The sequence below is a fragment of the Cibotium barometz genome, chromosome 19, assembly GCF_041138505.1.
Source record: "Cibotium barometz isolate CiBa-2024 chromosome 19, ASM4113850v1, whole genome shotgun sequence".
Taxonomy (NCBI): domain Eukaryota; kingdom Viridiplantae; phylum Streptophyta; class Polypodiopsida; order Cyatheales; family Cibotiaceae; genus Cibotium; species Cibotium barometz.
In genome coordinates, this window is record NC_141064.1 from 49,781,214 (window position 1) to 49,853,302 (window position 72,089).

Consider the following 72,089-nt stretch of genomic DNA (forward strand, 5'->3'; position numbering starts at 1 on the left):
TCCAGGGGGGATTTGTTACCATATTATAGTAGTGATGTGTGTGAACACACTTAGGACCGCCGGGGCACTTTTTCCCTCACTAGGAGGTTTTTTCCCCCGTGCATTGTATATACGCCCATTATCTTCTAGGGCTTGTAATCTTTCATTTTTGGCACTCATAATACACTACTGTGTTGTGCTCAAGCTTCCTCATCTTCTTGAAGTTGTGTGTGCATTCCTGCAACCCTAATTCCAACACATAGACTAGTCAATATATCCAAGGTGTAGGAATTCACGAAAGGGTTGGTACTTATAGGATTTGCGGGAATGTTAGGCAAGGGACCAAAGCCCGATGGGATCGAAGTCATAGGGGGTGTAAAACCCGATGCCACGCTTGTTATAGGCATGTCCAATGGCATGGTGAGGTGAATTTGTGGCATAGATCTCAATGGCTCGAAGATGTCAGCCATTGGGTTCAGTCCTATTGTAATCCCTAGAAATCCCTCTATCGTGGCCATGTCAGAGTGCCTAAATGCTCCTTAATGAGAAATCACAGTTTTTTTTAGGATTTTTTCCTCCTTTTTATACCTTCCCACGGCTCGTTACAGCCTCAAGAGGCTTGGTGCACTCTTTGTTGGATTAAACGGGTGTACATTTGCCCTAATTAGCTTAGGCGCTATACGCACGTGAACGACCTAAGATATTTTTCCATAAAAAGCGTATGCTAGGAGCTTCCGACATGGAAGAGGAGGTCCTAAAACCTATTTTCCATCATTGTCTCAAGACGGAAACAAAAAAAATCAAAAAAAAATCCTATTTCTCACAACATGTTTTTGAGGGTGCTCCAAAAGGAATTTTGAAAAACTCTGTATGAGGAAGTTATAGTATTTTTGGAGTACTATAACTTTGTTTCCCTGAGTCGTTCGTGATTTTATCGTTTAGACCCTCAAAAAGTAGCCCAAATATGGCTCGTCGTTGTTTTCGTGCTAATTTTTACGATTTTTCGTGGTTTTGGGATTGTTTTTGCCTCGATTTTCAGGTTGAATTTTAAGGCTGCTGGTCAGAGACCAAAATGGTCGATTTTGACTTCGGACAACCAAGTCCAAAGTCGAAGAGCTCCATGTCATCTTTCCGATGAGCCCTAGAGCGACTTCATCGGATATACAGTTTAGTATACGGGCCTCCAAACAGGGGTGGTTTCTAGAGTCTCTTTTTTTTGGCGCGTGAAACCTTACTGTTTCACGCCGTGAACCGGAATCCATGGAATATTAAATTCGATTTTATCTTTTTTTAATGCCTGAACTTTCACGGCCTGTTCTTTCATAGCAAACCCTTTCACGGCTTGGCTTTTCACGACTTGGTCTTTCACGGCGGACCTTTTCACGGCTTGGCTTTTCACGGCTTGGCTTTTCACGGCCTGGTCTTTCACGGTGGACCTTTTCTCATGACCTGCACTTTCACGATTGGACCTTTTCACACGGCCTAGCTTTGCACGGCGTGGTCTTTCACGACCTGGCTTTTCACAGTGGACCTTTTCACGGCTTGGTCTTTCATGGGCGGACCTTTTTACGACCGAACCTTTTCACGCGGACCCTTTCACGGCTTGGTCTTTCACGGCCTGACTTTTCATGGCCTAGTCTTTCACGGCCTGGTCTTTCACGGCCTGGCTTTTCACGGCCTGGTCTTTCACAGCCTGACTTTTCACGGGGGACCTTTTCATGACCTGGACTTTCACGAGACGGACCTTTTCACAGCCTACACTTTAACGGTCGGACCTTTTCACGGCCTAGCTTTTCACGGCCTGGTCTTTCACGACCTGGCTTTTCACAGCGGACCTTTTTAGAGCCTAGTCTTTCATGGGACCTTTTCACGCGGACCCTTTCACGGCCTGATTTTTCATGGCCTGGTCTTTCATAGCCTGACTTTTCATGGCCTGGTCTTTCACAGCCTGGCTTTTCACGGCTTGGTCTTTCACAGCCTGACTTTTCACGGGGGACCTTTTCACGACGGACCTTTTCACAGCCTACACTTTAACGGTTGGACCTTTTCACGGCCTAGCTTTTCACGACCTGGTCTTTCACGACCTGGCTTTTCACAGCAGACCTTTTCAGAGCCTAGTCTTTCACGGCCTAACCTTTTCACGGCAGACCCTTTCACAACCTAGCTTTTCACGGCATGGTCTTTCACGGCCTGGCTTTTCACGGCCTGGTCTTTCACGGTGGACCTTTTCACGGCCTACACTTTCTCACGGCCGGACCTTTTCAAAGCCTGGCTTTTCACGGCCTACACTTTCATGGTCGGATCTTTTCACGGCTTGCACTGTCACACGACCGCCGACCTTTTCACGTTTTTTTTTAGTCTAGTGGGAAATACGAATTTCCCTTTTGGGGGAGAATATTTTTTGAACTTAAAATAAAAGGGGCATGGGCATTTTCCCATAAAAGTAAGTGGGAATCAAAAAAGTCAACCTTTTAATGACACCCCTTACACCCTTCATAAAAATGACCCCCAAAATGGACAATTTTGACAACTCATGAGCATCTACTCATTGAATGCTCATTAGCCTTAATGAGTTATGTAAAAAAGTGATTAAGGATTAATCTAAGATTAATTCTTTCACTAATCTTTTCCTCTTTTACACTAATTAAGAACTCTAATTAACCACTAATCCCTAATTAATTCACACAATTGAGCATATCATTGGATAGAGTAAGGGAATGCTAATCTTTGTGCATCAACAATTGTGTAAATTGATCTAAAATAGGGGATTAATTAGACTCTTAATCATGGTCTCCTCTTTTAAGGTAAAATTAAGCAGAGAGTCAAATTTCTCCAATTGATCAAAAAATTGATGTGATTAGGTGTTTTGATGCATCTAGATGCTCTCAAAACACTCAAAAATCCCAATTTCAACTACTCATATGATCAATTTAGACCCCAATTAACACATTTTCTAAATTTTTAGCCTCTTGAACAAGATTAATCATCCTCAATGACAAAAAACCAGTCCATTAAGAGAAATTAGTCAAATTCAAGGATTTTTTTATGGTTTTAAGAAATTTTTTGAAAGATTAAGCTACTCCTAATGCTTGCTAACACTCTAATCCAAACAATTTCAACAAAAAACACATAATTAAACTCAAATTAATGATCTTAGATCTATGCTTAATCTAAAGAGAGCAAAATATACATCCTTCTTTTTCAAAATATTAATAGGACATACCATTTTAGAAAACAACAAAGCATCCCTCACATTGGTCGATGGTGGGAGGGCCAAAATAGCTTGCATCTTCTTTAGGTCCATCTCAATTCCATCTTTTAAGATAACATGTCCCAAGAGAACTACCTTCTTTTCCAATATCATTTTAACCCCCCTCACATCAATGGGCCAAAATAGCTTGCACCTTTTCTGGGTCCATCTTAATTCCTTCTTCTAAGATAATATGTCCTATGATGAGAACCATCTTCTTTCACACACCATGCAAAATTTACGAGGATCGAGACATTCCTTTGTATCATTAATACTTGCCGACCTCTTGTAGGACCCTACCCTCTAAAAATACTATAAAATTCAACAAAAGTTATACTTATTTGTGTGGAGTAACTCACTTGGTGCCTCTCTTATATGATATCCTAGGCAAATGATTATCCCAGTAGCTTTACATGCTTGACTAGGAAACACCCTTGTCTAAGAAAAGAGGGAAATTCCTCCAGTTTATCACCTAGGGTTTCCCCCCTTAAACCTCTATGAAGGGATAGTTCCTTGAGGTTTAGCAAGGGAGCAACATAAAAAATTAGGAGGAAATCTCAAGGACTCTTTATTAAACTATGGTTAATCTAAGACATTCTTGACTTACCTAATCTATCCAAACCTTTAATTCCCTTATCAAAACATTTATCAGATCCAATGGCCATGTCTAACCCCATCTAGCCCATGGGTTTAATTTAAAGGTGGGTACAAAGGGGTTTCTCACCCTAGCCCCCTAGCTCGCACTTCACAGACATAGAAATCAGCCACACCATCAACAAAGAGATCTTTTGACTTACACACATGCAATCACAATATCCAAGATTAAGAATTAAGAAACAAACCATGAAGACATATCTATATTACATAAAATGTCAATATCAATCGTTCTTCTTTCAAATCCCTCGTCGGTAACCATGGTTGGCCCGCAATGGTCTCATCTTGACAACCCTCGATAAAACACCATCAACCTGTAGATTTGATCCTCGGTTACCACCAATGGCCCACCATGATCATATCTTCCGCATCGTATGCCCTAGGTTTCCCAATAGAGCCCATTGTCTCTAAGGCCCGGCGGGAGTGAAGGGTTGGCTGTGATCATCATACCACTCCCTCGCCTATAGCTAGATTCACTTGCTACCAAAATCCTATATTGATTTAGCTCCTTATCATTGATAGCACATATAACAAGAGAGATGATGATGATGATGATGGGGAAGAGGTGCAAAAAGATAGATGTGATCCTTTACCCTTTGCCTCCATGTGGCCTAGATAGGGATGCTATGTTTTGTTTTAACAACACTATGGTTTTGTTGTTTCTTTGTTTGCCCTACATACAGACACCACTCACATACACACTTCATTTCCTTGTGAATACAATTCTTCTTCATTATTCTCTTGACCCGATTCTTGATCCAAGTTATTCTACATCAATATTGTCATAATATGACTAGTTGTATCCATTCACCGATTTTGGCATGCTATGGAGGGTAGATTCTTGGTGACACTCCCTACCTTTTCTACAAAGATTGCCTACCCCATCCTTCCGCTAGACATACCAAAAGCTCACCCATGTTTAACCATGAGGGGTCAAGGTCTCAAGATCAATTTTAATGTCGCATGAGCCACCCCGCGGGTGCAACTCACATGGAATAACAACATGTGTGGTACCTCCATAGGTTCCACATTCTCTAGCATCATGGGACTCACCCCGTACCATTGATCAATCTAAATAATACATTCATTTTAGAAAACAAATATAAGAAAATAATAACACATGTGAAAATAACAATGCAGCACACAATATCTCTAGCATGGTAATCTCTCCTGCTTTAGAACTTCCACTAAATTCAATTCTCAGATTCATCTCTTGAGAATTGACCCTTAACCTCAACCTAAGTCAGGTGGTCCAATTAATTTCAACATCAATTAGAACTTCCACTAAATTTAATTCTTAGATTTATCTCCTAAGAATTTGACCCTTAAATGTGACAGTCAATCCAATTAATCTCAAAATTCACATCATAATACTTTATCGAATTCTAGGGTTCTCGTTTGCTCAATATGGTTTTGACCAATGTAATCTAGCAATTATATATCCTTGGATTATCTTTCATGAGTAAATTTATAACCTTATCCTTCTATAACCCTACTTGGCCTCAAAGTTATATATTGGTCATGTACGTACTTAATGATCTTAAGAACTTGTTAGAAACCAACTCAACCAATCCATTTTAAATCAATTTATTCTAAAGAGCATAAGATCTCAATTCTTCTGAGTCATTATGGTACCTAAACATAAAATTTCATCAAATTTTCTTATTCTCTCTCTTGATTTAATATCAAATTTATTTCCAAATATCTATTTTTTATCTTCTCTATGCTTAGCATTATCTTAAATTAATCCTTCTCATAATCAATTCTTATGTAAGTTTTGATGCACAATTCTACACATAGACCATTCTCTCTCTAGATTTATACTTTCTCTTTCTAGAATGTGGGTCTCAATTTGATTCCTTTTAGTTGGAATACCCTAATGTTTTTTAAACTTCTTACTTAAATCCAATATTAATATACTCTATGTACATATAGGTCATTTTATGACACGTTCTCTCCAATTTCCCACAATTTACTCATTCTCTCTCTAAAAATAGCCTCATCTACTATCAAAATTTCAACACATTTGGACCCCCAATATTTAAGCTTATTAAAAACTTATTTTAAGCCTTTATTTTCTATTTATATCATTAACTTAGTTAATTTATTGTATTCTCTCTAGGATCCATGTTAAATATCTAATTCTCTTTGTAAAAACTTACCCAAACTTATTCAAAATTTAGACATAACCATAATAATCATAAATTTAGAATTTTTGGACTCTTCTATGGTCATCTAAATTCATATTTCATGCATAATTATATTTTCTCTCTAGAAACTAATAAATTAATATTCTATGTTAATTATTAAAATTTTAAAAAAGCTATGCTAATGCATAGGTTATTTCTTAATCCTCATCATAAATTAATCCTACATCTAATTGGATACTAAAATCAATTTAAAGGGCCATACTAAGATTTAGGCCTAAATAAATTAACTAAGGATGCACTAAGGTCTAAAGTCACTCTCTGTTCTTGATAACTGTGTGCAGGGAATATAAATTTAAATAAAAATTAGCTATGGTTTGAATAAACAGGGTCAAATTCAAATTTAAATCAAGCAAGCAATTATAATTGTCAATTTTTAAACTTAGGGCATACATACCTTTGATAATTTGGCTTTGGGGGATGTGCAAGTACTTGATGTAGACTACTGCAGGGCTCCTCTCCCCTTCCAATGAAAAAAAACACCTAGAAGAAGCTCTTCCCAAGATGAAAAAGTATTGTTAGTACTATGTAAATGATAACAAAGTGCATGTACTAAGCCTAGGTATGGGTTCAAGGTTTCATGCACAAGTACGGCACTGAGATTTAGGTAGAAAATGACCTCTCCTTGTACCAGAAACATGCATGGAGAAAGAATCTCTCCTCCTCTTCCAATTTATGAAAAATTGTGATGGTTTAAGCCCCTAGATTAAGCTTAGACCACTTTGAATAGCCCCTCTCTTTTTCCCATGTTTTGAGGCTCAATTTTCTCAAATTACATGCCATCCACCCTTTTACCCTTAATTTATGCTATTTACATATAGCCATCCCTTTTCCCTTCTTTTTTGGACAAGGATGTGCATGACACCAACTTTTCCTATTTATTTACCTAAAATCTCTCTCTTTATGATTTGTGGACCATATAAGTCTACTTATCCTTTATTTTTGACCATACAACCATCCAACCTTACAAATTAATTAAATACCCTCTAAAACCATAGTTTACCATTTATTTAGCATGGGCACTACCTATTTATGCACATTTACATTATTTTGCACATCTCCTTTTGCTAGTTTCTAATGCAAATTTATTGTTTTTTTTACTATTATTTTTATTTTTATAATTTCATTAGCCTCCTAAATCTTAACTTAATTTTTATGAATTAAAGTTTAAAACTTTGTGCATGTGTACATCTCTAAGGGTCTATATCAATTTTCTAATGCACTTATCTTTTCAAAATCTTCCTACAAGAAATATCCTATATTTTATGTCATATTCTCACGTTAATTATGCACTATCTCTTCCTTTTAATTTTATAAGACAAGAAGTCTCCTTCTATTTTTCTTTAATAGTACCAAAAAAGAGGTATCTTACACAACCTTAATTTTTCCAAGTGATCCATGTGCCTAGAGTAAATGAAAATCATTCAAAAAAACCTTGATAAACTTGCCCAAGTAGGGTGCAAATACATGACTCATGAATCTCTGAAATGTTATTGGTGCAGTGGTTTAACTAAATTTCATTATCTTATGGGCATACACCCCCCAAATGATGTATTTTTTTTAATCCTTAGCATGGATCCAGACTTGAAAGTATTCAGAGTAGACACATAAACTAATTATAATTCATGACCTAAAACTTGATCCCAAAATTTCATCCTAAAAGGGTAATGATCCCTCTTTGTGCATGCATTCAAGGGGGAAAAATCCACACAAACACACCGTTTTCCTCCCTTCTTTGGAGTGATGACAACTAGAGAAACCCATTCTAAATCTTCTACTAGAAAGATAAACCCAACTAGAGAAACCCATTCTAAATCTTCTACTAGAAAGATGAACCCAACTTTAAGCAAGTTAGGTACCTCTTTCTTGAGCACCTCTGCTTCTTGCAATATCCCCAACCATCTTAGACTCTACACCACTAGATTGCTTCAAGGTTTGAGTTTATCTTGTATGTGATTTCCCTCATCAACTCACTATAATACCCACTACTATAGCCCATAACCCTCATTATAAATTTGCACTATTCCAAACTCCCTATATAATCTTTCCTATAGCTACACTATACTGAGCCTATAGTCGGACTATTCTCGCATCTAGTAACATATTAGCATGCCATCCCAAACACTTAGCTTTAAAAACATTCTTAAAGCACACTATTCCACATATTTTCCTCACTATTCCCTACTATAGTAAACTAAGAGTGATCGTCCTTCCTCTACGAACTCATTGCACCCCCACTATTATTCACCATTACAAACTCCTAGACATTGTTCTATACATATAAATCCTTGTTTCCATCCTAAATCAACTCCAAACATATGTTTCATACAAAGACATCACACTAGTCCTCAACATTTTACTAATACTCTTCAATATAGTTCTCATTATAACTCCCAATTATCTCCCTTTTTCTCATTGTTTCCATCTATATATTTATATTTTTCTCACACTTGATGAGTGACTTGAACTAATGATGCATAATATTTACACTACCCTATAGTGATGGAACTACAAAAAGGTGTAAGTCCAATATAATGCCTTTTTACATCTTAAGAAGTCGCACCCCTATAAATAAAGGAGGTGGAGAGCTCATTTGACACACCATACATGTACATGTGATAGTCTCATAGCCATAAGTCTAGCCCATGATCACTTTCTCTCCCTCAATATCCAATTATTAATCAACAAAGAATGTGTTGGAAGATCTTGAAACCCTTTGAATGAAAGAACCTTGCACTTGTAATAAAAGGTAATGAAAGATCTTCCAACACAAAGAATGTGTTAGAAGATCTTGAAACCCTTTGGAATGAAAGAACCTTGCACTTGTAATAAAAGGTAAGTACAAGAAATAAGGAAGATGATACAAGGGAAAAGTGATGAATCAACAAATCATTGACCAAGAAAGGGAAAGATTACAGAGAATGAAAAGAAGAGTAAGCCCTACCCTTGTTATTTTCTAACATGGCTCTCCCTCCAGGAAAACCCATAGGAGCTTTACCCATCCAATTGTAAATGATCATCTTGTGAATGTTGTCCCACTACCAATCTTCAAAGGTGAGTACAATGAAGACATCTTCATGTGGAAGAATTCCTTATAGCAAGAATAGCCAATAATGCCATGACCCTTGAGCACTGGTTAGCCATATTCCCCACCAATAATTCCTTGTAGTAGAAATAGCCACAGCAATTCCAAGACCCTTGAGAAATGGTTAGCTATATTCCGCACCAACCTCAAAGGCATGTCATTTCAATGGTATGAGAGACAAAATGATGGAAGACTTAGTAAATTGGGATGATTTGAAGCAAGATTTTTGACACACTTCTAGAGAGAAGGATTCGTGGGTTAGGATGATTTAAAGCAAGATTTTTGACACACTTCTAGAGAGAAGGATTTGCGGTAAGGATGAGGGATGAGTTCATGAACCTATTACAACTCGAAGGAGAAAAGATAGAACTTCTCTCTCAACAAGAATGGAATCAATCTTGATGAGGGAATCTAAAAGGGAATGTTCTTATTAAGAGGATTGGACCTAGTGATTAGGAATTTTTTATAATTAGAAAGGCCTCGCACCCTACGTGAGGTAGTGAGTTGCTTGGCTATATGACGAAGCTAAGACAAGAATCTCCCAATCAAGAGGAAGAGGAGTGTTACCCACCCCTACCAATGCAACAATAATTCCTAGGCCCCCCAATCCCAACCTCCTTTAACATCACTTCATAGTTGGAACCTGTATTGGTCCTTAGCCTCCTGTAGTAACTTCATAGCCACAATGGAATCAACCTTCTTGACAACAAAGTCCTACAACCCAACAAAGTTAAATGCCAAGAACTCTCCTCCATCCCAACCTCCTTTAACATCACTTCATAGTTGGAACCTATCTTGGTCCTCAGCCTCCTGTAGTAACTTCATAGCCACAATGGAATCAACCTTCTTGATAGCAAAGTCCTATAACCCAACAAAGTTAAATGCCAAGAACTCTCCTCCATCCCAACCAGTTCATACAATCCCTAGTATCCCACAAGAGAATATCAAGGATTACCTAGCAACTTCCTTATCTAACATGAAGAAGGAGCTAATGGGGATGTGATGATGGAGAAAATGAATTCAGTAATAAGTGTTAATAATTCCACTTCCTTAAACTTGTCAAGACTAGTTGGAGACACTTTAAGGGCCAACACAGGGTGCAGGCAATGTCACCAAGCAGAACACTTAGCCATAAAATGTACCAAGAAGCCAACTGTTCCAAGAGACTTTTGTTCTTATTACTTAAGAAAGAACCACACAGAATAAATTTCTTCTTTGAAGCAAATGCGTGAAAGAAGAAAGAATGAGAAAGATCAAAGGTTCAACTTACTTGAATAAAAAATGACAACACAAGATATTGGCCCCAAACCCCGAGAATTTAGCTCCAATTTTGGACCCAAAAGGTTTCCATCTTAGAGTTATAGATGAAGAGAACAAAACACAAATAAAAGAATTCAAGTGTGGGGAGAATGGCCATATATCTCCAAAAAGTCAAAATCCTAGAAAACAACAAGGGGTATAAGTCACACTACCAAAGATTGCCCTAGCCCCTCAACTTTCATCGAGGAACCGAAGGAACAAAAGACTTCTTTGGAGACAAGGACCAACTTGGTGGAGTTGGTGGAGGTACCAGTAGTTACTCAGACTAACAACAAAGACACTGATACACATGGAAGCCTAAAGCAGGCTTTGTAAAATCGAGGCTCTCCACAACAAAAGTCTAGCAATAGCTAATGAAACTAGAGTATCTCCTAGGAGGAGCTTGGGGCTTAAAAACCCAAGGCATTAATGAGCTATACTAGATGTGCATCTGCTGAGGTTGACCATGTGAGAGATTTAAAATTTTTCAAAGAAGGTTTCAACTCTTCAAAATTTGATTTACAGAGAAGGAGATGGAATATGAGCCGACTCTAAGAAAGGTATTTGCTAAGGCTGACTCTAAATTATAAGACTAGGAAGTCTGAGGATGAGTCTCCCCTGATTGGCATCAGCAACTTTCCTGCCAGTGCACAAATCTTCATCCACTACCTTCTCTCTAGTTGGCAAAGCTACACACTCCTAGTGGAATGAAGCACCCAGCCACTACCAACAATCCGGCAAGTGATGAACAAGGAAATGGCAATGCTGATGTCCACATTCTTTACAAGTGCAGGTAAAACACTTCTCACCCTCCTTGTGTATTGCTTTGGCTCCCCACCACTAAGTGGGTAGAGCGCTCCCCCCATGAAGGGTGGAGCTAGTATAGTTGGGATTGTTTATAGGTACATTGATATCGGATAGCCCAATTGCCAACAAACCACCTACAAAACCCCAAAGACATCCTACTACCTCTAAAACCAAATCAACTTCCACTTATAACCAGATCCTTGCAAGTTTCGAGTTTGTAGTCACTCCTCTTCATTCACATCCATCCACCACCAGCACTTAAACACATATCCCTACACAATATTTCCTACATTGTGGTCTATTTGGCACTGATCCATGCTTTCACCTATCACATCCACGATCACCACCACCACACCTTATCAAGGCACTCTGGCATCGGCGGATCCTGTTCTTGCATGTAATCTCCATGGCCCATGCCCACACTTTGCATGTTTGGTTCCAGTCCATTTATCTTGATTTGTCCTCTTCATTGCGTCTCGTTCTTGCTTAGTCCATCCCTCTTTCCATCCATGCATGTGGCACCATTCCAGCGTTCATATACTCACAAGGGCTATTAGCTCTCAGCACGCTTGGGATTTCATGAAGATGCCACCAGAGAAACCTTTATCTTACCCAATCACATGGGCATCCCAATCGTAGTTTATGGAGCCATCAGATCCGTGCACACAAACAGACATCTCCACACAAAGCGGTGACCCACAATACTCTATATCTCCCTCCCATGCACCAAATGGGTCTATGTCCATGCTCTTCAAGCAAGGTAGGGATGCCTAAAAGGTTAAGCAACACATGCTAAGGTCAACAATGTCTGACATTCCAACATTTCACCCCGAGCTAGACAGTTCTTTAACACCTCACTTATGGTCGTTGACATCGCCATGCTTCAAGCAAGTGGACCAAATAGCCACCAACATTTTAAAAAGAGGCTGAAGAAGCATTTAGATCCATACAGCCATGTTTGATAAGCCACCCACCATCATTTGCGGCTTACCAATGTTCCAACCAACCTGGGAGTCTTAAAATTCTCCATTCTCATGGAAAACCCAACCTCAGTCACACCACCCACCTTATTGACGAGCCTTGTTACACATCAACTACTAATTTCTTGTCTCAAACCATATGTAAGAGTCTCTTTAACAGAATAAAATTTGTCAAAGAAAATAGAGCATTGGAGTTTTCACTAGAAGAAGCTTCTACATGGGCCTCCAATGCCCATGTACGCCACCTGTAATATATCCACGAGCTCTGCATGTAATAGAAACATAGGCATTGTTCCTTCATGGACCTACATTGAGCCTCATTATTGACATCCCTCTACATACATTTTTGGATGGGGGGCCATACGACCCATCATTGCCTAGCCCATGATATGACCCATCATTGCTTGGACCTTCCTACAATTAGTAGGGACCTTCTGTGCCTCGTCTTCAACCACCCCACCCATTCAATCCACCATGCCTCTAGCTTAAATGCTCACAAGTCCATCGAGCCATAGAGGTCATCCAACTCCATTATTACAATTGTGGGCAGAGCCATGCCTCTAACAAGCTATTGATCATGACTCCCCAAGAAAAGGGATGTCAAGTAAATGTCAAAAAAAGCACCAAAGATAGTCAAAGAAAGGAGTTATGTTGGAGAAGTTTTCGTTTGAAGAAGTGCACCAACATGGGTACACCTTTCACCCATTTCTTCCCGTGCACGTCACACTTGCATATTTCACAATGAGTATCATAAATTTTTTCACTTCTTGCATCTAACGACACACACAAACACATGCACCTACAACTAACCTCACCAATGCCGCCAACCTTCCAAGTACATCTCTGGATGGGGGACCATTGCGTAGCCCATGGTATGACTCATCGCTTAGAGAACCCTCGACCTTGCATAGGTACCTCCTATGATCTCCCATGCCTATATCCACTTCGACATCAATTCACCACCAACAAAACCTCATATTGGCCGATGTATTTGTCAAGCAAAGCCCCATCTGGGCATAATACTATGTCATGCTAAGTTGTCTCGATTCTCCATCTAGCTACACTAATCATTCCATGGTGGTCCTAATGCTCATTCCACCAAACACTCATGCCAAGAATTCTATGGTGTTCCTAACTGTTTACAGGACCTTTTCTCCAAGTATAAGCTTTTAACAAATTTTACAATTGCTTCAAATAAGTTAACTACATGTTAATACATTAACCTTAGAAGAAGAATTGAATGAAAAACTTAAACTGAAAACTTATAAGATTAATACATCAACCTTTGAAGAAAAATTGAATGAAAAACTTCAACGGAAAAATATTTATCAACATAAGACAAAAGCATTGGGTCCAATCTGCCCCCCCATATGTGAGACCCACAGTCTCACATATGAGTATTTCAATGATTTATTAAGGTATAAAAGTAATTTGATACAATCAATAGATCTTCTCATCAGAGGAGAAAAGAGAACATGGAAAGAAAAGATAGCTTCATCCAAGAAACCTACAATTATTACAAACCATGTTTAATATCTCTCCCTCTCTCTCTCACACTTATGAAATAATTAAACCATGTAAGGAAAACAATAAGAGAAACTAATACCCCCTAGAAGTTTTCATGTCTTAACCTATCATGGCTCCTTGTATGCAGTACAGGCCTGCAACTTGTAGCTGATGTAACTTTTTGGTTTTTCGTTAGAATATAGTTGAGTTAGTACTTAAATTTATGGGAATAGGCCTAGTCTACAACTTAGAGCGGGTCATTTTTCTAAATTCGGTTGTATGCAAAAGCCAATCTACTTTTGGGGATCTCTCTCATAAAGATGCTATTTTTTATCACAAATTTATTTTCTTTATATTTTTCTAATTATTTAGAGATATTCATATACTCTCATCTCTAACTCTAATTTTATCAAGAAAGTTCACTCACATAACACTAGCACTCATTCCACGGTGGTCCTAACACTCATTCCATCAAACACAGGTGCATACCACTCCCAATGTATCCCCATGGGGTGGACCAATACTCTTTTAGAGAAAGAAAGGTGGGGCATGTAGACTATGCATCGCCTCATGTTAAAGGGCGCACACCACTTCCACAGCCAATGGAGACCTGGCATGAAGAACCTCTACATCGCCTATCACTTTCCATGCCGTTGACAAGCTTCCTGTCGCGTCAGGGCTACCTAAAGCATCCCATCACTTTGCCTTACATCTAGCTATGGATCAGTCCTCTATTGCTGATGACCACATAACCTTGACCGCCAACTCCATGGCGTATCTTGGACCATTCACACCATCCACTTCTTGGCATAACTTCACCACCGTCTTGGGTGATGTAAGGATGTCATTACCATTAGGAAGGGGGGTATGCAATTTTACTAATGGCACTAGTCCTATCCCTACCTAGCTCCAAGGCTACATGCTTGCATGACTAAGGACACATGTATTGGCCTTATGGAACACCTAGGTTTGAACTAATCCTTATAATTGGTTATTTACCTTTTCCCACATTCCCTATTCCTCATTTGAATAGAGAAGAACTGGAACTTGATTATGTAGTGAAGAAGCTTCCAAAATGAGGTGGTACTTGGTCCTATGCCTACCTAGCTATGCAGTTTTACTAATGGCATTAGTCCTATGCCTACCTAGCTCCGAGGCTGCAAGCTTGCATGACTAAGGACACGTGTATTGCCCTAGGTTCGAAGTAATCCATATAATTGGTTCTTTACATTTTCCCACATCCCACATCCCCTATTCCTCATTTGAATAGAGAAGAACCGGAACTTGATTCTGTGTGGTGAACAAGCTTCCAACATGGGGTGGTATTGGCACTTGCATTGTGTGTGCTTGCAAACCAGTTTGTGGTTTGCTTACCCCTGATGGTGTTGCAAAAGAGACATGTGCCCTGCCCCCCTGATTGTGTTGCAAAAGAAATATGTCCCATTGTTGCACAACAGTGGTTGTGGGGCTGCTTGGCCATGTCCAACTTAGGGTAAACCCAACTCCGAGTTGACACCATAAGTTTGAAAAAGTGTAGCATCCCTGCCATCATGGTTTGAGCGCTGGTTGCAGCGAACCACCTCAATGGTCTAAGTCTCGCTCCATCACTAGAGCTTTCACCTAAAGATGGGGTCCTAGTCCTAGTCCCGCTCCATCACTGGAGCTTTCACCCAAAGATGAGGTGGTCCAATTCCCTTTTCACAAAATTTATGGCACTATTCACTAAGCTTGCTTTGGCGAATATGGGGCTTGGAGGAATATGATGCCTTCTATTCCTAGGGGTTTCGCAGTTCCTCCATCCACACACCTGTGTTTCTTCTCAAAGTTCCTTTCTTGGGGTAGATTCAAAGGAGTCTTGCCTCCTTAATGGCAAGGAAGCACTCTATCGATGAGTACTGGTCAAACGTTGGGATTGAAGGCTGGGTGGGTTTGAGAAATTATGATTTGATACACTACAATAATACGACTAGATTGACATTTCTAACAATTAACCTGAAGGCTTTCTCTCGTCATCGAGAAGCCGGTCTTTAGCTCACTGAGTGGTTGTTCCTTGCCATTAAGGAGTCTTGCCTCCTTAATGGCAAGGAAGCACTCTATCGATGAGTACTGGTCAAACGTTGGGATTGAAGGCTGGGTGGGTTTGAGAAATTATGATTTGATACACTACAATAATACGACTAGATTGACATTTCTAACAATTAACCTAAAGGCTTTCTCTCGTCATCGAGAAGCCGGTCTTTAGCTCACTGAGTGGTTGTTTGGTGGTTTGTGTTAAGTAGACAGTGATGTGACTCTAAGATTGGCCACTCAACTAGATTTGAATAGATTTGAATAGAATCAAACATTGGCCATTCAACTAGATTTGAATAGAATCAAACATTGGATACTACACAAATTATAAATATAAATGTTTTCCTTTTACATTTTGGTTTTCTCAAATTTGAATGTTTTTTTTGCTCATGTCACATCCATAGCTCACGGCTCATGTCTTGTGGGATCATGTATACAAATAGAATGACCTAACCTGAGACGAAATAATCTTCAAACTAACACATAAAAAGCTCCAAAATCAACAAATGCCTTTTAGAGTGTGCCCTCCTAATCAACACCGATAATATTAGATAGTCCCAATAACTTGAAATGGATTGAAAACGGAGCTACCTCGTCTAAATGGCACTAAATATGTTCTTGGAGGGGTTCACTATATGTAAACTCTCTATATCACGTGTGTTCAAGGCCTAATTTAAAAACCCATTATATGTAAAATTTTCATAAATAAAACACACCCTTTTTCTATTCAGTCTGTAAATACCCCCTTTAAATGGTACCCTTCTGTATGTAAAAAATGTGTAAAAAAGGGATTAAAAAACTCCGTTTGTTGAGCCCATGTGCTACTCTTACATATTTATAAGTGACCCCCCAAGAATATGTTCAAGGTAATAGCTTGCCTTAGCTTATGCCAAAACAAGTGTTGTTGGGTCTTGTCGTAGAGCTACAAATGCAACTTCCCAATGTGGGTGTACTAGCCTGCCACTCCATTCACACCAGAGAATTCTTCCATTGTAGAGCTTCAAAGAGGTGAGAAGAATGTTGCCTACATTATGAATTAATCACAAGAGGTGGATAGAGACATAAGCTCACATACAAAAGAGATCCTACAATCATCTAGCCTGCCACTCCATTCTCACCAGAGAATTCTTCCATTGTAGAGCTTCAAAGAGGTGAGAAGGATGTTGCCTACATTATGGATTAATCACAAGAGGTGGATAGAGACATAAGCTCACATACAAAAGAGATCCTACATTATGGATTAATCACAAGAGGTGGATAGAGACATAAGCTCACATACAAAAGAGATCCTACAATCATCTAAACAAGCAAGATTCAATAGAATACAAGCAAGAGGGTAGGGAGAAGAGGGAGAACTCACAAGTATTCTCTATTACAAAGGAATAAATGTATATTGGTTGATGCCAAAAATGACTTATATACAAATGACTAGCTTTCACACTAGGTTGGACAAAACTTAAAAAAGGTCCATGGCCACTATTTATAGTCTTAAACAAGTATGTGTTCCCTATTTGGCATTAAGCTCAAGGTAAGGCCGCTTCATAGATTCTAGTGTTGTCTGATAAGGAATGGGTCTTCCATTACATGTGGGTAAGATGGCAAAGGGCCATATGGTAGGATTGGTAGGCGAAACCATGTTAACCTAACAACAATTCTTATAGGAGACTTTATAAAATTCACGTATGAAATGATATGGTTCACAATGTTGTTTTTTTCCATGAATATGTAGCCAAAGGTTATGTCCCTCCCACTTTTTCAAGTCCTTTCTCACGTACCTCTCTCCTTTTCTTTAGGGTTCATTTCTCATTTTTAAAATAGAATATATATTTATTCTCTTTAAAAAGCCATGTTTTTTTGGCAACCATCCACCCCAAAAGTTAAAGGACAACATAATAATTTAAAAACTAAAAAGGTGTGCACTATGAAGGACATATAACTTTAGAAGAACAAGAAAGCATGGAGAGTGTGGAGGACGCACGATGAAGGACATATAACTTTAGAAGAACAAGAAAGCATGGAGAGTGTGGAGGACGAGGATGTAGTATAACTACGAAAAAGAAGTGTGAAGGAAGAGCAAAGATGTCTCACTCAACACGAGTTCTCAAAAAGCCATTCTAACCTTTAGAATCTTTGAATTAAGTCTCATATGCTCTTAACTATCTATTCAAGTTCATTTCTCCTTCCTTCTTTGAATATTTGATAAGATGTCTTGCTCTTTCTTCATCCTTGAGAAAAGCCGATAATTGTGTTGAAACTCTAGGATTTTTGCGAGAAGTTAGATTTAGATGGAGAGGTCCACATTGCTTTCCTTGGATGTGAGCAATTAAGATAACAAGACATAGGTTTATATGACAAGGGATTGGATATTGAAATGTTTATACTCATTAGTGTAGAAAGTAATATTAAGGAGATATTGTTTAAAGTTAAGATATATGAAGCATTATAGGGTACCTCTACAATGTAAGAAATTGAAGAAAAATTATAAACTCATTAAACTATAATATTAATGCATTAAGTCTTTTGCACGTGCATAAAAAAGGAGTCTTCACAAGCTTAGTTACCATTGATAAGTGTAAATAAGAGCCTTAAAACAACTAAGCATCATGTTTAAAGATTGCTAAGCACCATGTTTCAAGATTGCTAGCAAAAAGTATGTGCCCCTCTTAGACTTTAAAGGGATCTAAATGTAAAGATTTGCAACAATGATGAGGGGAGGGGTGAGTACTATGAAAAGAAGACTTTGTTGCAAAGAAAAGCAACTGTATCGAGGATGTTAGATCATTACATAAAGAAAAGGGAAAATTTTGACATGGCCTTTGTTCACTTTAAATAATGATTTCAATTGTGGCCATTCATTCACTGTTGTTGCATGATGGCATATGACGCCTATCCCAAGATTTGTTCGTGTACCACTTTGTGGTTGGAACGTTTTTTTGTTATGATATAGAGAAGATTCTTCTTTTTCATAAGCCTTGGCAAGGGGAGGATGAGGGTAGTTTTCATTAAACGTGCTTTCCAAATTTTTGCAATCCCATTATGCTAACTCAAAGTGTTCATTTGGAGGCCACCCTTCTTGTCAACCTCGGCCTAAGGTTCATGGTGGCCTTCCAATCAAATGTGAGAAAGCTTAGATACTCACTTGGTAAGTTGACCACTCCAATGTGAGAAAGGTTAGATACTCACTTGGTAAGTATGATTTGCTTGAGTGCCTCTTGCAAATTGCAATAACTCAAGGAGAAAGTTTGATGTAAGACCTTATTTCATGTTGAAGCAATTGTAGCACCATTTTGTTGCCTTCATGCACCCATCTTAGATGTCTTTAATAAAGTATTGTTAGAGGTAGAACCCTCTTCAACTTCAAAAGATCCAACTCCTCATTTTCCAAGCCTCCTATACTTTTGGTATTATTGCTCAGTGAGAGTAATAGAAAATTGATTAATTGTAGAAAAAAAGATATTTGGCTGCATTTTAATATGCTCACTTCTGTGTATTATCAAAAGATCATTCATGGAAAGATGAAGGTTTAAACAAAATAATACTAAGGACACTTTTGATGGATAGTTATGGGTGACCATGTTGGTTTAATATATCAAATTAATCTCATATCTATTTGGATCATAATAGGACCCCCTTGTTGGCGCTTGAAAGAAAATACCTAAGGGTATAAAGAATTTGATCAAACCTTCATTTTGGAAGGGAAAATATCAGCATCTCTCTCTCTCTCTCTCTCACATACACACACACACACACACACACACTCTCTCTCTCTCTCAGTACCAAGTAGTGGTGGACAAGTCCAAAAGAGCGAGTTTGGGGGCTACATCTCTCTCTCTCTCTCTCTCACACACACACACACACTCTCTCTCAGATGAAGTGGACAGGTCCAAAAGATTGGCGCCCCAATTTTTGTGGCTGTTGCATCTAGAGTCCAGAGCAGGGCTGAAATTTGAAGGCTAACCCGGACCTTCAATTAGAAGGCCAAATTTTACTTTGACATTAGCTAGCCTTCAAGTTCACATAAATATTGCGTATCTATATATTGGCCTTCTACCTGCACAATTTTAGAAGCGACCGCCTCGCAGCAGTCCTGACCAACCCCCCGCCAAACTAAGATGGCACCTGTCAGTAAAGTTTTGGTACTTTGGGGGACAGCCTGGCAGTATGTCAATATGTATTAAGTTACCGTTCTTTAGAAATTGTAAACTACAGGGAGGTGTGTCTTCGTGGCTGCCAACAAAGCAGTGCCGAGCCAGGAGAGTTCAATGGCTAATGACGTTTTTCTTTGTTCTCGTGATGCCTACAGTGTTGTTGTTGCAAGCTTGCATGAAGCCGGTGTCTCTCGGATATGGCGCGCATGCCCTTGCAGAGCTTTGATGGCCACAGTCAAGGGGAGCTCGAATGACGATGCGCGCTGAAAGCAAAGCAGAAGCTTAGAAGAAGGTGAGAGGAGGGGGAAGAACCCGTTTTTCTCTCAGACTAGGGTTTTGCTCTCAGCAGATTTTGCAGAGTTAGTTTCTCCATCGATCAACGGATTAGGCTTTTTCAGCGTTGGCCCTTTATAGTAGAACAACCATCTCGACCACATTTTAATCACATATAGTGTATTAAGGTTTCTTCCGCTGTGTTCCATAGCCTCTGCAGAATCCTGTCCAAGGGAAGGATTTATCGCATTGGTTTAGGGCGTAGCAGAGAAAGAGGTTTTTCTCGCCGTAGGTCCTAGTCTCAACAGCGAAGATCTTCTATTCGCTGTACGCTAATTTGTGTAGTAGGGGGGACTAGATCAGGTTTTTGCAAGAAGCACAGGAGCATGCAAGGCTCTCTTTCGGCATTGCCAAGAACACAATCAGGTTCTGTGGAGCTAAACACCATTTCAGTGGCCTCTCTTCCATTTCAGACATAGCTTCGCCTGCAAGCTTTGCTGAACCTAAGCAGCAGCATGCCTTTCCGTCGGAGGACCAGCAGTGGCCCGGGGCCATGCTCCAAATGTGCCTCTGTTGTCCGTCTTGCCATATTCAGCTCTCTTTTCATCTGCGTTATGACTCCACTTGTTTTTTTGGCAGTTCAGAATGGGAGGTTTAACCTTATTTCAGGTAATGTCGCCATTCCCCTACTGCCTTTGCAAGTGCTTGCTCTTGTGTCTCTGCTTTTAATAACAACTGCGCTCGCTAATGTGCCTTCTTTTTCCTTCACGTGATCTCACCTGATTTCGCAGGAGGGAAGGATTTTCTGGATGCATCCACGGACATGGTAATAACTTTCTTTCTTTATGTAGATTTTGTCCCTTTGGCTAAATTTTGTGCTTTCTGTCTATGCCCATATGGTTAATTCTCATGCCCTTGGATTAATGTTGGCACCTGGTCTAAATGTCACAGGTTCAGGAGCCTCTGAAGCTTAGTGTTTTCGAACATATAGAAAACTTGGTTCCCAAGGAGGTATGGATTCTAGTCAGTTGGAAGGCTTTGTACATGTTGCAGTTGATACTCAATCCATCCAATTATGTCACTCATAATTGGAACTGCCACCATAAGTGTTATGCTCTAACTATGAAATAGTAGTTTTAAGATGCTCCCTATAGACCATGTTCTGTGTTTACATTTATTGCTGTTACATGCTGTTCTTGCTTAGTTCTTCTGCATTGTGTTTATGTGCCAGTACACTTTTACGTTACTAGTGCCAGTACCTGTTAGTCTCAATGAAATGTTTGTTGAACTTTTGATCAGGTGATTAATGTGATCATGTCAAACTCAGACAATTCTGGAACTTTGAATCTCAATGCTCTCAGCACGAAAGACTTGTCATCCTCATTGGTCATAGAGAAGCCCTTAGAAGTGAGCTTCAATGCACTGCTGGTAGACTTGATGAATGATAGCATCATTCATGGTTTTGATAGTTTTGTAATGTATATAGGACGTTTCATCTGACTTCTTCACCATTGCAGAAGCCCAGAATGTCAGGTGAAGGAGGGGATATCATGTATTCTAGAATGCTACATAAAGGAAATATGGACATGGATAGTGGAGAGAACACAACTTTACCGACTGAGGTTGGGGAAAGGCTGGAGGCTGAGGGCACATCAGAGCAAAGAGAGGGCACAGACATGGTAACAGGTAGAAATTTGATATCTATGGTGATATCCATTAGCAAATGTAGTAATAAGGCATGCCTTTAAGTGGAGATTGAAAAGATGTTGAGCTTATGGACTGTCACTTTCAGGATTGTCCTCTGGAGTCTTGGAGCAAACACCTGATAACAAGTTATCGCCTGCACAGGACGCAAGACGAGTGTGTCACCCTCTGCCCTCACTGTGTCTGTTACAATCTATCAGCACATTGAAGAATTTAATTTTGGTCCACTACATGTTTTTGTCTACAAAGTTGATGATTTTGCATGTATTTGATGAACTCTGAGGAAGGTATCAGACAATCAAACTTTTTCAATGCAGCAGATTAGAATGCTCAGGACAGAGAAAAGGCTTACAGAGCTCATTCAACAAAGAGAAGCATCTTCAACAGAGGTAGAGAGAGAAGCAATTGCACGAACAAGAGAGGTTCATGGTGGTGATAGTGCAATGAGCCAGTACAATATTTGGAGGCAGAAGAATGATGAAGCCTCTGATTCTTTAGTCAGGCTGATGCGAGACCAATTGATAATGGCTAGAGTCTACTCTGGTTTAGCACAATCACATAAGCAATCCCATCTTCTGCGTGACCTGAGACTTCACATCAGAGAGAGTCAGCGAACACTTGGAGAAGCTGCTGTTGACTCAGATTTGCCACGCAGGTAGACAAGTTCCTTTGTACTTTTTCAACTCATTGCAGATGCAAGTGTTAACTTATTTTAATGTGTGCATTATTGGACTATTTATAATCCAAGGTCTCTTTGCAAGGATCATCTTCATTTTCTTGAGAACGTCTCATGAAATCATTCTTTATTAGTATAAGTGTGACACTGTCGTGATGTCTTCCCGTGATTATCTTGCATCCAAAACAGTCACAGATGCATATGCATAGATCACATGAGGAAAGCCGCAGGCAAACTCACCTCCCACCTGTAGGCTTGCTTCTCCGAACCACCCGTGATTGAGAGAGATACACACATGCACCACCATAGCATAAGGCTTTCAGATCGCAATTCCACTTGGCAGATGGACCACACCACAGGGGTCCCATACCATGCATGATACTAGCTTGCAAGCTCGGCAATTCTAGACCCACCAAAGGGCTAGTATAAATTCAACCGACACAAGGTTGGTTCAACATAGTGAGTTATGAGCTCACCCCTAGCTTATATAGGAATTGGGTGCTGTTTTTATCCACACACGTATGGGATGTCCATTTTTAACTCTCTTAATAGCCAACGGCTTATTTATGTGACACTCCCTTATAGTAGGATGTATAAAACGAGATTGCAACAGTTCTTGGAGTTGGGGAGGGAGGGAGATTGTCCCGAAGAAAAATCTTCTTGAACTTGTCATGGAGAGCCTACTACTTCTCTGAAGCACGGGCCACCATCTGGGCAGTCTGGATGTAAATCATCGATTGTGCACCTTTCTTGATTTCTCATTTAGCCTATAAGTGGCTTATGAGAGGAAAAAGTTTGGGATTCTTGGCTCACACTTAATGGTCATTAGGGCTTTGGATACATTTAGGGTGGATGTCGTAGTATCCAGTCCATACTATGCATGATGGAGTTGATGGATTATTGTCTTGTGGATGACTACCACGAGGTTATAAATTGCACATTCTTATAAGGTGAATTTGGGCATGTTCCCGGATTCATCTAGGTACACACACACACACACACACACACACACACATATAGCACCTTGAGCTTTAAACTGGATGCTCATCGTCATTCATGTGTTGAATATTTCTCAACCTTCTTGTTTACCGAAGTCAGGAGAAAATGGGCTCGCCGAGCGGCTTTTTTCGTGACTACATCCTCTGTGCTACCGCTGTCAAACAAGACGACTCCTCTCTGGCTACCTATGTAGCCAAAGGTCTTGAGCAATTTGTTGCACTCATACTCCTAGTCTTGGGCGTCCTTTTACTTATCTTTGCGCTCCTGGCTAACGATTGCATCAACCGAAGAATTGGGGTCAGAACAACTCCACGGAAGCCGTGGAGGCTGGGGTGGTAGTCCGTGTAGTAGTCTTCTTTGGACAATCCTTAGAAGTGTGTCTTTTTGTGTGACAAAAGAAACACCTACTCTCCTCCTTATATTGAGCTGTCTCTTGCGCACTTAGTTTTCCACTGATCTTGTCTGCTTGAGCTTTTTAGTCTGGAGTAAGCTTGGGCATGCTAGTCGAGTTCTTGGAGTCAGAGACTCCCGTGCTCTATTCTAGGAAAGACCACATCTGGTTTTGCCCTTCCCCGCCTAAAGCGGGTGCCTTGGAAGTGAAAGGTTGGGAAGTCTTGGGCTTTTCGTCATTGTACTTCATTTTAGCACTCTGCGCAAGCGAGAGTGCATCCTCGAAGGTGGCTGGCTGAAACATACGCACTTCCCATATTTGTGTGTTAAGGCCATAAAGGAACTACCCTTTCTTGTCCTTGTCAGAAATGCCCAATTGCAAATATAAGTTTGAAATTTTATCGGCAAACTGCAGGAGGTATAGAACTTGGTATCAATATATGCTCCCACACACACATTGTCATGTGCACAATGTGTATCTACAGTGTGCTATACGCACGCAAGACTAGTTTCGTGGCTTGGGGAAGCTTGGAGCTAGGCAGGCTGATTGACGAGCTAAACTAACGGGCGGGCACCCAAGTATGGACGAGCGGGCGCCCAAGTGTGGATGCCCGATGACCGGCCAAGAACCTATAAAAGGGTGGTCAAGGTTAGTTATTGGAATATAGAGAGTCTCGCGAGTTTGTGAGAGCTCTATGGTCTTGGAGCCTGGATCTAGGGCAGACATGCACCTGCTTTATGCAGCTGAGGCCGGTAGCAATCTCGAGGCCCGCAAGGTCAGCTTCGTGGCGGTATGGGACGTCGTGAGGAGGAGATTGGTCGGTACGTCATCCTAGTTAGCTCAGCTCGTGGCTCGGTGGGGACAGCCAAGACTGTGGGCTTGCCCACGGTTGTCATGGTTGGGAGGTGAGTCAGGCCTGCACTCCCCTTGTTTGTTTGTTCGTTTGTTTGCAGGATTCGAGTCTCGTACGAGGAACGATCACGAGGAGATCCATGGGGATTTGACAGTGGTATCAGAGCATACCTCGTGAACGAGCAAGTCGGTAGGTAGAGAAGATGAGGTCGAGGGAAGGTATGTGTTAAAAAAGCTTGCTGTTTTTTCTGTGCATACTGCCTGGATCTAGTGCAGACATGCACCTGCTTTATGCAGCTGAGGCCGGTAGCAATCTCGAGGCCCGCAAGGTCAGCTTCGTGGCGGTATGGGACGTCGTGAGGAGGAGATTGGTCGGTACGTCATCCTAGTTAGCTCAGCTCGTGGCTCGGTGGGGACAGCCAAGACTGTGGGCTTGCCCACGGTTGTCATGGTTGGGAGGTGAGTCAGGCCTGCACTCCCCTTGTTTGTTTGTTCGTTTGTTTGCAGGATTCGAGTCTCGTACGAGGAACGATCACGAGGAGATCCATGGGGATTTGACAGTGGTATCAGAGCATACCTCGTGAACGAGCAAGTCGGTAGGTAGAGAAGATGAGGTCGAGGGAAGGTATGTGTTAAAAAAGCTTGCTGTTTTTTCTGTGCATACTGCTGTTTTCAGATTCAATGTGTGTTTTTTCTTCATCAAAGAAACCCATATTGATGGGAGGTGGTAGTTTAGGAAGGGTTGATTGCTTTGCAGGAAGTAGGGAAGTCGCTTGTGCAGTCGCATGAACTGCAAGGAGAGAAACAGAAAAAAAAACCACGTTTACTTTTCGTTGAACGAGTGAGAGAGAGAGAGAGAGCACGTGTGAGAAGGTGTGCGCTGGCGGGTGTTGACGGTCTATCGAAGGCTGGCAGCCGACCAGGTCTCTGTAGGCGACCCTGCAGGCAGGCGCATGGGCCTGCGTAGCCAGCCCAGGCAGCGCCCAGGCTAGGCCAAGCGGGCGCCCAGGTCCAGCGAGGCAGGCGCCTAGGCCTTCGCCGCCATGTGGCCAGGCTGGCGCAGGCGCAGCCTGTCGTGAAGGCACTGTCCGAAGCAAAGGTGAAGCCGGCGGCGTTTTTCCGACGGGAGAGAGAAAAAAAGAAGAAGCAAAACAGCAACCCAAGTCAAAGGCAGCTAACCAGTTGTCTTTGACAGGCATGTCAATTACTGTACTTTCTCGCCCTAGTACTTGTTCTGATTGTCTGGTCAATTCTAAAGTATTTGGCTTGCATGATCTTCTCCGAGTTTATGGAGAAGTGAATGGCCATAAGATTCACATTCTTCTAGACCCTGGCAACTCACAGAACTTTGTTAACTACAAACTTGTGCAGAAATTGAGTCTTGATACGACACCCAACGATCATACCTATGAGGTACGCCCACCTGCGGGAAGGCAAGTTTGGGATCGAAAGGTGGAGATGCTTCCAATCCAGATTCAGGACTACAAAGACACTCTGGAATGCTATGTAATGCATCTAGAAAATGTAGACTTAATATTAGGGATTGAGTGGTTTAAGACTCTTCAAGTCCATATAAATTGGTCTAGTCATATTTTTTCTTTTCAGCATAGGGACACCAAGTATAGTATTTTAGGTGATTGTATTCAGCCCTCTCAGGGACCTCTTGTAAATACAATTGATTTTGGAAATATAATGGATTCTTCTTTGTATACCGCTTTCCATTGTGTATTGATTCCACTTTCTTCATTTCTCATACCTTCCATGGATGTCAATGAATCAAGTTTGTTTGAAAGCAAAGAATTACAGAAGATACTTGATTCGTTTCAAGACGTATTTCCTAAGGAATTGCCATCGGGTTTACCACCTGAACGGGCAGTAGATCATCGTATTGACTTGATCCCTGGTGCTCATCCTGTCAGTATTCCACCTTACAGGATGAGCCAAGCTGAGGAAGATAAGTTGGCTAAACAACTCGAAGATTATTTGAGGATGGGCCAGATCCGTCTAAGTAAATCACCTTGGGGTGCACCTGTGTTGCTTAGGAGAAAGAAGGACAACACCTGGAGAATGTGTATAGATTATAAGAGATTGAACAAGCTGACCATTAAGAACCGTTATCCTCTCCCTAGATCAGATGACCTGATTGACCGGTTAGCAGGAGCGAAATATTTCACGAAGATAGATTTACGTACTGGCTATCACCAGATACGTATTCATGAAAGGCATGTTGAAAGAACCGCCTTTCGGACTAGGTATGGTGATTACGAGTTTCTCATATTACCTTTTGGGTTAACCAATGCTCCAGCCACTTTCCAGCAAATGATGAACGATCTTTTTCGTAAACATTTGGGAAAATTTGTGGTGGTGTTCCTGGATGATATTTTGATATATAGTCGTACTCTTGAGGATCATGTCAGACACCTCACGATTGTCTTATCTATTTTAAGACAGAATCGACTATATGCTAAGTTAAGTAAATGTGAGTTCTTTATGACCGACATCATTTACTTGGGACACAAGATCACTAGAGATGGATTGAGCATTGACTATGATCGAGTTCAAAAGGTTCTAGACTGGCCTATACCGCGAACAGTGAAACAACTTCGTTCTTTTCTCGGTTTTGTAGTTTTTATTCGGAAATCTGTACGGGAGTACTCTCAGCTCACACTACCGATGACCGACTTATTGAAAGGTCGTGGACGTAAGTCAAATCAGCCTATCACTTGGAATAACGATTTGGATATGGCCCTCAGACTTTTGAAAGATAAAGTCAAGGAAGCACCTATCTTAGCATTACTTGATCCTAGTCGGCCTTATGTTCTTGAAACTGATGCCAGTGACTATGCTATCACTGCTTTATTTCAAGATGGTAGACCGATTGCTTTTGAAAGTAAAAAGCTAGATGACACTCAATCTCGTTGGCCAACCCTTGAGAAGGAGCTTTATGCTGTGATTCATGCTCTCAAGGTTTGGAGACATTATTTATATGGCTCCAAGTTTGTGGTATTGACTGATCATCAGTCAATCAAGTATGTGTGTGATGCGGATGATTTGAGAGGAAGGAAAGCTCATTGGGCGGAGTTAATGCATGATTTTGATTTTGAGATCCGTTATTGGAAAGGGTTGTTGTAGATGCGCTTAGTCGAATTAGAGAGGTGAATTCTTTGTCGTTCACCGAGATTTCTACTGACTTATTTCAGTCATTGAGAGGGCTTTGCAGGACTGATAGTTATTTTGGTCCATTTTGGCAGAAGATCCAGGACGAGAGTTCATTGATTGACCAAGACTCGATGACTGAGCAGTCTACCATTCAGGCTGCAGGAGACCAGTGGATGATTCGGAATGGTTTACTATTCCGTGATGACAAAATTTGTGTACCACAGATCCCGGACATTAGGTCCAAGATTCTTAAGGAGTGTTACGACGCCCCTTCTGCTGGACACCCTGGGGTACACAGGACACTATCGTTAGTGAAACACACTTTTTATTGGCCAAAGATGAAAGGGTATGTAGAAGATTATGTTCTCAAGTGTCAAATTTGTCAGGCAAATAAAGCTGAACGCTTTAGACAGGCTGGGTTGTTGCATCCTTTGCAAATCCCAGGTAATAAATGGGAAAGTATTTCCATGGATTTTATTACCGGATTGCTAAGAACACATCAAGGCCACGATTCTATTTGGGTTGTGGTAGATCGCTTGACAAAAATGGCTAGATTTTTACCGACCCGGAAGACTATTACAGCTACGCAATTAGCACGGCAGTTTATCGAGCAATTGTTTAGACTGTACGGGTTACCGCAGGACATAGTCAGTGATAGGGACTCTAAGTTTACGAGTGATTTTTGGAAACTTGTTTTTGAGAAGTTGAAAACAACTTTGAATTTGAGTTCCTCTGATCATCCTCAATCTGATGGCCAGACTGAAAGAGTGAATCAGATTTTGGAGGATATGCTTCGAGCATATGTATCCAAAAGACAGAGTTCATGGGAGGATTATCTTCCTATGTTAGAATTTGCATATAACAGTACTAAGCATACGAGTACAGGGTTTAGTCTTTTCATGCTTATGTATGGTTTGTATGGTTTTCAACCTAGATCACCTGTTACAGTTGGATTCTCAGGACTTCAGCATGATGCAGTACGCAATTTTTTGCAAGATATACAGGAAATGTTACAAGTTGCGAAGGAATCTATTAGAAGTGCTCAAGACCGAGACAGGTTTTATTCTAATAGACATCGTTCACCCAGAGAGTTCTCTGAAGGAACGATGGTGTATTTGCAAGTTCTGAAAGATTCCGAGACTTTACGGACAGGTCGATCTCCGAAATTATCCCCTAGATATTGTGGATCATTTCGTGTTACACGACGGATTGGTTCAATTGCATATGAATTGGATTTGCCTTCTTATGTGAAAGTTCATCCTGTATTTCATGTCGGTAGACTTAAGGAAGTACTGGGTGGAGCAGATCAGTTAGTTACTCAAGAAATTATAGATGTCGAGGACATGACATTTGTTCCGCACGAACCTGAAAGGATTCTTGGATTTCGTGAAAGAAGATTACGAAATACGCTTATCACGGAATACAAGATCAAGTGGAAGGATCGTGTTGAGGACGACGCTACATGGGAGACATTGACTACTCTTCAGAGAGATTACCCTGGCTTTTTAGTGAGCTCAGGAGTGAGCTCTTAGAGGAAGGGGAGTATGTCATGTGCACAGTGTGTATCTACCGTGTGCTACACGCACGCAAGACTAGTTTCGAGGCTTGGGGAAGCTTGGAGCTAGGCAGGCTGATTGACGAGCTGAGTTAGGGATAAACTAATGGACGGGCACCCAAGTATGGACGGGCAGGCGCCCAAGTGTGGAGGCCCGATGACCGGCCAAGAACCTAAAAAAGGGTGGCCAAGGTTAGTTATTGGGATATAGAGAGTCTCGCGAGTTTGTGAGAGCTCTATGGTCTTGGAGCCTAGTGCAAACATGCACCTGCTTTATGCAGCCGAGGCCGGCAGCAATCTCGAGGCCCGCGAGGGCAGCTTCATGGTGGTATGGGACGTCGTGAGGAGGAGATTGGTTGGTACGTCATCCTAGTTAGCTCAGCTTGTGGCTCGGTGGGGACAGCCAAGACTGAGGGCTTGGCTTGCCCACGGCTATCATGGTTGGGAGGTGAGTCAGGCCTGCACCCCCCTTGTTAGTTTGTTCGTTTGTTTGCAGGATTCGAGTCTCGTACCAGGAACGATCACGAGGAGATCCGAGGGGATTTGACACACACCCCCCGCGCATAGAGTTTATGCGAGACTTTATGGTTGCCCCTCTTGTAGGAGGGGCAAACATAATTGTGGGAATTCAATGGCTTCATAAGTTCGAGCTAGACAGAGATTGGGACAGGCACACTTTTCGGATTACCCACTAGTTGCGCGTTTTGACACGCCCCTGTGAACTCGTCTTCGAGTTGTTCAAGGTAATGACAGTAGAAATCGTCACTTAAGATCGAGGATAAACTCGTCCTAGACATAAGCTGCCATACCTAATCTGGTGTGCAGGCATGAGCCCATTGGGTCCACCATGGAATGGCCTCACCTTTCAAATACCAACTAGCCAAGATCACTTGGTTAGTATCATTCTTTCTAACTGTAGCAAAATAAGCTTCAAATTGATGCAACTAGGAATCAAGGGTTGTGGGGTCGAGTTTACAATTATACTTACTGAAGTTCATCCTCTTGGGAAGATGACTCGAGGAAGCCACTGGTGTCGCTCTTGCATCTAAATCTGCAGGATGTAGAAGCTCAGTGGGTAGAATCAATAACTTCAATGTTCAGAATTCAGCAATTGTTTGCGACGAAGATAACGCATAGCAGAGGCAGAGAGAGAGAGAGAGAGAGAGTATTGGGTCCGGAATACCCTCTGTAGGGCCCCCACCACGAATGGTCTATTTGCTTTATTAGAGTGATGCAAATTCTGCAATTAAAAATCTAGTTCTTGACCTGCACTCCTCACCTTGGCTGAGAGCTCCCCTTGGCTGTCTTGGCCCTTGGAATTCAACAATCCCTTGTGAATAATGAGATGCTTTGACTGATTTTTGACTGGGCTATTTATACCCTCTTCTACTGCTGGTTGGCTGGCCTACAGGGTCGGCCTACTGCTGTTTTCCCCACAAGCTGGTCCTCATGCAATTTAATGAATTACATTCAGTGTTTTCACACTGGATACTGGCTTGCCACCTTGCTGACTGTCTAGGCTATTGTCCAAGCCTGTGCATGGCTGTTGGACAGCCTCTATGCCTGGCCGGGCAAGGCCTCTAGGCTTGTCGGCTGCTTGGCCAAGCCCCTTGGGCTGGCCAACAGCTTGCCCAGTCCTTCATTGGTTTGGTGGGCAAAGCCTTTGGGCCTCCTGAGTCCCCTTGGGTTGGCATAAGGCCTACCCTTTTGACCATTCAAGGGATGCAACGCCCATTCCTGGGGTAGCCCTAAGGTTGGCCCCGTCCTACATGCTTCTACACAGATGCTTGGTGTGAGGTGAAAAAAAAGAAAAAAGAACCTGCCTCTATAGCCCTTCACCTCCCAAACTTGGAAACACAAACACGAACGGGGGCACCACCAGCCACCGGCTGGAACGCTTCTCACACTTCACCACCCACCCACACCATAAGGACAGCTCAAAACCCCAATAATCAGATGATTATCCAGCAAAAAACATACAAAGCACCAACCATGTACAACTCAGCAATTACACCAAAAACCAGGAACCTGGCCAGGATTTACTGCCAAGGGAATCCACCCTTGCGTCTGACAACCAAGCCTCTGTCTCCCGGTCTCTGCACTCTCCAGAGGGCGCCCCACCAGCAACCCTTCTTCACTTCCTCTGTAGCCCGGCTACTCTCTGTCCAGCTACTACCTGCTAAGTGTTGTAGGCGAGCCCCACTGTCTCCAGCCCACACATCAGCACCTCTACTGCAGCCAACACACACAAAAAACCAAGGCTCTCTCTCTGGTCAGCATCCACTCTCTGCCTGCAATCGTCGACCACACAAAACCAGCCACTCTCTCTCCAGAAGGTGCCCACACCAGCTAACCTTCAACTTCAGCAGCTCCCACTCTCTGTGTGTCGTGACCAGCAGCTTTGCCAACCACCAGAACCTTGCAGCTTCCCAGCACCAACCAAACACCAGCCCAAGCCACATCAACTTCAGTCCATTGCTAACAGCCCGACTGTCTTTGCCTGTATCCAGTCTCAAAGGCGGCCTCTTTTAACCCTCTCTTGCTCATCTGGCTGCGCTCCAGCCCTTAGCTGCCTCCACGTCCCTGTCACCAGGCGGTTACCTGCAACTGCCTTCCCATTCCAGAGCAACCTCCACGCATCAGCTCGTCTCTTGGCCTCCCCAGTCGCCAACTCTTGTACTTTAACCCTCTCTTGCTCATCTGGCTGCGCTCCAGCCCTTAGCTGCCTCCACGTCCCTGTCACCAGGCGGTTACCTGCAGCTGCCTTCCCATTCCAGAGCAACCTCCACGCATCAGCTCGTCTCTTGGCCTCCCTAGTCGCCAACTCTTGTACCTAGCGGCTGCCTTTGTTTTGCCTTCGAGGCCTCACCTCTGCAGTATCACCAGGCACTCACCTCTTCGCCTCTAGCTTTGCACAGCCACCCAACAAGGCCTCTCACAAGGCGGCACCCTTACTCACACAGGCGGCTCTCCCTCTTGTACTCGGCGCACCCAGCCTTCGTCAACTTTTTCACCAGCAGCACCTGCGCCTGCACGTCCCGTGCGCCTGCACGTCGCGGCCCTCCACTTGTCGCCTTCGACGCCAGCCACACTCTTCGACGCCAGCCAGTCTCCTTTGTATCAAAGGCTGCCCGTCGCTACACCAGCCCTCTTCTGTCGAGCGCACACAGAGGTGGCCTTCCAGCCCCTCTCACCTCGATGTGTTCCTCTGTGGCCTGCAGTTGCGCCCGAGGACCCCCACCTTCTACAAGGTGACTTCCTCACTCTTCAATCCTCGCCAGCTTCCAGAACTCGCACGCTGGCATCTACGCTGGCTGCAAGGCAAACGGCCAAGTGGCCTCCAATAAATTGGCCACGTTAATGTATTTTATTATTCTTATTTTCCTAAAGCCTCAACGATGGCTACATCACTCTTCATTTCACCCTATGCTCAAGGCTACATTAGCCACACCAATATTTTATGGCTCTCATGCTTCCACATCTTCCAACATAACTTTCCAGTGCCCTGTCCATTTATAGGATGCGTACACATTCAGACGGCCGAACAGCTGAAACCATCTCCAATGAACTACATTCCGGACAGGCCTGCACGAGCCTCAAAACAAATCCATCCACACTGAACACCTGGCAACGCCCTCAAAAGCAAAACCTTCACACCTGCCATGCACACGTATGTACACAAGCCCGAAATACCTCTCAAAAAAACGCCTGACACTTGGCATCAGGCTGCAAACCAAATACTCAGGACACCTGACATCATTCTAGAGGGAGGCTCAGAGTACGGACTAGCACTGCTTCATGTGCAAGACAATGCATACCTGACCAAGATCATGTAGAGGACTTGTACACCTGACCTTGGATGCTTAGAGTGGAACCTTGGCTGTCTCATCCCGGACTTGGCTGACATGGGACCAATTTCCACTCCAAGTCTTGCACCTGCTGTCAGATATGTCCACATGGCATCCAAGTGCGGAATGCACGTGATACCCTAGCACATAGGCACGAGTGTTCTTGTCGACATTTGCAGTCCCAATTTTGTTCATCAAGAAAAAAGACGGTTCTTCTCGATTGTGTGTCGATTATCGTGCATTTGAAGAGTGGGTACCACCAGGTTAGGATCGTTGAGGGGGACATCCCCAATGCAGCCTTTCGTACGGAAGGGGCCTACAATGAATTTGTGGTCATGCTTTTTGGCTTGACGAACGCCCCAGCCACATTCAACTGCATGATGATGTGGATCTTCAGGGACTTAATTGGCAAGTGTGTGTTCAAGGATGTCAAGATTAGAAGACAGTGGATCTGAATGACTCCATGAGCGTTGGAGGCATTCAAGAACCTCAAGGTGGCTTTGTTAGAAGCTCCTTGTCTAACACTTGCCTCGTGGGACGAGTCGTTCCAAGTAATCACCAATGTAAAATCATCAAAGCCTTAATTTGGTATTAAAGCGAGGATCATCATCAATTAGTCTTGCTTTGTAAGTCACCTGTCGTGCTACCATATTTGCCGACAATTCAACCATCTTTGTCGACCATTCAATCGCATGTGGCACTTGTCCTTCACGTCACCTTACATTCCCTGTTTCCATAGCCATTGCGTGTGCTGGCCTACCAATACCATTGCGTGCTCACTTCACCTGACATCAATGCCTTGCTATCGCTATCAGCTTATACAAGACTATGATCGGCCAGTTCTTTGAGCAAAAGAGGAGATGATGCTTTGGCTATGTCGGTCTGCGTGGGAAGCTTGGCATCAAGGTGACCATAGTGTGGCTTTCTAGGGCTCTAGGTGGTGATTCTATCCCCCTTCTACCTATTGCTCCGAGGGTTGGCCACCTTGCATATAGTGGGGTTCGTAGGCGCATCTTGATACTTCTCCAAATGACACATCGCCATCTTTACGGCTGCCACGGCATTTACTTGCTCAGCAACACTTGGCTACACACGCCGCCCACCTACATCTTCACCATCAGTAGCACGACAATAAAGTTGAGACTAAGGTGAAAATCTTCTAATTAAACACCCTTGCATCTATATTATTTAGGGTTTTTTTGCAAAATTGAACCATTAGCATCGTATTGAAGTCACACACAACCTTTAAGTTTGGGGCTTTTTCAGCAATTAACAACAAATTAGTCCCTAGATTGCTTGTAAAAATTGGGGCTTTTGTATAATCCATAAATTGCCTGACAATTTGAAGCTGCAGTAACCCATAAATTGAGGTTTTTACCAAGTTTGACCTTTTAAGCCAAAATCGAAGACTCCAACTCTACAATTTTGAGAGTCACAACGCTTAAGCAATTGTTCCCATGGGCTACATCAACATTATTTTCTGAGACATTCTTGTTGAGGACTTCACCACCACCATCATTGAAGAGGAGTGCGCACACATAATTTCATAAATATTTATGTTTTTATGTGAGTATGAGGTCATGGGTCCATTGCTCTCATTGTCCCCCGAAAAAGATTTGTTATAAATGTTCATTCTGTGCGCACACATAATTTCTTAAATATTTATGTTTTTATGTGAGTATGACGTCATGGGTCCTTTGCTCTCGTTGTCCCCCGAAAAAGATTTGTAATAAATGTTAATTTTGTGTGCCTTGTTTTATAAAAGGCTTCATGTTTCCATTGTCCCTCTTAGGAGCTAGGGGGTGACTAAGCAATAATCTCAGCTTCGGTCATAAGTTGATTGAGGAAATAGCATGGTGCGGGAGGTGCGCATAGCTAAGATGCCTCTCTACAGTGATATGATGGAGTTGGAGATTGGTTGGTTCTTTTGTGTTCGGGTCTCACCACCTTTGCTTTGAAGGAGGGTTTGTTGGGGTTTCGGAGCTTGTGTGTGTATTCACCATGTATGTGAACCAATGTTTGTGTCTCCGCTTATGTGTGTGTAAAACCTCATCCATGTATATGTGTGTGAACACTTGCTAAGGTGTGAACACCCCTTATATCATATTCCCATGTGTGTGTGATATGTCAGTGTCAAAAGATAAGGTTTACAATGTACAAAAGCTTGTACTTGATTTGAAGTAATACAATCAACATCATTGAGTCATGCATATAATCTCTCTCTCTCTCTCTCTCCACCATGCAGTTCAGCTCTATGTGCTACCTGATTCACCAATTCTCCAACCTCATGGAGATGGCTATTAAAGCATTTCGAGAGTCCCTTGGATGCAAGCCCCTTGTCATGGGGAGCCAATAGACTACAGCTTCTTCAAATGCCTGCCGATGGAGGCAAGCAAGTTCTCGGAGGCATTGGCTCCTCTTCGAGTCTATGTGATTTTCCATCACTCTTGTACCGCCACCGTTGACAGTGGTACAATGGTCTTCTCCTGCGTCTCCCCTGACAGTGAGTTACCTTGGTGACATCGTTAGGAACAAGTCTGCCACAATGAGTGTGATTCAGGTTGCTTTGAATTGGCTGAAGGTTACATAATGGTGCCAAACAAACCATGTAATTAATACGAACTAACTCAAGGAGGTGTACTTTTTTAGAGGCCTAACAATAGAGTCCTTCTCTCCCCATTCTAGACATCTTCCATAGATTTTTTGGAGCACCAATTGAGATAAGACTAATCTAAAAAGAGTAACTGATAAAGCCTGAATAGCAGCAATAAATATAGATTCAATTGTAGTTTTTTTTAAAAAGCAATTGGGAGAGGAGTATTGAAGGACTTCTTGCTCTATTCACGGCCTTGTAGTTCAGTTCTTAGCTGATCAAGCGAGGTCGTTTGTAAATTTGTAAGCTCTAGCAATATACGTAGATTAGGCACTGTAATTTTCCCTTACCTTTCTAAGCTGTTTCAACTAATGCACCTTGATAGATTTATTCTTCCCAGTGTATATGGGGCTGTTTCAGCACCAACATCAGTACATGAGGCATCATAAGCATTAGGGGCATTTATTAGCATCAGGTCGGGTCTTGTTGGAACCAGCTGACAGCAATTAAAGAGCATTTATTGAATATTTGCCAGTCGTGGAGCATCAGACAGGCTGGCCGACAGCAGTAAACTGCCCGACCAACAGCAGCACACCATATATATAGAAGCGTAGCATATTCAGTCCATTGTCTCTATCTCTCCTCAACGTGGAGCAAGGGAGAAGCAGATCAGCAGTATAGCCAGCATATTCAGCACATAGTTCATCATTCCTACCTCCTACATAGAGGGAAGCCGGCATTGAAGGGTGGACCTCAACATTGGAGCAAGGAACAATCATCATCATCAGCATTCTGTCAGAATACGCAGCGGAGATGATGACCAGATCTGGGAACACAAGAGCAAAAAACGCATGAAGAAAAAACAGTACAAGAGAGAGATAGATGTAGGCGTGTAACTCTGCTCTGATATACACAAGAAGATCCCGAATATGATACAAGTGTGGTATGGGGGCTAGGGGCTATTTATATGCCCCCAGATAGGCAGTCGGCCTGCTGAAAGGACCTCCACGACTGTAGCATCAGTCGGCCAGCATTGGATGAAGCCCACGACTGTATATGCCCAGTCGGCCAGCAGCACAGGGGTCCACGACTGCTGTTGGGTCAGTCGGCCAGCTACTCAGTGCTCCTGCCAACTCAGAACTGCCTCCCAAGCCACAGAAAAAATGGGAAAAAATAGGAGAAAAATGCGGGGAGTGAGGAAAAATGATAAAACACCTGATAAGGGCAGGCACACCCACAACAAAGGCCCTGGTGTATAAAACTGGATAGGAGATGACTTCTAACACCCCCTCTCAGCTCCTGGCTGTGTAACCAACCACCGGGAGTTGGGGTGCCGCCTGAGCAAATCCTGAGAGAGCGACTTCGTGAAGAGGTCCACCGTACTATCCTCCGTCGAACAGAACTCTAGCAGGATGTCATCAGCAACGATCTGTTCACGAACAAAGTGCCTCTGGATGACCATGGGTTCCTCCAGTGGAAGCCCAAACCTGCAATGCAACCTCTGCATCCTCACCACCTCACAAGCAGCATCACAAACAGCCCGGTACTCTACCTCTGTTCTCGACAAGGCAAAAGATGACTGTCTCCTACTGCTCCGTAAAACTGCTCCTGGGCCTGAAGTAGATCTCCTCGTGTCTGGATCTCCTCCCCAAACCGAGTCACTCCAACCGTGGAGTCGGACTCCATCAATCAATCCCCCTCCTGTGTACAAGAGTCCATGATCCTTCGCATGCCGCAGAAACCATAGGAAACGCAATCCTGCCTCCCAAAGAGACATCTGCTGAAGGGAGCTAAAGAAGCTCAGCTGAAACAGTTAGGGTTTCATGTGGGAGACACACACAGAGAAGAAGGGAGAGAGAAAGAAAGAAAGAAAGAAAGATTTTATTAACGTCTTCCAAAAGACCGAACTCGGCCTATGAGACAAATCGGAGTACCTGTATGGGGTATCCTCTGTCATCCCAACAAAATGAAAAAGTACTGAATAAAAAAGGCTGAATCTGGGTGTGCAGGGGATGGAGCTCTATTACTAGGAGAATGCAAAGCTATATGCATGGAGTATACAATCATGATATGCAACCTAGCTAGCTCCATCCTGTACCATACTGGGGGTATAAAATGGTATACATCAGTGAAGGGGGTGTCCACAGCTCCCTGAAGAACATGCCTGGGTGTGCTCTGAAGCGAGCCAGTCGCTCCGCACCCTCTCTGTGAAACTGAGCTCTGATCTCTGTCATCTCTCTCTGGTATAGGCGTGGTGTCCGAAAGCCAGGTGTCCTCTGTCTCCTGCGGGTTCTAAGTGTCTCTGCTCTCTGGAGAGTAATTCCCTGCCGTGTAGGGGCTGGGAGGGGTATGGATCTCTGAAAAAATGTAGTAATCTGTGTCTGTCGCCCCCCCTCTGGAGCTGTCTGATCCTGTAATAATGTCTCTCTGTGGCGCTGTATGTCTAGAATGTATCTCCCCAGTATGCGCTGGTCTGCTGTCTCAAAGATCTGGCGTAGGGAATGTGGCTCTCTGAATAAAATGGGATATCTCTCTCTGATGGCTGTATATGCTCTGCATCTGCATACATAATGCTCCTCACTCTCCACCTCCTCTCTGCATAATCTGCATACCCTCTCCTCTCGGGGGATCCGTGCTGCTCTGCCAGTCTCAATCTCCAATCGGTGTGATGAAACTCTGAGCTGACCAATAGCCACTCGAGAGCCGTGTGGTAAAAAGCCCTCCATGTATCTAGGCCTCTCTATAAATCCATCATCAGTGATACTCATGAAGTGATCTCTGTAGTATAGCATCTTCGGTGGAAGAGGCTGTGTAGGCGATATCCATGTCTCTCGTGTATAGAGCTGCCATAGATCCTGTCTCAATACTCTGTTCCTCTCACTATGAGAGAGACGGATATGTGGTGCATCCCTGTCATACTGGAATGGTGGTAGATGATCCATGTCTAGGCCATGCTGTGAGAACCAATGTGTGACCTGTGCATACCATGATCCTCTGTCTCCTGCCTCAGCCAACTGTCTAGATGCCTGAAAAGCTCTGTATGATAATCTGTCCTGTGGCATCTTTCTGAATCTGTCTAGCAGGCATATAGTCTGAAATATGGCCTCTACCATCATAGGAGGCGCAGCAAACTCTGCTCGGATAATGTCATGAGGTACTGACGGTTTGCTGCGTATCATGCGTGCCATCATGAGGGCCTGTGGTCTCTCTATCTGTGTCCACCAATGGGTAGCAAGGCCTGGCGCCCATACTGCTGCTCCATACATCAATGCCGGTGTGACTAATGTGTCAAATAGCCACCCCTTCGTCCGGGGCTCCTGAAAATGCGCCTGGTGGCACTGTCTCTCTAGCATAGCCAATGCTGCATATCCCCGTGTCAATCTAGCTCTGGCTGCTGAACCCATGGTAAAGCGTGTGGCTGCTGCAGAGAAGGTAACCCCTAGGTACACGTATGATGTCACCACCTCCACCTGGCATCCTGCGAGAGTGAATGTCAGCTGACTCCTGCCATGTCTCGATGTATGAAAGACCATAACCTTGGTTTTCCCAAGGTTCACAGTAAGACCCCTCTGTGTGCAGAAATCATCGAGTGCATGTAGATGCTGCTGTAGACCACCTGGGGACTCAGACACTAATACAATATCATCAGCATAGAGCATAATATGTACTGAGGTACCTGCTAAATCAACTCCATCTCCGCCTCCCCGTGTAATGAAGTCAGCCACCTCATCAATGTATAACCCAAATAGCGTGGGGGAAAGTGGACATCCTTGCTTCACACCAATGGTGCTAGCAATAGTCTCAGACATACCTCCTGGACATCTGACTCGCCCAAAAACCTGCTCATATAATGCATAGATGCCCCATGTCATATCTGCTGGTATGCCAAGAGACTGCAGGCGCTGAAAGAGCCTCTCTCGTGGTACTGTGTCAAATGCCTTGCGGAAATCCACAAAGCAGCAATAGAGCTTTCTCTTCCTCACTCTGGCCTGATCAATCATACATCTCAAAGTGAATACATGGTCAGTGGTAGAGAAAGCTCTCCTGAAGCCTGCCTGCCCTGATGAGCGTAAACCTGCTCGCTCAGCATATAAGCTAAGCTCTTGCTCCAGCACTGCACCATAGAGTTTGGCCAGCACGTGGCCAACCATAACCGTCCTATAGTTGCTCGGATCGAGCATATCCCCTGTTTTGTGAATCGGCACAATGGTGTGCATCGTCCACTCCGCAGGCAAACCCTCTGCTAGTGCCCTGTTAAACAGGTGTGCAAGAAAAGGAGCTAAAGAATCTACTGCATATATGAGATGCTCACCCTGCAGGCCCATATGGTCGGCGGCCCGTCCATGCTGTAGGCGGCGGATAGCTTCTTGTACCATCGAGTGGGTAAAGAAGCTAGCTGTGGTAGGTCGAGGCTCCTCTGGCTGAGGTATAGGTGGCTGCTGTGGAGCATGGTATAGACCCTCTGCATATGTGTGCCATGTCTGTGGGTCTGCAATAGGTGTCGGGGTCCGGGGCTCTCTGAAGTGCCGCCATGAGACAGGGCTATCTCTACTCATGAAGAAATGAAAGATCTCTAGCTCCTGTATCTCTGCGAAGGCCCGCCTTTTGCGGCGAGTAAGTCTCCTCATCTCACTCCTCGACTCCTGCTCTGTGAGGTGGAATGGAGAATGAGGTGAGCTGTGATGCCTCCAAAGACCCCATAATGTAGTCTACCACTGTGCCTCCGGTCCGTGTATGACCCCCATGTGGGAAGCATGTCAGCCCTCCTGATCCCGGCCACTGTAGCATCCCGTTATAAATAACGAGACGATGCCTGGCTCCCAACTCTAGTAAGTGGTCCCCATAATGTCCTCTGTCTGGTCCAGTGTCCTCTGATGCCCGACTAGCCCCTATCTCCTCTGGATCCACAGGGTGGAGGATCTCCATGTCATCATAGTCATACACCTCACACTGTTTGCTCTGTGTGTGGGCATTGAAGTCGCCCGTAAGAAATACTTCCCCTAGTGTAGAATAATGCATAATCTCCTCTGACAGACAAGTGTATGGCGAGGCTCCTATCTCCTCCTCCTGTGGCATGTCCTCTGTAATGACATAGGAGGATCCTGATGGAGAAAAGTAACATAGAGCTATGTATATAACCCTGTCCTGTGAGAGCTGTAAGCTGATCCACATGTATCTGGCCTCTGGATCCTGTGCTACCACTCTCAGTCTCCCCTGTAGCTCCCGTCTGAATAGGACTGCTACTCCCCCCGACCCTCTCGAGGTACCCTGGCGTGTGGTCCTCCTGTATGCTGACTCCCACTGGAATCCCTCTACTCGAGGTAGCCCTCTCTCTGGGCTCTGATGTGTCTCTGTCAGAAGTATGATGTCTCTCCCCACCATAACATGCTCCAGTCGTCCAGGCTGCACCCATAGTGAACCATTACAGTTCCATACTGCTATGTGTATCTCTGTCAGTGGCCTGGTCTGTGTCCCATAGGCCCCAAACCGCTAATCCATGGGCCGTGTGGGGATAAGTCAACTCACAAAAGTATGAGTGTGTGACTCCCCTATCACACATGTATATTTGCTCTAGTACACATAGTGCACTTAGTACATTAAAAGTACTAAGTGTACTATGTACTATAAAACTTATGGGTGAGAGAGAGACGTGTGGGGATAAGTCAACTCACAAAAGTATGAGTGTGTGACTCCCCTATCACACATGTATATTTGCTCTAGTACACATAGTGCACTTAGTACATTAAAAGTACTAAGTGTACTATGTACTATAAAACTTATGGGCTTGTACACACTACAAGGGTGGGCATAATGCCTTTACCCCAACAACCTCCCACTTAAAGGCAAAGTGCCCTTAAATGAAGGGAAAAAAAATCAGCATGTACATGATAATATACAAGGCCATATCAAGGCTGAAACTGGCCTCATCCAATGCCCATCAAGTGTCTGCAATGAGCAAACCGCTCTGGAGGCAAACTCTTTGTCAACAGATCAGCCGGGTTGTCATCCGTATGAATCTTGACAAGCTGAATCATTTTGTTCTCTATCACCTCTCTGATGAAGTGATACTTCACATCCACATGCTTCGTCTTTGCATGAAAGACAGGGTTCTTTGCCAACTGGATGGCACTCTGACTGTCACAATGCAACAATGGAATATCCCCTGTATAACCCAATTTAACCACTAACCGAGATAGCCATAATGCCTCCTTGCAAGCCTCTGTGGTTGCCATATACTCGGCCTCTGTAGTAGATAAGGCAGTGCACTTTTGCATCCTGGATATCCATGACACAGCACCTCCTGTGAATGTAAACACATAACCGGTAGTAGACTTCCGGTTATCTGGATGACCGGCATAATCCGAATCCGTGTAACCATGCACTAATGCATCCTGTTTGCCAAAGCAAATGCACATATCCTGTGTGCCCTTTAGGTATCTCATGACACCTTTCACTGCTTCCCAATGCTTCTTGCCAAGGTTGGCCATGTATCTAGTAACCACTCCCACTGCAAATGCAATGTCCGGATAGACTGCCATCCAAAGCTTTCTTGGTGTATAAGCAGTGATCTATGTCACTCCTCCTGAAATCTTGGGATTTCATGAATGTATCAAATTTATGATACCATTCCCTTGGTGCCTGTTTGAGCCCATAAAGACTCTTTTTCAGCTTGCATACAAGCTTCTCCTTTCCATTCACTGCATAACCCTCTGGCTGTTGCATATATATCTCCTCATGGAGATCACCGTGAAGAAAAGCAGTCTTCACATCCATCTGAATCAAATCCAGATCATCATGAGCAACCAAAGCTAATACAGCTCTAAGTGTGGTCATTTTGATCACTGGAGAGAAGATCTCATCAAAGTCCACACCATATTCTTGCTTGAAGCCCTTAGCCACTAACCTGGCGTTGTATCTTGGCTTTGCATCAGGTGCAACTTTGAGCCTGTAAACCCACTTGCATGGCAAAACCTTCTTGCCTGTAGGCAAATGCACCAACTTCCATGTTCCATTTTTGTGCAGAGAATCCATCTCTGACTTCATAGCACGCTCCCAAAGAGCCTTGTCTGCCCTTTGTAAAGCCTCCTTATAACAAGAGGGCTCCCCACAGTCAGTGAGCATCAAGTAGTCAACCCCTGGAACAAACCTGTCATCAGGGGGTCTGGAGGGTCTTGTGGACCTCTGTACCCAATGATCATCATTTGCAGGTTGCTGTCCAGCCTGCATATCACCTATTGGTGGCTCCTGTTCCATGCCATAAGGTTGAAAGATCATGCCCGGTATCTCCTCTAACTGTGGGATATCCATAGGGATATCTTCTGCCATCTCTGGCTGTCCATTTGGACCATTTTCAGCACCATTTAAGGGCTGGTTTTGTTGCTGTAATGGCTGATTTACAGCCCTTGGTTGTTGTCCATGATGTCCATCATCATCAAAGATGACTTTGCCAGGCTCCTGTTGCCTTGCAGGCTCCTTATACATGCATGTTTCATCAAAAATGACATAAGAAAGCTGAGGCATCTCACATACATCTGTATGCACAAGCTCTAACTGAGCATCTTTCTGTCCAAGAGCTTTCTTGTGGGGGCACTGGAGTTGCCTGCCATATATACAATGCTCACAAAACTGAAAACTTTGAGAACTTTAGAGAAGGCAAGTAACCAAAACGAGACAATTGCTCCATTCCTTTGACACTCATGTGTCCCAACTGGCTATGCCACATAGAGATTTCCGGCAGCTCGGTTGCATTTAAATTAGCATGGTGACAAACACTAGCATGCATGAAGTAAAGAGTGTCCACCTTAGAGCCTCTGGCAACAACCAGTGAGCCCTTACTAATCTTCCACTTTCCACTACCAAATGTGGTAACATAATCAGCATCATCAAGCTGTCCAGTAGAAAGCAGGTTCTTCTTGATCTCACGCATATGCCTGACATCATGGAGCATAAGCTGTGAGCCATTTGAAAGCACAAGCCTCACATCACCTCTGCCAAGAATCTGGCATGCATGGTTGTCACCCAAATAAATTACTCCTTCATTGCCAGCAGTATACCTGACAAACAAGTCTCTGCAACCTGTGACATGAAAGGAGGCACCTGAATCAATGATCCATGAGTGCATACCATGACCATCTCCTGCATGGAGTGAATGGGCATCAAGTGAAGACATGAATAGGACTTCATCCTCACTGTCACCTGCATGTGATACATTGGCTTCTTCAGTCTTGACTCCACTTTTGCCCTTTGGCTTTGCATCTTTGGCTTCATCTTTGTCTTTGTCTTTGCCTTTGCTCTTTTCCTTTTGATCATTCTTCCATTTGTAGCATTGCTTTTTGAAATGTCCCTTCTTGCCACAATAATGGCATTCCAAGTCCTTTTTGGAGCGGGATTTGCTCCTTCCCCGTTCTTGGCTTTTACTCCTTTGCTGGGATCTCCCACGTGCATTCATTGCATTGGACTTTCCAACAGAGTTGTTCTTCCTGTTCATCTCCTCTTGAAGGAGAGCACCCTCCACATGTGCATAATAGCATTTGAATTGCTAGTGGCTGTCCTGAATGTGTCCCAACTCTCTGGCAAAGTGCATAAGAGAAAGGTGGCTTTGAACTCATCGTCCATTGCCAACTTTTGATTGATGACTTGGCTGACAACACCATTAAACTCATTTAGATGGGCTGTCATAGACGCCCCTTCCTTCATTTGAAGACCTATGAGTTTCTTCAACCAATACACTTTGCTTGAGGCACTTTGCTGGGCATACAAGTCCTGCAATCTTTGCCACATTCCCCAAGCTGTCTTCTCTTCACGTATGCTGAAAAGTAAAGAGTCTGACACAGACAACATGATGGTGGATCTTGCCAACTCATCCATATCTTCCCATTCTTCAGCATTAAGAGAAGCAAGCGTTACACTCCTTTCTTTGATGGGCTTGTGCTGCTTCTTCTGGAGCAACACATTATAGCACTGGGTTTGCCAAATGTCATAATTATGTGAGCCTTCAAGCTTTTTGATGTGAAGCAATGAAGAGCTCTCACCTGTGGTTGCCATAGCAATATGCAACCTTTGACACAATCAATGCCTGACTCCTTGCAAGATGTGCAAACACTGCACCAAAGCACACAAAATGCTCACAGTTGTTCTCCCAAAGTTTATCTCCCACTGCGGAAGCACGAATGCAACTCTCCTCCCACTGAATGTGATAAAATCACCAAAATCTGGTTGCTGCAGATTTATGACAGCACCTTAGATGTGCTCTGTTCCCCTTCCAAAATACTGTACAACAGTACTAAGTGCTCACCAATGATGTACCAAATCTGTACCGGCAAGTACAGCAGCTGAAAATGAGCCTTTTCCTCACTCAAATCAATGTACAACCATGCCAAAACTTGTACAAAGTTGTACCAAATCTATACCAGCAAGTACAGTAGCAATAAATGCTCTTCAGCTGTCCAAATGAGTGAAAATCAGACCTTGACAATCCCCACCACTGCATACAACAGTCCCGGACAGAAATTGGGCAAAAGCCCCTTGACTGCAAGTGGATTTCTGAGGGTTCAAGGCATAAAAGTCAAGCCCCAAATGTTAACACCCAATTTCCTGCCAATTGACTCGGAATGTGACCAATGTCACCCAATTGTTGCCAATTGTGCTCAAATCTGAGCCATTAGGACCTGTACCTGCTCAATTGATGAAAATGGACATGCAAATCCCAAAAAAATTGAAGCAAATACCTCTGAAATCAGCTCGAGCAGTCGAATGTTAGCACTCAGGTGTCGCAGTGATGAACAGGCGCCATTCGTTGGCGTTAGCTTTACGACTGTAGCTGTTGGAACGCAGAGAGCTGTCTGTTATCACTTTGTCTATGTCGGAAATGCTTCCAATTCTCCTTCTCTTTGTACCCTTTTGTTACGCCTTGTGGCCAGGCCCTAGTGTATGCGATGCTATGCCTTGTGGTGGCCAGGCCTTGTTTGTTGCCGCCGCCTCCGCCTAGTGGCTAGCGCTACAACCACTCCCTCTTGTGGCTAGGCGTCTGACGCCCAACGCCTTGCTGCAACTCGTGGCCAACGCCTTGTGCTATGCATTGCTGCCATTGTCTTGCAGCGCCCAACGGGGCCTTGCTCGGCGGCAGGTTGGACAGAGAGATGGGGCGACGGGTGGAACTGGAGCTACCGGAAGTTCATTGGGACGACAGAGCTACAGTGTGCCGGACGGACTGCAGATCGACGTAGGAAGCTGCTTGGCACCAAGAACTCCACGGGGAGGGGGGCTGTAACCGTGCTTTGATACCAGTTGAAGGGAGCTAAAGAAGCTCAGCTGAAATAGTTAGGGTTTCATGTGGGAGACACACACAAAGAAGAAGGGAGAGAGAGAGAGAGACGTGTGGGGATAAGTCAACTCACAAAAGTATGAGTGTGTGACTCTCCTATCACACATGTATATTTGCTCTAGTACACATAGTGCACTTAGTACATTAAAAGTACCAAGTGTACTATGTACTATAAAACTTATGGGCTTGTACTATAAAACTTATGGGCTTGTACACACTACAAGGGTGTGCATAATGCCTTTACCCCAACATCTGCAACCATGAGCTCAACTGCCTCATCAGGAAGCTCTCGTCCAATCTGGTGTCCATCAACCAGATCAATGAACCATACAGCTTCCGAGTCACAGAGACATCACACTGCTCACAAGGATCAACACCTGTTACGGTGCACAAACAAGTCCTGGAAACCTTGACACGATCCCACATCTGTGTCTGGGCCCCCCGGTCCTTTCGGGTTTGACGGTAACTCCCCTTCCTCTACTTCCGGCCGTGGAATACCAACAACGACGAAATCGGCGAGGTCGTAAGACTCCAAAACAGATTCCATCATAACCTTCCATATGCCGTAGTTACTCCCGTCCAACTGACGGTCCACCGGGAACGTGGGGAGTGTCGGGATCTTCACGTGCCTCTCGGCCATCTCTAACAGATCTGCCATAGCGGGGACGTACTCTGAAAAGGGTGGGTGGGTGGGAACAAAGAAGAACTGATACCTGCAAGTGGCTGTCCAGCAAATCAGCCCGCCTTCCTCTTGCTTCTCCTCTTCCCGAACAGTCCAGAACAGTCCACCAATGAGCCACAAAACAGTCCCCCTCTTGCTCACACAAATCCCAAGAACTATCTAGAGCCTAGGGCTCTGATACCATGTCAGAATACGCAGCGGAGATGATGACCAGATCTGGGAACACAAGAGCAAAAAACGCATGCAAAAAAAACAGCACAAGAGAGAGAAATATGTAGGCGTGTAACTCTGCTCTGATATACACAAGAAGATCCTGAATATGATACAAGTGTGGTATGGGGGCTGGGGGCTATTTATATGCCCCCAGATAGGCAGTCGGCCTGCTGAAAGGACCTCCACGACTGTAGCATCAGTCGGCCAGCACTGGATGAAGCCCACGACTGTATATGCCCAGTCGGCCAGCAGCACAGGGGTCCACGACTGCTGTTGGGTCAGTCGGCCAGCTACTCAGTGCTCTTGCCAACTCAGAACTGCCTCCCAAGCCACTGAAAAAATAGGGGAAAAATGCGGGGAGTGAGGAAAAATGATAAAACACCTGATAAGGGTGGGCACACCCACAACAAAGGCCCTGGTGTATAAAACTGGACAGGAGATGACTTCTAACACATTCAGCCTATCCCTCTCCTCCCGAGAAGGATCTTCATCTAGGACATCATCATAGATCTATTTAGATCTCATTGTAACCCATTCATCTAATATAGCTGCATTGCATTGCATTGACACTATTTGTCTCTCTCTTAAGCATCATTTAAGTGAAGTTTAGTTAGCCTAAGGTTGTGATTACTACGATCAATCCCTCAGATGTCACATCTTCTTTCATTATGTCTTGCAGCTTGCTCTTATCGAGTTTGTGCAAGCCAAAATTATAATCTATTATATGCGGGAAGAAGTTTCAAACACTAGTAATGTGAAAAGCTTAACAAGACTAAGTTATATAAATTAGCTTGTAACATGGTTTTAATATTGACTTGGATTGTCTTACATGCTTCTGGAGGTTATTTCTCTGACGCTAGGGTTGTGAATGCAAGATTTCACTATGGTGTAGCTTTAATTTTAAAGGCAGCTAACTATTTGACATCAGAAGGCCATTGACATACGTGCTATTTTATTGCATGCATGCCAATGGAGGGTTGGTAGTACAAGATTTCACCATGGTGTAACTTCAATTTTAAAGTCCCAAATTTTCGGGATCAGAAAGCAATTGATACACGTGCTACTCGAGCTTTTATTTGATCTCGTCAACCCTTTTTTAATATTTGATGTTGCAGTGCCTCGGAAAGAGTTAAGTCAATGGATCAGATGCTTTCAAGGGCTAGAGAGCAATTATATGATTGCACAGCTATAACTAAAAAGCTAAGGGCCATGGTTCAATCTGCAGAGGAACAGGCACGTGTACTGAAAAAACAGAGCACCTTTTTAAGTCAGCTTGCGGCCAAGACGCTTCCTAAAGGCCTACACTGTTTTTCCATGCGGCTTACCGTTGATTATTATGGGCTGCCTGAGGATCAAAGGGAATTTTCTGGTCAGGACAACCTGCAGGATAACGACCTCTTTCATTATGCCCTTTTCTCTGACAATGTTCTTGCAGCATCTGTGGTAGTGAATTCAACTGTCTCCAATGCCAAGGTAAAAATCACAGCATGGAGACACGTGTTACTGTCATTCTTTTGCCTTGAAAGGCAGTTGTCTGATTTTTTTATTGTTTTGGAGCAGGAACCTTGGAAGCATGTATTTCACCTGGTCACTGACAAACTGAACTATGCAGCCATGAGGATGTGGTTCTTGGCCAATCCACCAGGCAAAGCTACGATTGAGATTCTTAACATTGATGGCTTTTCTTGGCTGAACTCTTCTTACTGTCCTGTTTTATGGCAGCTGGAGTCTGCTGCAATGAAGGAGTACTACTTCAAAGCAGACCATCCAACAATGCTTGCTGCGGGTTCCTCGAATCTGAAGTACCGAAATCCTAAATACCTTTCCATGCTGAATCATCTTCGGTTTTATCTCCCAGAAGTGTATCCAAAGCTGGATAAGATCCTTTTCCTGGATGATGACATCGTAGTACAGAAGGATTTAACACCTCTGTGGTCTGTGAATCTGCATGGGAAGGTAAATGGAGCAGTAGAAACGTGTGGGCAGAGCTTCCATCGGTTTGACAAGTATCTGAACTTCTCCAATCCTCACATTAAGGAAAAATTTGATCCACATGCTTGTGGCTGGGCATATGGCATGAATATTTTTGATCTGCAAGAATGGAAGAAGAGGGATATCACTGGTATCTACCACAGGTGGCAAAGCATGGTGAGTAGTTTGTGATTCTTCTGCTGCATTGTGGTAATATTCCTGAGCTTCTACCCTTATCTTAACAATTCAAAATTGGCAGCGCCTGCTAACTTACTGAGGTGCATGCACCTGTTTTATTGCTTATGCCTGCACAGAATGAAGACAGGCTGTTGTGGAAGCTTGGAACCTTACCACCTGGTCTTGTAACTTTCTACAACTTGACCTATCCTTTGAACAAGTCCTGGCACGTCTTGGGCTTAGGATACAACCCGAGTGTGGAACGGAGTGAAATAGAAGGTGCTGCGGTTGTGCATTACAATGGTAATATGAAACCCTGGCTGGAGCTAGCCATGGCCAAGTATAAGCATCATTGGACACGATATGTGAAATATGATCACCACTTCCTGCAACAGTGCAACATCAACCAGTAAAATTGGCTGGTACAAGATACAAGTTGCAGGTTGTATGGGCTGTGTACGAGCATTTCTTTTGTTATATTTTGAATTCTTTGACCATGGAATCTCATGGCTTGTAGCTTTCAGAGGGTCTTTATATAGCCTTAAATGGATTCCTGGCTCTTCAATAGAGGTGTCTCAAGCTGTATGATAGTACCTCATGCTGTAAGTAAAGACAGCCAATTGGGTAGATAATAGAGTCCATTCCTTAAACTTTTCAGGGCTGCAGAGGTGGTGTTCGTAATATGTCCTACATGGGCTTGCGAGGACCTTTTTTGTTGGAGTTTTCTGTCATTCTGATGTAGATTCCTTTGTATTTAAATCCTCTTCAAGTTGAGGTTCTTTCACCATTGACCTCCTCAAATGACAGCAATAAATCAGCTCTTATCATTAGAGCCAACATATGTAACAACCACTGCATCCACTTTACTTACGGCATGGAACCTCCAGATGCTCCTGCAGATGTCCTGTCCTTTGTCTCCACCACGTAACAGTTCATGTGAGAACATAACACGCTATTGTGAATGTTCCAATGCCTCTGAATGTTCCAGACATGCCCAACCTTAATGTTTGGGTGCTAACTACTTTATCAGAGCATTCAAAGTTTGACCAGCAGCTTGTGAGGATCAATACCTGATGGGCTGTGAGCTGCCTCAAAAAATGCCTGTAGGAATTCATCATAAGATTGAGTATTAAGTCGTGGGAGAGAAAAAAGCAATGAATAAAAGTAAAGAAGAAAATTGATTGGGGTTAAACAAAAGAGGCTTCAAAGTTCACAATAGGCCTCCTGTCTTTTCTTTTTCATATGAAGGATAAATATTGTTTATGTACGTCTTGTTACAATGAAGCATTTTGAATGTTCTCTTATCCTGCATTTGTTGGTGATTTTTTAAGTTCTGGTTGTTCTCCAAGTTTGGTCATTGGACATCATTTTTGGATGTTCTGTTCTCTGCCTTTTTTTTGGTGATTTTATCAAATTCTTGATGTTCTCCAAGTCCAGTCATTGGACATTGTTATAATTGTTTTACAATGCTCTTAAAATAGAAAGTAGAAGTTGGTGTTGTGTTTCGTGTTTCCAGTTAGTGCTTGTGTGTTGGTGCTACTTGTAGATGTTGCTCTTTCCAGTTAGCGCTCATGTGCTGTTATAATAGAGAGTAGAAGTTGGTGGCTTGTTTTGTGTTTCCAGTTAGTGTTTGTGTTGTTGGTACTTGTAGATGTTGCATTGCATAGATCTGTGACATAGAACTGTTGAGAGCTAAGTACGTCCACATTAATATCTTCACTCGCATTGAATGGACTATTTTGGTAGACGCTTTGAATGTGAACGTGTGGCGTCGAGGACATGGATGAGTTTATGAACTGTAAAATTTGAGCGTGTGGCGTCGAGGACATTGATGAGTTTATGAACTGTGCTATTTTGGAGATTTATATAATATATTAATGTGGAGTTGGGTTTCTGAAGGCGCCATGAATCAGCTCCATGCCTTTGCCCATAAAGAAGGTGTGTGTTGTTACAGTAGAGAGATGTGTTGTAGTGGTTGAAAGTGTTCAAACAATTGTAGTTGTAGAGGAAGGAGCTTTGTTTGGTTTTGACTTGAGTTTCCTACAGGTAAAGGCTGTCAGTGGATAGTAATGTCTGGTCAGCTTCACGTCTACATGACGCTTTTTGAGTGGAGCTGTGTTCAGACTAGAATGGTTAAGTTACTGGGATTGAGTGTGATATAATGTTCTTTGTGGATGCATATCCATGGCAGCTTTGCTCCAAGGCGTCCACATCTTCCAAAAGAACCTTTTCTGAATTTTATATGGTTGAGGGTGATATCATTGAGTAAAAAGTGCAATTCATCTGGGTCTTTGAGAAGGGTGAGAAAGCGTAGAGAAGCCCGTGTTTGTAGATGTTTTGGGAATTCAATTCTACGGGCTCCATGGTCAGACCTTGGGATCCATGAATGGTGTAATGTTTCGTGTTGAATGCGTCTTTTCTAACTTGGAAAAGTCCTTGGAGATGCGGCAACCCCCTTGGAGATTCGGTAGATAGGTGTGTAGTTCAGTGGAGAGTCTTGGATGTGTTAGTTGTATTGATAACACGCACCGATTTTTATATGTGGCCTGCTTGCACTGTGTTTGATTGTCTAAATATACCATTCGCTCTGTTAATGAGTGCTTTGATGACGTTTAACTTTCCACCACATATCTGGATGAGGTATTCCTTACTTCAATGCAAGGACCTCGTGAAGCCCATTTGTTTCGTCTAAGTTTTCTATTAGCATGTTAAAGGTACTTTGTGTCAACGGGCTCATTATGATTGTGTAAGATTGCATAGTCGCATATTATTGCCTATTAGAGGAATCTCATTGAGCATGACTAATTACAAATTTTGGTACTACACCACCAATGAGTCAAGATTTTTACGAGCTAACAATGCCTTATATCCAATGAGGAGTTAGGTGTGCAATATTGTGTATAGCTGTACGACCAATGGAGGTTGCCCTTCCTGTTTAAGCCATTAGAAGTGCAGTGAGCAATTTTGGATTGTAGTTTTGCTTTCCATGCAATGTCAAAGTAGTCATTAGAAGAGAAGGGATCAAAAGTGTGTGTTTTTCATGAACTCTGCCATAGAATCTAGTGTTTGCATTGTCTATCAAGTTTCCTCCAGGATCCATGCACAATCCCTTTCTTAACAATCTCTTGGGCTTTAGGTGACGGCAAAAGTGATACCAAAGAAATACAAGAAATATTGTGATGCCCAAAAGATTGTGGGCCTGGTATATACATGAATGACCTTGCAAATTCCTTTTGGAATACTCCCACAATCTTTTACACCATAGATCTTGTTCTTTGCTTTGATGACAGTGCTTCAGTGCATGCATGCAAGGAGGCATTTATTCTCTCTTGGTAAACATTGCAATTTTGTCTTCCATTGCGATTTCGATATTATAGCACCGTTTTCACTCGTCATCCTTATACCTTGACCAGGTTTTTCACACTTCAATCCCTTGTTTTGCTTCTTTTGCAACCCATGACACTCTGCATTATGCATAAATTAATTTAAGAAAACAAAAAGTTAAGTACTAAAGCAAAAGTGTGAGGGGAAAAAGTGTCCTTTAAGTGTATTTTTCATGGTTGAATTTGAAAATAACTAATTGCTATGTAAATTTTTCAAGGGAAAACGGGCCAATATAAAAAAACCTCTCATTATTTTGATTGGTTAGGATTTTTTTTTTGACATTGGATTATAGAAGTCGACTCGTCTTTCAAGGAGGAGGTTAGGAGTGAGGAGCATGGAAAAAGGGAGTGATAGGCATTGAGAGAGGGATTATAAAAAAGTATCGAGATCTTCCAAGGTGGGAGAGACTCAAGAGGTGTTGAACTTTCAAAGTCATCGTGGGAGATGCAAATAGTTGGGAACACACAGGCCATGATTTGCCATGTCACACTGAGCTTTACATATGCACATATGTAGGAAGGATAGAAAAGCTTGAAAATACCCTATAGGCAAATTTGGCACACTATTGGATTTCATGATGCAGATTGAGATATGCATGAAGACCCCTTACGTTTTTGTACGCCTTATTTTGAAGAAGGGCATGGAAAAAGAAGCAATGCAATATACCGAATAATGCCAAGGTTTTTAAAAGATCATTCAATATGTATCAATTGAATATTTTTAATTACATATACTTTATATTGAATCAAGCTATGAACACATCAAATATCACTATTTAAAGACTACCATTCAATAGATGCATGAGTTTGAAGCAATGTTAATCAATAAGTTCTATTTTTTTTACAAAGCTAGAGAAAGTTATGGAGCGTCTCGAATGTGCCCCGAATGCACACGACGAGTACTTGTCACAACATTACACATATAGCCTCAAACTGCACAACAACATAACCCCATGGGGCACAAACCTAGAGACATAGGGTTTTGAGAAACCATTCCCTTACGTTTCCACTACATGTAGAAGACATGCTAAGGAAACGTAAGGGAATGGTTTCTCACAACATTACACATATAGCCTCAAACTGCACAACAACATAACCCCATGGGGCACAAACCTAGAGACATAGGGTTTTGAGAAACCATTCCCTTACGTTTCCACTACATGTAGAAGACATGCTAAGGATGGCATTTTAAATGGGAAGGTAGATTGCCACAAACAAAGCACCTAGAAGCCTACATTTGGGCATGACCAAAGCCACTAAGATCTATTCATTCGATCTTTGTCTTGAAGAAAAAGCAGGCCAATGGTTTACAACCCACCACCCACTTTAAAAGGCCAACTGCGAGGTCTTAAGACATACTTTCATTTTAGGATTCTCACCCAATGGAGCTTGATGGATATATCTTAAATCTACAACCTCAAACAAGAGGAAGGTGAGACCATACGGGACTAAATTGCCATAACTAAGTATCTCCATACAAGACTACAAAAGGAAGGTGAGACTATACGAGATTACATTGCTAGAACCAAGTATCTCCATATGAGATGCAGTCCTAAAGAAAGGCTAGATAACTTATCACTCATTATTTGTCTCAAGAGAAAGAGGCTTCTTGACCATCTTCTCTATATCTCTACAGTCTAGGTACTACATGTAGACCTATAGATAATATGCAAGATAGGGCCCTATGTAGAAGTCATCCACATAAACCAAGAGATAAGGGGTGCATCATTCAAAGCCTCTATGGCTAAGAGATCCCAACCACCACCAAAAAGACTTCTAATCAAGGACATGAGCATGGATGAGTTAGAAAAACAATTACCTAACTAAATAGGCCAACTGTGGTAGGGATAGCCCCAGTCTCAAGGCCACTAGCCTTAGCCAATTCCTTAAACTAGACACCCACATTTATTCCCATAGAAAGATATGGTTTGGTGTGCAATTTGTCATCAAAACCATACAAGCACAGAGTGTCTATTTTGCTAAGGCCAAGATAACAACAGTTTTGTGTTCAATGCTACATTGTTGGTACCAAAGCAGGGTGGACTCTAGCACCACAACCCATGCTCTCGATGCCAGGCAACCACTATCACTATACCAGCCCTATACCGACAATTTCAAATGGTCCTCAATTGGTGTATAATCCACTTGCAAGATCATTGAGGGCCTAGTGGTGCATCTTGTGAGAGTTGTGTTGACAGAGTAGGAAAACAGTTTTGTATTAATCCCACCCTAGGGATGGTTACAGATCCTTGGAGATTTTGGTTGTATAGTAGATGCTCTATCATTGGGACCTTGGTAGGTGGGAGTGAAGGGATGCTACCAACCTCCAATGAAAAGCATGCCTTTCTTTAGTATATTGTGCAAAGCACTAGGATGATCATGCCATTGTAGCCATATGATCTTGCACATTCTTTATCCCCGCGATATAAACTAGTGTTTTACTGTGCTGCTTCTTAAGGTTTTGTATCCTTGTTTGATTTCTCATCTCATACTGGTTCTTAAGAACTTGCCATGCTTTAAAATTTGTGGTAACATGCTAATCAAGGTCATCACCGAATCATTGACACTGGTGACGATTGTACATAACATATTTGCATTTTTTTAAACCCCATGCCAAGAGAAGGGCATATATTATGATGAGTCCTTTGCACCCACGTCTCATTTGACTATGATTAGGTGTATTATTGCATTAGGAGCACATCATGGTTGGAATGTACATTAGTTGGATATCAAGACTGCCTTCTTGAATGGTGATTTGCATGAGGTGGTTTGTAACTAAACCTCGTGGTTTTGTTATAAGGGATATGATTCTAAAGTATGCAGGCTAAGAAAAGCTTATATAGTCTTGTAGACTCCCACAGCATGGTCTGAGAAAATAAATGTATACTTGGTTTGTTAATCCAATTCTAGGATTAACAAGAGCTACCGCCATTATCTTACATCAAGGAGTCACAGTAGATACACCAAAGGGTCATACATTCAAGATATGAAGCAATAGTGTCCAAAACTACAGCTGGGACGAGGACCCGTAGTGAAACGCGACAGTGTGACAACGCTCGCGCGGGAAGCGCGGTGGAGTTCCTTCTCAAGGAGTTGTAGAGCTTGGAGACCTCAAGGATTACGAGCTTGGAGACCTCAAGGAGTTGTAGAGCTTGGAGACCTCAAGGATTACGAGCTTGGCCATTGGAAAGATCCTCACCGAAGATAGTTGCAGTTTACTAGGTAATCTCTTTTTGGATGTGTTTCAAGGAGGGTTAGGGTGAGCCATAACATTTTTGGCGCCGCTCTACCGAGGAGTCATCCCTTGGCTTTTTCCATCGTTTTACCTCTAATCTACGCATAACCCATTGCCCATTATCTTGATTAATGGTCTCCCATGAAAAAGATGTGGATTTGATGGGGTGATTTGTGTGAGATTTAGTGTAGAATAGCTCTCTTTTTTGTTTTTGAAAATAATTATTTTTGCTTAATTTTTAGATTAATTTATTGTTTTTTTATTTTTCATGTTCTTAGGGCTTACACATAGTTTGTATTAGGCTTAGTTTACATCCATTGCATCAAACAATGCAATAGAATACAATTCTTAGTGAATGTTAGCTCTCTTTAGTTTAAACATAGATCTAAGATCATTAATTCTAGTTTAAATATGTATTTGTTGTTGAAATTGTTTAGATTAGAGTGTTAGCAAGTATTAGGAGTAGCTTAATCTTTCAAAAAATTTCTTAAAACTGTAAAAAAATCCTTGAATTTGACTACTTTCTCTTAATGGACTAAATTTTATCATTAAGGATGATTAATCTTGTTCAAGAGGCCAAAAAATTAAAAAATGTGTTAATTGGAAACTAAATTAATTATATAAGTAGTCAATTTTTTTTGAGTGTTTTGAGAGCATCTAGATGTATCAAAATACCTAATAACTTTAATTTTTTCATCGATTTGAGAAATTTGACTCTTTGCTTAATTTTACCTTATAAGAGGAGACTATAATTAAGAGTCTAATTAATCCTCTATTTTAAATTAATTTACACAATTATTGATGCACAAAGATTAACATTCTCTTGCTCTATCCAATGATGTGCTCAATTGTGTGAATTAATTAAGGATTAGTGATTAATTAGTCCTTGATTAGTATAAAAGAGAAAGATTAGTAAAAAGATTAATTTTAGATTAATTCTTAATCACCTTTTTTTTACATAATGCATTAAGGCTAATGAGCATTCAATGAGTAGATACTCATGAGTTGTCAAAATTGTCTATTTTAGTAGGCGTCATTTATGAAGGGTATCAAGAGTGTCATTAAAAGGTTGACTTTTTTGATTCCCACTTACCTTTTTGAAAAAATATCCATACAGCTTTCATTTTAAATTCAAAAAATAAAAAAATCATATTTCTCGCTACTTTAAAAAAAAAAACCCCGACCGTCGTGAAAAAATTCTGACTGTGAAAGAAACTTCGCAGTGAAAGAAATTCTGGCCATGAAAGAAAAAATTCCGATCGTAAAAGAAATTCCGGCCTAAAAAAAATTTTCGAGTATGAAAGAAATTCGACTGTGAAAGAAATTTCGATTGTGAAAGAAATTTCAGTTGTGAAAGAGATTCCGACCATAAAAGAAAAAATTTCGATCGTGAAAAATCAGGGGTGACAAAAAAATTCAAATTTTTCGTGAAGCGGATCCGGTTCACGCGATGACGTGAAACTTTGGAGACCCGTATCTTCTAAATCGTATATTCGATGAAGGCGCTCTAGGGCTCATCAGAAAGCTGACATCGAGCTCTTCGACTTTGGACCTAGCCGTCCGAAGTCAAAATCAACCATTTTGGCCTCCGATCAGTAGCCTTAAAATTCGACCCGAAATTCAAGGCTAAAAATAGCCCAAAACTATGAAAAATCTCAAAAAACAACGCGAAAATGACGAGCCATATTTGGGCTACTTTTTGAGTGTCTAAATGACAAAATCATGGACAACTTAGGAAAACAAAGTTGCACTCCAAAAATACTACAACTCCCTCATATAGAGTTTTTTAAAATTACTTTTTGGAACTCTCAAAGTGTTGCGAAAGAGGGAAAAAATTCTTAAATTTTTTCCCCCGTCTTGAGACAATGATAGAAAACAACCTTCTCTTTCATCTAGGAAGTTCTTAGCATATGCTTTTTTCGAAAAAATATCTCTAAGAGATCGTTCACGTGCGTATAGCGCTTAAGCTAATTACGATGAACGGACATCCATTTGATCCAACGAAGAGTACACCAAGCCTCTTGAGCCTGTAAAACGGGCTGTGGGAGAATATCAAAAAAAAATGTGATTGCTTATTTTAAGGAGGATTTAGACACTTTGACATGGCCACGATAGCGGGATTACCAAGGATCACACAAAGACTGAACCTAATGGGGCTGACATCTTCGAGCCATTGAGATCTATGCCGCAAATTCATCTTCCAATACCATTGGCCGTGCCTATAACAAGTATGTCATTGGATTTTACACCCCTTATCACTTCGATTCCATCGAGCTTTGGCCCATTGCATAACATTCCCGCAAATCCTAAAAGTATTAGCCCTTCCCTGGATGCCCACACCTTGGATATACTGACTAGTCTAGGAAGGGGGATGGCCCAAGGACTCACTGAGTCTCTTTCAAGAGCACTCACATATGGCCTCACTGACATACAGAAATACGACTGTTTAAATTTTCAAATTATGGGCAAATACGACGGAACAACAGACCCTGTTCAATTCATTCAAATGTTTTGTAGGATTCCAGATCCCACTACGCAATGAATTTGGGGGTACTAGCAGCGGAAGTAGCACTTCTTGCGTGGGACAGGGTCCCACACTCGAGGACTCGCCCACGGATATCCAGACAAGAGACTAATCTATTGGTTCTTCCAAAACCGAACTCAAAAAAACTTTCCTTGCCCAGAAAGCACGTGCGATTCCTCCAGGATAACTTTTCTCTAACGTAGTCAAAAGCCTTAACTAATTGAACTCATCTGACCGAACCCGTAATAAGTCCCATAGTCAGATCAGGGAAAAAGACTGTACTTGGATCATAGAGACCAATACTTTTTTCCTCATTGAGAGATACAGCCGTTGATTCTTTTCCATAGAACAATTTTTATCCAGGATTTACCTCATCTATCGTACTATACAGAAATTGAGTCTCGATTTACGGATCCATCAGTCCAGCCTAACCCCATCCACCAGTCCCATGGGTTAGCCAACCGCCCATGGGTTAGCCAACCGCCCAACCAATGTAGTGATGGGATCCAATTAGGAATTTGGTTAGGTTTTGTCCCGGGTACCAGGGAAAAGAGTTTCCACGTCCCCTAGCCGGATATTCATGCAAACATAAAACTAGTCACACCACTTACACACCCAATATGAACTTGTCTTTTTCACAGATTCAACAATCTTTAAAACAATCATTTAATGAAACCATAGTGTTACTGATCATAATCTTCTAGTTATCCAGTTGAATCCTAATTTCTAATTCCTTCCGTCTCGGTGTACCTATGGCATCATTGGTAACCAGAACGCTCACCACCTGTTCACTCAGGGGCCTTTTCTATAGTTCCTAGCTCATAGTACCTAGCAATATAATCAGATAAAAATATCCAGATGGAATCTCCGTTGAAGATCAGCAAGATCAACCAACATATCCATATAAAAGAGCCATGGACTCATTCGTTGAGGACCAGCAAGGTCAATCAACCAGATCCATACCCGAATTCAGAAAACAACTCTTACTCCTTGTTCCAATATCTTCCCCGACGTACTCGTGGGTATCTTCGACGACCCAGAGCCCGAGCACTGTATGGTAAGCATCCTCTAGGATCCTTCGCAGGTCACCTAGCGCTTCACTCATAGGCCACTTCCTTGGTCCCTCATCCACTGTACCGGAAGCTCACCATTTAATCAAACCGAGGCTGGTAGACCTCGACCGACCTTACTACGCGAGACGTCCTCCGATGACTCTCCGTCTCAACAGTTGCAACTTTAACAGATAGATCTCCCACGACCTCATTCACAAGATGGTCAAAATGCTTCCCCAACAATCTTGACATAAAACAGTCATTTAAAAACAGATTTCAGAAACAAATACAGTTCCAACAATATTTTCATCTTTTCTCATTACTCCACATCCTTTCACATTAGACCCCATCTTTTTTTAATCTTACCACAATTTTATTTTCATCATCGATCCCTATCACATCACATTATTCCTACATCAAATCACATCCAATCGCATTATCCACACATCAATCCACACCATCCATCCACATCAATCCACACGTCAATCCACATCATTCAAACATCCATGCACATCAATCCACATTATCTACACATCAATCCACCTCATTTCATAAGCATTCCCATTCTCATCTAATCACATCTTTTTCTATCTCATCACTTATTCTCTCATAAGCATCTACCCCTATATCTCATCACTTCACATACATTAACATGTATCCAGTTTACATCGCATCTTATTACATTCATTTCACATCACATCTCATTCATTCACATCATCCTGATTCACATGCTAACACATTCATTCATGTTCCTTATCGTTTATTCACATCCCGATTCACATCACATCACATCCATTTACATCTTATATCATTCATTCACATCCTGATTCACATCACATCACATCCATTAACACCCCTTATCATTCATTCACATCCCGATTCATATCACATCACATCCATTCACATCTTGATTTATATCACATCACATCCATTCACATCCCTTATCATTCATGCACATCCTATATCATTCATCATGCACATCCTATATCATTCATGCACATCCTATATCATTCATTCACATACCTTATCATTCATATCTATCCAATTTACATTAAATCTCATCGCTTCAATTCTCGTTTATGTTCATCACATTTACATCTACATATATTCTCCCACATACATCCACATCTATACTTATCACATATACATCCACATCTATCCTTTCACATACATCCACATCCATACTTATCACATACACATCCACATCTATCCTTTCACATACATCCACATCCATACTTATCACATACACATCCACATCTATCGTTTCACATACACACATCCACATCCATTCTTTAACATACATCCACTTCTATTCTTCACATACATTCACATCCATCCATCCATTCATTCCCATCTATCAGATTCACATTACTTCTCATCACATCTATTCACCTCACATTCTCGTCACTCCTATTCTCATCACAGCCATCCATCCATTCATTTCCATCTGATTCGCATCCCATCCATCACATCTATTTACCTCTCATTCTCATCACATCTATCCATCCATTCATTCTCATCTATTTGATTCGCATCACAGCTCATCACATCTTTTACCTCTCATTCTCATCACATCTATCCATCCATTCATTTTTATCTATTTAATTCGCATCACATCTCATCACATCTATTCTTAGAATGCAAGAGAATCCTTATTTTTGATATAAAGATTCTTTACATATCTATTTATGCATAATTTTAATTTTAAGGAGAAAAACACTTTCAAAATAAATAAAAATCTTTTATGCATCTTTCTATGCATAAATTCAATTTTGATGAGAATAACTCTTTTGAAATAAAAAAAAATTTCTTTATGCATAAAATAAAAATTGATGAGAATAACTCTTTTGAAATAAAAATAAATTTCTTTATGCATCATCCTATGCATAAAATAAAAATTGATGAGAATAACTCTTTTGAAATAAAAATAAATTTCTTTATGCATCTTCTTATGCATAAAATAAAAATTGATGAGAATAACTCTTTTGAAATAAAAAAAATTTCTTTATGCATCTTCCTATGCATAAAATAAAAATTGATGAGAATAACTCTCTTGAAATAAAAATAAATTTCTTTATGCATCTTCCTATGCATAAAATCAAAATTACACTTTTAGAATACACAATTGGTGGGAATTACTCTTTTTGGATAATAAAAGATAAAATTTATTTCACCAATTTTTAAAAAATTTTACCATAACCTCCTTTGTATGACTGACCATTTTGTAATTTTTTCTAACTTAAAATTACTTAAAAATTATCCCCAATTGATTCTAAGCACTCTAAACTAATCAAATTTCACTTTTAAAAGAGAAACAATATGAAAAGTTTAATTCCAATAGTTAGATTACTTAACTAAGATAAAGAAGGGCTGAATTTAAGAATGAGAGAGGGGGAAAGCCTTTCCAGCAAGGCATAGTTTCAGATTATCATTTTAAAGATAACAAAAATTATAAAACCATTAAAAGAATAAAAAAAAAGTAAGATTTTTAACTTACATAAAATTCTGAGAGCTTTCCTTTGGCTTGATGGTTTGAGGGATCTACTCTTGTTTGCAACAAGAGTGGCCACCAATTCTTTAGAAGAGAGAAATGTAAAAAACTAATGAATTATTAAGAAATTCATAGTTCTTGGCTTTGGGTGGAGCAGAGTAACAATGTATAAAACACTATTAAGCTGCAACAAAGGGAGAGGCTTATATTTAAAGAAAAAAGTGAGCTTATAACCAAGCAAACTGATTATAGAATTTTCGAGATGAGTTTGGTCAAATTTTGACCATTTTTAGGTCAGTTTAGCTTACTTTTTGGAACTAGACTTGAATTAGGAGAGAGGAGAGATGAAATATCTCAATTTTTGATAATTTTTGTGAAGTAGGCGCCTCCTTCATGAGGGGGGAATTCCATTGTGAGGTATCAAAAATCCATTTTTTTAGTAATTCCTTTGGTCCTTAGTCCACTCTTCATCTTATGTGAGTATTTACTCATTTTTTAGGGGATTTTCTTTATTTCTTCTATTTATCTTGTCCACACATTTGGATGAATTTGATTGGCCCCTCAAAACCTTTATTTTTTTTAAAAATCTGGATCCCTAGGATAAGGCCTCTTGAACAGATTATACTTGATTTCTAATGCACCTTCTGAAAATCTTTTTGAACTTCTGTTTCGAGGGAACTTATTTTAATAAGAGATATTTTCCATCTAAAAATATTCAAAATCTGAATAACCAATCTTTAGAATATTTTCTCTCTCTAGGTCAAAACAGGCAGAAACAAGATCTTTTATATTTCTGAAGAGGGGATTGATTACAGGGGAAGATACTGGACATCCTAAGAGGCTGGGGAGGAATCTTACATTCTACCCCACTTAAAAAACGCGAGATGTCCTCATCTCGCAAAACTAGAGGAGAATTCTTTTCCTTAAGATCCAATTGATTCTGGGTTCCTTATAGTTTGGAGAACCCAACAGACTCCTGGAATCTAGCTGTAGGATCCCAGACCCCATTGCGCAATGAATTTGGGAGTGCTAGCAGCGGAAGTAGCACTTCTTGCATGGGACAAGGTCCCACACTCGGGGCCTCGCCCACGGATATCCAAACAAGAGACTAATCCATCGATTCTTCCAAAATCGAACTTGGAAAAACTTCCCTTGCCTTGAAAGCACGCGCAATTCCTCCAGGATAACTTTTCTCTAACGTAGTCAAAAGCCTTAACTAACTGAACTCATCTGATCGAACCCGTAAGTCCCATAGTCACATCAGGGAAAAAGACTGTACTTGGATCATAGAGACCAACGCTTTTTTCCTCATTGAGAGGCACAACCATTGATTCTTTTTCATAGAATAATTTTTATCCAAGATTTATCTCATCTATCGTACTATACAAAAATTGAGTCTCAATTTACGGATCCATAAGTCCAGCCTAACCCCATCCAGTCCCATGGGTTAGCCAACTGCCTAACCACTGTAGTGATGGGATCCAATTAAGATTTTGATTAAGTTTTGTCCCAGGTACCAGGGAAAAGAGTTCCCAGGCCCCCTAGCCGGATATTCATGCAAACATAAAACTAGTCACACCACTTACACACCCAATACGAACTTGTCTTTTTCGCAGATTCAACAATCTTTAAAACAATCATTTAATGAAACCATAGTGTTACTAATCATAATCCTCTAATTATCCAGTTGAATCCTAATTTCTAATTCCTTCCGTCCTCATCGGTGTACCTATGGTATCATTGGTAACCAGAACGCTCACCACCTGTTCACTTAGGGACCTTTTCTATAGTTCCTAGCTCATAGTACCCGGCAATATAATCACGTAAAAATATCCAAATAGAATCTTCATTAAAGATCAGCAAGATCAACCAACAGATCTATATAAAAGAGCCATGGACTCATTCGTTGAGGACCAGCAAGGTCAATCAACCAGATCCATGCCCGAATTCAGAAAATAACTCTTATTCCTTGTTCCAATATCTTCCCCGACGTACTCGTGGGTATCTTCGGCAACCCAGAGCTCGAGCACCGTATGGTCAGCACCCTTTAGGATCCTTCGTAGGTCACCTCTAGTGTTTTACTTATAGGCCGCTTCCTTGGTCCCTCATTCACTGTACTGGAAGCTCACCATTTAATCAAACCGAGGCTGGTCAAGACCTCGGCGATCTTGCTACACGCGAGACGTCCTCTGATGACTCTCCGTGAACAGTTGCAACTTTAACAGATAGGTCTCCACGACCTCATTTCGAAGACGATCAAAATGCCCCAATATTCTTGACATAAAACAATCATTTAAAAGTAGATTTCAGAAATAAATACAGTTCCAACAATATTTCTATCTTTTCTTATTACTCTGCATCCTTTCACATTAGACCCCATTTTTTTCATCTTACCACAATTTTATTTTCATCTCATCAATCCCTATCACATCACATTATTTCTACATCAAATCACATCCAATCGCATCATCCACACATCAATTCACACCATCCATACATCTATCCACATCAATCCATACCTCAATCCACATCATTCAAACATTCATGCACATCAATCCACATTATCCACATTAATGCATCTCATTTTATAAGCATTCTCATTCTTATCTAATCACATCTTTTTCTATCTCATTACTTATTTTCTCATTTATCCTCATCAGATCTCACCCACTTGCATCTACCCATATATCTCACTTCACATACATTAATATCTATGCAGTTTACATCGCATCTTATCACATTCATTTCACATCACATCTCATTCATTCACATCCTGATTCACATGCTAACATATTCATTCATGTCCCTTATCGTTCATTCACATCCCGATTCACATCACATCACATCACATCACATCCCTTATCATTCATTCACATCTCGATTCACATCACATCACATCCATTCACATCTTATATCATTCATTCACATCCTGATTCACATCACATCACATCCATTCACATCTCTTATCATTCATTCACATCTTGATTCATATCACATCACATCCATTCACATCCCTTATCATTCATTCACATCCTATATCATTCATTCACATCCTATATCATTCATTCACATCCCTTATCATTTATATCTATCCAATTTACATCACATCTCATCGCTTCAATTCTCGTTCATATCTGTCACATTTACATCCACATATATTCTCACATACATCCACTTTCATACTTATCACATACACATCCACATCTATCCTTTCACACATACATCCATATCCATACTTATCACATACACATCCACATCTATCCTTTCACATACATCCACATCCATACTTATCACACATCCACATCTATCCTTTCATATACACACATCCACATCCATTCTTTAATATACATCCACTTCTATTCTTCACATACATCCACATCCATCCATCCATTCATTTTCATCTATCAGATTCACATTACTTCTCATTACATCTATTCACCTCACATTCTCATCACTCCTATTCTCATCACATCCATCACATCCATCCATCCATTCATTCCCATCTATCTGATTCGTATCCCATCTCATCACATCTATTTGCCTCTCATTCTCATCTATCCATCTATCCATCCATTCATTCTCATCTATTTGAATCGCATCACATCTATTTACCTCATTCTTATCACATCTATTCTCATCACATCCATCCATCCATTCATTCCCATCTATTTACCTCTCATTCTCATCACATTTATTCTCATTATATCTATCCATCCATTCATTCTCATCTATTTGATTTACATCATATCTCATCACATCTATTTACCTCTCATTCTCATCACATCTATCCATCCATTCATTCTCATCTATTTGATTCACATCACATCTCCTCACATCTATTCTTAGAATGCAAGAGAATCCTTATTTTTTATATAAAGATTTTTTACACATCTATTTATGCATAATTTTAATTTTACGGAGAATAACACTTTTAAAATAAAAATAAATATTTTATACATCTTTCTATGCATAAATTCAATTTTGATGAGAATAACTCTTTTGAAATAAAAATAAATTTTTTTATGCATCATCCTATGCATAAAATAAAAATTGATAAGAATAACTCTTTTGAAATAAAAATAAATTTCTTTATGCATCTTCTTATTGCATAAAATAAAAATTGATGAGAATAACTCTTTTGAAATAAAAATAAATTTCTTTATGCATCTCTTTTAAATAAAAATAAATTTCTTTATGCATCTCTTTTGAAATAGAAATAAATTTCTTTATGCATCTTCCTATGCATAAAATAAAAATTGATAAGAATAACTCTTTTAAAATAAAAATAAGTTTCTTTATGCATCTTCCTATATGCATAAAATCAAAATTACACTTTTATAATACACAATTGGTGGAGATTACTCTTTTTGGATAATAAAAGATAAAACTTATTTCACCAATTTTTAAAAAATTTTGTTATAACCTATCATTTTTTAATTTTTCCTAACTTAAAATTACTTAAAAATTATCCCCAATTGATTTTAAGCACTCTAAACTAATCAAATTTCACTTTTAAAAGAGAAATAATATGAAAATTAATTCCAACACTTAGATTACTTAACTAGGATAAAGAAAGACTGAATTTAAGAATGAGAGAGGGGGAAAGCCGTTTCAACAAAGCATAGCTTCAGATTATCATTTTAAAGATAACAAAAATTAAAAAACTATTAAAAAGTAAGATTTCTAACTTACATAAGTTTCCGAGAGCTTCCTTTGGCTTGATGATTTGAGGGATCTACTCTTGTTTGCAACAAGAGTGGTCACCAATTCTTTAGACTAAAATAAATTATTAAGAAATTCATATTTCTTGGCTCTGGAGTGGAGCAGAGTATCAGTGTATAAAACACTATTAAGCCTCAACAAAGGGGGAGGCTTCTATCTAACCAAGCAAACTGATTCTATAATTTTCCAAATGAGTTTAGTCAATTTTTGACTATTTTTAGTTCCGTTTAGCTTACTTTTTGGAACTAGACTTAAATTAGGAGAGAGGAGAGATGAAATATCTCAATTTTTGATAATTTTAAACTCCACTACATATGTGAAGTAGGCGCCTCCTTCATGAGGGGAATTCCATTGTGAGGTGTCAAAAATCTATTTTTTTAGTAATTTCTTTGGTCCTTAGTCCACTCTTCATCTTATGTGAGTATTTACTCATTTTTGAGGAGATTTTCTTTATTTCTTCTATTTATCTTCTCCACACATTTAGATGAATCTGATTGGCCCCACAAAACCTTAATTTAAAATTTTTAAAAAATCTGGACCCCTAAGATAAGGCCTCTTGAACAGATTATACTTGATTTTTAATGCACCTTCTGAAAATCTTTTTGAACTTCTATTTCGAGAGAACTTATTTTAATAAGAACAGATATTTTTTCATCCAAAAATATTCAAAATCTGAATAACCTCTCTAGAATATTTTCTCTCTAAGTCAAAATAGGCAGAAACAAGATCTTTTATATTTCTGAAGAGGGGATTGATTAAGGAAAGATACTCGACATCCTGAGAGGCTGGGGAGGAATCTTACATGTTTGAACAGAGATGTGAAGCCTTTGGAAATCCCAACTGCCTCACTAAGGTACATGCGTTGAACTTATGCTTATAGGAAAAAGCTAGTCGATGGTTTATCGCGACGATTAAGACTAACTTCAAAACCTTGAAATCAGCCTTTATGCATGGCTTTTTCAGAGACAAGGTGATCGGTGGAGTGCAGTAACAGAACTCTATTCAATTGAGCGTCAATTAAATGAATCCATTAGAGATTTTATCCTTAGGATAAAATTGTTGGACTCATGTTGTAAGTCATGGGAAAAATTAAACGATGTTCAATTGAAGAGATGTTTCATGATGGGCTTAAAGAATAATAGCTTACACAACTTGATCATTGTAACCAATCCGAAAACATTCGATCAATGTTGTAAAGAAGCAATACGTTTAGATGACAACATGCTAGAAGATGATCATGCTACGAGGTGTTCCTCATCTAAACCAAGTGAAGTAATGTCAAAAGAAAGATCGATCTCGGAATTGACATTCCTAGAATTTTATGCAACCTTGCTTGAAACCTTATAGCATCTCTAAGAGAGGATAAAAACCTTCAAACCCAGACATCCTTAATGCCTCTAAAAGTGAGGAAAAAAATACCTTGTGTTGAGTGCAATCACTACGACCATCCCAATCCTCATTGTGCATAGACGACACATGTTCTTCTATACTGCATATATTGTAAAATCTTTGACCATGATACTAAAAAGTGTCTCACTTCCTCTACAATGGGCTCAAAACCTCCCATGCACCAAACAAAAACAGTCCAAAGAGTAGAAACTGCTCAAGAAACAGTTAATCGAACACTTGAATGTTTCTATTGTCATGGATCTCACAAGGTGGTAGACTGCCTATTTTGGAATACTTCCATGTGCCCATAGTCACTAACACCTTACAACTAATGTGTGAACGATGTGACATTGATCACATGTTCCAAAATTGCGCAAGACAAGTTGCTTCAATGCAACTTGTCTCACAAAATACAACTCTTAATATCTTAAGTGTATAAAATGGGCAACTGGCCACGGTACCCTTGAATGTGCTTACACGTTTACAAGCTAAGGCACGACAAACAGTCAAAAGGAATGCAAAAGACAATACCTCAACATGGGTAGAAGAATATGCTTTAAAACAGAACCCAAAATAGAAAACAAAACCTTCTAAACCCAAGAAAGGTAAGAGACAGCAAACTGTTGAAACCAAGGTCTAGTTAAAAGACAGGGAAAAGGAGCCTGTATAGAGGACATAAACCCAAAAGGAGACATAAACACAAAAGAGCCAAAAGCTGTACAAGATGCAGAAGCATTCATGTTAAAGACCACCATACAAATCTCCACACCAATATATGCAACACGGAATACAAAAACCCAAAAGAAAATTCGATCTCATCGCATGGATAAACATAATGAAAAACTGACAAACTAAAGAAAGTCAGAGAATGAAACAAGTTCTAGTACATCACTAAGTGAGGATGAAACAAGTTCTTACTCCTTGCTCAGTGTACCACATAGACCAATCAAGAAACTAGAACCCACCCAACCACCCCAAATGGATAATGATGATCACATGACATATGCGGAACGCAAAAAGCAAGCTCAGGAGAGCATGCTAAACTTGGTTGAATGTCTTACAGGGTCACCGGTTGTGATTGAGCCTTATAATTCCAATCCTAAAACAGCAACCAAAATACAAAGCCTAGAGGAGTATCGCTTCCCCTTTCAAGAAGAGGAAGACATACTCTCTACAGAAAAGTCATTTGGAACATATTGTAAGAACTATACGCTTGAGAAAGCACGTGAGAAATTCGATAATTTCCTTACAAGATTAAAACAGTCTCTCAAAACCTCATTTGGAGAGATGCTCTTCTCTCATGATAAAGCCAGCATCACATCAGCACTTGCATCTTTAAGGGCTCAACCTAAGTTATACAAGGACATAACTAACTCCATAGAACAAGACTATGAGGCTTCACAAGTTTCCAAACAGACCTCATTAAGAATTGTTAGAGGACCAAGTGTGCCAGTGTACGCATTAGATACTCTTAAAAAAGCTGAAAGCCAAAATGAGGATAAAAGTGAATGGGAGTATGAAACAGAAATGTGATTTGAAGCCGAAACAATAACCAAAACACCCATGGTTCCTTTAGAAGATTCTATCATGGAATGGTTGGATTTTCCTACAGGAAATTATGTTAAGCACAAGCGCGCATTCATTAGCCCTCGAGCTAGTCATAACATCGTGACAATAGACACTTGGGTGTCATTGGGATAACCTAAACTCACCCCTACAAGAAATAGTCTTGCAAGAGGAGCTAATGGAAGAAACATTCAAGTTCCAGGTTACTTCAGATATACTACTCAAACAATCGATGGCGATATGGAATTTACATTCCATGTTATCCTAGATTCCCTTGAGTATGATGTCGTTCTTGGTGGAGGAACTTGGATAGGTCAATCGTTGTATTTACTAGATGAATCCATGCAAATAGTTGCCTTGAACACTCCTGCTCTGCTGTGCAGGCAATGTACAATTGCTATTACGAGAGGAAGAAACCTTGCAAAGTGTTGGAACTTCCAACATATCTTACTGAAAAGATCCCTAAGATTCTCGTTGGATTGAAAATTTCAAATAAAATCACTACAACTCAAGCACAGCTTTATCCAACATGAGAACACAATCTCATGATCCTAGAGCTATGAGATGATTTGTTAGGTCAACCAACACTCACGGCCCATCTTGAAAGAATAAACTTTATACAAGACTTGAACATGCCATGTTTAAGGTACTTTGAACATACATTGTATATTGAAACTAACCCCCTCACTTGCAAGTTTTTTGTGGAGTTATGTGTTGGAAGAAGATTTGATCTTGGGACATAAATGGACTATTGCTGCCCAAGCACTACTGTGCTTTGCTTAGCGATAGAGTTATCATGATGGTCAACGACAAAAAGTTGACAATACCATACTGCAAGGAAAAGGATCCAACTTTAATGGATATCTATGATGCTAAATGCAAAAGGATACACACCTCTTCCGCAAAAGCCCCTCTACATAATGACCTACCATCTGCGTCAACAACCGACTCCAATAAAGCATCTACTCCTTCAACCCCATACTCACCTATGACATTCGATGCCAAAACCTCACAATCAGCAGCAGCTAATCTTGAAGAAGTTCCCAAAGCCAAACTATCTATCTCTAACAAGGAAATCAAAAGAAAAGTCCTGGAGCCTATGCATGTTTATCGACAAACCTCACCAAAGGAGAACCACACGCTCAAAGGCCTCGTTATCAATAGCCACTCCACAAGAGACTCCAGCCTCATCATTATCAACAATGCCCATGAGTCTTAAACCTGCAGTCTTAGCGCCAACCAAAGTCAAGGAGGTTCCCAAACCTTTCACATCAACCCTAAAGAAAACTCCACCAAGGCTCCCACAATCACGCTATCTTCATAGTATTAAAATGTGGGTGGAGAAGCAGCTACTTGTAGCTCTAGGCTACTATGAAGTGCCAATCAAATTTGGGTGCCTCGACAGTCAAAATCTCTTCTTCAACACAGCACTCGGAGGCCAAGGAAGAAGAAGAGTACTCCACAACATAGTCCACAAAAGCCTATGCAAGTTCCTCAAAGAACTCCACTAATGTAACAAGTGTGGGTACCAAAAACACTACTGTAGGCACAAGGGTACTACCAAAGAAATACCAAAGATTGGGTCCCCAAGCGCATCACAAAGACCCCTAAGCTTGCACAAAGAAGAAAGCCTCAACACCAAGCACATCGACCACCAGTTTACAGTGTTCATCAAAGATGGGTGCATATGCCTGTGCTTCAAACAACAAGGATACTATAATGGTAATTCCATCATGTGGTTGCCAAAATCGAACAATGTAAAGAAAACCTTACCACCGACTTCAATCCCAAAAACTTCACCTAAAGTTCGACAAGAATGGAGACCCAAGAAGTAATAAGCAAATCACTCAATCACTCTCGTGCATTCAGTACCAACACAAGAGCTTGTGTGTTCAAGAAAACAATCAGCAGTCTTCTCTATTGTCTCGACAACATCTGAGCAACAAATTCTAGAATCAATATCCACATCGACAACGGAGACTTATGAGCGCATCAAGGACAAATTAACAATGCTCTTGTCACCGCTTTGGATATGAGAAATAAGTGCATAAGAAGTGGTTGATTGCAAGTCATGACCTAGATGACCCATTAAAAAAAAAACCCTCAAGATCAAAACCTGCAACTTCATCGAATTAGGCCATTTTGCGAAATAACTCTTCACGACCAAAAATCCTGCAATCTCACGAGTTCAGGTTTCTCTCACGAATTATAGTCTCATGGCTTAAGAACCTACACTTTCACGATTTAAGCCCATCACGGATTAAGCCATATCATGCAATAGCCACTATATATTTGTTATGCTTATTGCTTACTATTCTTTTGGCT

At 41.4% G+C, this 72,089-nt stretch overlaps 1 protein-coding gene across 3 annotated transcripts; it reads left to right on the forward strand.

The window, feature by feature from the left end:
• Positions 1 to 20,037: 20,037 nt before the first annotated feature.
• LOC147628709 (polygalacturonate 4-alpha-galacturonosyltransferase-like) lies at positions 20,038 to 50,599 on the forward strand. Of its 3 annotated transcripts, XR_015268176.1 has the most exons (11): positions 20,044 to 20,927; positions 21,050 to 21,084; positions 21,210 to 21,269; positions 21,558 to 21,665; positions 21,776 to 21,944; positions 22,051 to 22,118; positions 22,280 to 22,617; positions 48,370 to 48,727; positions 48,815 to 48,899; positions 48,977 to 49,402; positions 49,540 to 50,239. XR_015268176.1 is itself a non-coding variant. In XM_086813939.1 (10 exons), the coding sequence occupies exons 1-10, from the start codon at positions 20,774 to 20,776 to the stop codon at positions 49,813 to 49,815; spliced, it is 2,151 nt and encodes a 716-aa protein (XP_086670065.1). In that variant the 5' UTR covers positions 20,038 to 20,773; the 3' UTR covers positions 49,816 to 50,599. The 3 variants fall into 3 exon arrangements, 2 of the variants coding, with proteins under 2 accessions (XP_086670065.1, XP_086670064.1); XM_086813939.1 differs by having other exon boundaries at positions 20,038 to 20,927; positions 22,283 to 22,617; positions 48,815 to 49,402; positions 49,540 to 50,599; XM_086813938.1 differs by having other exon boundaries at positions 48,815 to 49,402; positions 49,540 to 50,599.
• The last annotated feature ends 21,490 nt before the right edge of the window (positions 50,600 to 72,089 follow it).

Coding starts and splice junctions, on each gene's coding strand:
- LOC147628709 (XM_086813938.1), top strand. CDS start 20,774: ATGCCTTTCCGTCGGAGGACCAGCAGTGGCCCGGGGCCATGCTCCAAA. Junction 21,085..21,209: donor TGGATGCATCCACGGACATG/GTAATAACTTTC, acceptor TAAATGTCACAG/GTTCAGGAGCCTCTGAAGCT. Junction 22,119..22,279: donor CTGCACAGGACGCAAGACGA/GTGTGTCACCCT, acceptor TTTTCAATGCAG/CAGATTAGAATGCTCAGGAC.